Source organism: Capra hircus, chromosome 1 (genome assembly GCF_001704415.2).
Source record: "Capra hircus breed San Clemente chromosome 1, ASM170441v1, whole genome shotgun sequence".
NCBI lineage: Eukaryota > Metazoa > Chordata > Mammalia > Artiodactyla > Bovidae > Capra > Capra hircus.
In genome coordinates, this window is record NC_030808.1 from 115879970 (window position 1) to 115952058 (window position 72089).

General features: G+C 38.0%; 1 protein-coding gene and 1 pseudogene across 1 annotated transcript; both read right to left on the reverse strand.

Annotated features, from left to right (window-relative positions):
• Positions 15637 to 44464, reverse strand: LOC102179183 (arylacetamide deacetylase-like 2). Its single transcript, XM_005701225.2, has 5 exons — positions 44322 to 44464; positions 26297 to 26519; positions 21509 to 21578; positions 19096 to 19267; positions 15637 to 17205 (listed from the first exon to the last, which is right to left on the reverse strand). The coding sequence occupies exons 1-5, from the start codon at positions 44457 to 44459 to the stop codon at positions 16603 to 16605; spliced, it is 1206 nt and encodes a 401-aa protein (XP_005701282.1). The 5' UTR covers positions 44460 to 44464; the 3' UTR covers positions 15637 to 16602.
• Positions 60516 to 68578, reverse strand: LOC102179464 (annotated as a pseudogene).

Sequence of the window (72089 nt, forward strand, 5' to 3'; positions counted from 1 at the left end):
TTAGATTGGGTTGTTTGGTTTTTTCATATTGAGCTACATGAGCTGTTTGTATTTTGGAAATTAATCCTTGGTCGGTGGCTTCATTTGCAAATATTTTCTCCCATTCTGAAAGTTGTCTTTTCATTGTGTTTATGGTTTCTTTTATTGTCAAAAAGCTTTTAAGTTTAAAATTTAGAATCCATTTGCTTATTTTTGCTTTTATATTCATTACTCTGGGAGATGAGTAATAAATTTCCTTGCTGTAATTTATGTCAAAGAGCGTTCTGCCTATGTTTCCCCCGAAGAGTTTTATAGTGTCTGGCTATACATTTAGGTCTTTAATGTGTTTTGAGTTTATTCTCACTTGTGGTATTATGGAGTGTTGCAATCTCAGTCTTTTACTTGTGTCTGTCCAGTCTTCCCAGCATCACTTATTGAAGAGGCTGTTTTTTCTCAATTGTACACTGTTGTTTCTTTTGTCATAGATTAGGTGACTGTAGGTGTGTGGGTTTATTTCCGGACTTTCTGTTTTGTTCCACTGATCTATATTTCTGGTTTTGTGCCAGTTTCATCCTTTTTTGATGACTGTAGCTTTGTATCATAATCTGAAGTCAAGAAGCCTGATTCCTGTGGCTCTGTTTTTCTTTCTCAAGATTGATTTGGCTATTCAGGGTGTTTTATATTTTCAAACAAAGTGTAATATATTTTGTTCTAATTCTGTGAAAAATGCCATTGGTAATTTGATTGGGATTGCATTGAATCTGTAGATTGCTTTGTGCAGTACTGCCATTTCACAATATCGATTCTTCCAATTCAAGAACATGGTATATTTCTCTGTTTGTGTCATCTTTTATTTCTCTCATCCATATTTTAGTTTCTGAGTACATGTCTTTTGTCCAAATAGGTAGGTTCATTACTAGATATTTTATTTTGTCATTGTTGTTGCAATGATAAATGGGATTGTTTTTTTAACTTCTTCTGATCTTTCATTGTCAGTTGTTTATAAGAATGCAAGAGATTTCTATGTGTTAATTTTGTATCCTAAAAGTTTACCAGATTCATTAATGAGCTCTAGGAGTTTTCTGGTAGCACTTTTAGGATTTTCTATGTATAGAATCATGTCAACTTCATACAGTGACAATTTCACTTCTTCTTTAACAACTTGGATTTCTTCTATTTTTTCTTCTTCTCTAATCACTGTGGCTAGGCCTTCCAAAACTATGTTGAAAAATAGCAGTGAAATTAGCATCTTTGTTATATTTTTGATGTTAGAAGAAATGCTTTTAGTTTTTCATGATTGAGAATGATGTTTGCTGTAGGGTTGTCATAACCTTTATGATATTGTGATGGGTTCCTCTGTGCCCATTTTCTGGAGAGTTTTCACCATAAATTGGTGTTGAATTTTATAAAAAGTTTTTCTGCATCTCTCGAGATGATCATATGATTTTTATTCTTCAGTATTTTAGTATGTTGTATCATATTAATTTCCATATTTGAAGAATTCTTGCATCTCTGGGATAAATTCCACTTAATCATGGAGTGTGATCCATTTAATGTGTTGTTGGATTCAGTTTGCTTGTATTTTATTGAGGATTTTTGCATCTATGTTCATCAGTGATGAAAGTGAAAGTCGCTCAGTCATGTCCAACTCTTTGAGACCCAGTGGACTATACAGCCCATGGAATTCTCGAGGCCAGAATACTGGAGTGGGTAGCCTTTCCCTTCTCCAGAGAATCTTCCCAACCCAGGGATCAAACCCAGGTCTCCCACATTACAGGAGGATTCTTCACCAGCTGAGCCACAAGGGAAGCCCTCATCAGTGAGAGTGGCCTGTAATTGTGTGTGTGTGTGTGTGTGTGTGTGTGTGTGTGTGTTATATCTTTGTAGGGTTTGGTATTAGAGTGATGGTGACCTTGTAGAATGAGCTTGTGGGTATTCCTTCCTCTGCAAACTTTGGAAGAAATTGAGAAGGATGACTGTTAGCTCTTCTCTAAATGTTTAATAGAATTTGCCTGTGAAGCCATCTAGTCATGGACATTTGTTTGTTGGATGATTTTTAATCACAGTTTCAATTTCATTACTTGTGATTGGTCTATTCATATTTTCTATTTCTTCCTATTTCAGTCTTGAGAAGTTGTACCTTTCTAAGAATTTTTCTGTTTCTTCCAGGCTGTCCGTTGTTTTGGTATTGTAGTAGTCCTTTATGATCATTTGTATTTCTGTGATGTCTATTGTAACTCCTCCTTTTTTATTTCTAATTTTTTGATCTGAGCCCTCTCTTTTTTTCTTGATGGGCCTGGCTAAAGATTTATTTATCTTCTCAAAGAACCAGCTTTCCATTCCACTGATTCTTGCTATTATTTTCTCTGTCTCCATTTCATTTGTTTCTGCTCTGATCTTTGTGATTTATTTCTTTCCACTAACTTTGGGTCTTGTTTGTTTGTCTCTCTAATGCTTTAGATGTAAGATTATGTTATTTGGGATTTTTTTTTGCTCCCTGAGGTAAGATTGATTGCTGTAAACTTATCAGAACTGCTTTTACTGCATCACATAGATATTGGACCATCATACTTTTGTTGGTATTTATCTCTAGATATGTTTTTAATGTCCTCTTAGACTTGTTCAGTGATTCATTGGTTACTTATAAACATATTGTTTAGGCTCCAAGTGTTGGTGTTTTTTATATGTATATTCCCCTGTAATTGATTTCTAATCTCCTAGGATTGCAGTCAGAAAAGATGCTTGAAATGATTTCAGTTTTCTTAAATTTACTAAGGCTTGATTTTTGACCCAAGATGTGATCTAGGAACATCCTAGAGAATGTTCTGCCTGCACTTGAGAAGGAAGTGTATTCTGCTGATTTCGAATGGAATGGTCTACAAATATGAATTAAGTATATGGTCAATGTGTCATTTAAGTTTTGTGGTTTCCTTATTTATTTTCTGTTTGGATGATATGTTCATTTATATAAGTGAGGTGTTCCAGCCTCCAATATTATTGTGTTATTGATTTTACTTTTATGACTGTTAGCATTTTCCCTACATATTGAGATGTTCCTATGTTAGATGTATATATATTTACAATTGTTACGTCTTCCGCTTGGATTGATCCCTTGATCATTATGTAGCATACTTCCTTGTCCCTTGTAATAGTTTTTATCTAAAAGTCTATTTTATCTGAAATGAGTATTGCTACTCCATCTTTCTTTTGATTTCCAAAGGCATGAAATATGTTTTACCACGTCCCCTCACTGTCAGTCTATATGTGTCCCTCAGTGTGAAGTGGGTCGCCTATATGTATACATAGCTTGTTTTTATTTCCACTCAGCCAGTCTATCCATCTGCTTGGAGCATTTAATCCTCTTACATTTGACATAATTATTGATATGTATGTTCCTCAGTTCAACTCAGTTCAGTCACTCAGTCGTGTCTGACTCTTTATGACCCCAGGGACTGCAGCATGCCAGGCCTCCATGTCTATCAACAACTCCCAGAGTTTACTCAAACTCATGTCCATTGAGTCAATGAGAACATCCAACCATCTCATCCTCTGTTGTCCCCTTCTCCTCCTGCCTTCAATCTTTCCCAGCATCAGGATCTTTTCAAATGAGTCAGCTCTTCTCATCAGGTGGCCAAAGCATCAGTTTTTCCAATGAATATTCAAGACTGATCTCCTTTAGGATGGACTGGTTTGATTTCCTTGCAGTCAAGAGTCTTCTCCAACAGCACAGTTCAAAAACATCAATACTTTGGCACTCAGCTTTCTTTATAGTCCAAATCTCCCATCCATACATGACTACTAGGAAAACCATAGCTTTGACTCAATGGATCTTTCTTGGTAAAGTAATGTTTCTGCTTTTCAATATGCTGTCTAGGTTGGTCATAACTTTCCTTCCAAGGAGTAAGCGTCTTTTAATTTAATGGCTGCAATCACCATCTGCAGTGATTTTGGAGCCCCAAAATTAGTCTGCCACTCTTCCCTTTGTTTCCCCATCTATTTACCATGAAGTGATGGGACCGGATGCCATGATCTTAGTTTTCTGAATGTTGAGCTTTAAGCTAATTTTTTCACTCTTCTCTTTTACTTTCATCAAGAGGCTCTTAGTTCTTCACTTTCTGCCATAAGAATGGTGTCATCTACCTATCAGGAGAAGGCAATGGCACCCCACTCCAGCACTCTTGCCTGGAAAATCCCATGGACAGAGGAGCCTGGTAGGATGCAGTCCATGGGGTTGCTAGGAGTTGGACATGATGGAGCAACTTCACTTTCCCTTTTCACTTTCATGCATTGGAGAAGGAAATGGCAACCCATTCCAGTGTTCTTGCCTGGAGAATCCCAGGGACAGGGGAGCCTGGAGGACTGCCTTCTATGGGGTCGTGCAGAGTCAGGCACGACTGAAGCAACTTAGCAGCAGCATCTGCATATCTGAGGTTATCAATAGTTCTCCCAGCAACCTTGATTCCAGCTTGTGCTTCTTCCAGCCCAGTGTTTCTCATGATGTACTCTGCATAGAAGTTAAATAAGCAGGGTGACAATATACAGCCTTGATGTACTCCTTTTCCTATTCGGAACCAGTCTGTTGTTCCATGTCCAATTCTAACTGTTGTTTCCTGATCTGCATATAGATTTCTCAAAAGGCAGGTCAGGTGGTCTGGTATTCCCATCTCTTTCAGAATTTTCCACAGTTAATTGTGATCCACACAGTCAAAGGCTTTGACATAGTCAATAAAGCAGAAGTGAGTGTTTTTCTGGAACTCTATTGCTTTTTTGATGATCCAGCGGATGTTGGCAAATTGATCTCTGGTTCCTCTGCCTTTTCTAAAACAAGCTTGAACACCTGGAAGTTCACGGTTCACATATTGTTGAAGCCTGTGTTGGAGAATTTTGAGCATTACTTTACTAGCATGTGAGATAAGTGCAATCATGTGGTAGTTTGAAAATTCTTTGGGATTGCCTCTCTTAGGGATTGACATGAAAACTGACTTTTTTCCAGCCCTGTGGCCACTGCTGAGTTTTCCAAATTTGCTGGCATATTGAGTGCAACACTATCACAGCATCATCTTTTAGGATTTGAAATAGCTCAACTGGAATCCCATCACCTCCACTAGCTTTGTTTGTAGTGGTGCTTCCTAAGGCCCACTTGATTTCACATTCCAAAATGTCTGGCTCCTGGTGAGTGATCACACCATTGTGATTATCTGGGTCGTGAAGATGTTTTTTGCTTAGTTTTTCTGTGTATTCTTGCCACCTCTTCTTAATATGGTCTGCTTCTGTTGGGTCCATACCATTTCTGTCCTTTATCGAGCCCATCTTTGCTGAAATATTCCCTTGGTATCTCTAATGTTCTTGAAGAGATCTCTAATCTTTCCCATTCTGATCTTTTCCTCTATTTCTTTACAATGATCGCTGAAGAAGTCTTTATTATCTCTCCTTGCTATTCTTTGGAACTCTGCATTTAGATGCTTATATCTTTCCTTTTCTCCTTTGCTTTTCACTTTTCTTCTCACAGCTATTTGTAAGGCCTCCTCAGATAGCCATTTTCCTCTTTTGCATTTTTTTTCTTGGGGATGGTCTTGATCCCTGTCTCCTATACAATGTCACCAACCTCTGTCCTAGTTCATCAGGCTGTCTATCAGATCTAGTCCCTTAAATCTATTTCTCACTTCCACTGTATAATCATAAGGGGTTTGAATTAGGTCATACTTGAACGGTCTAGTGGTTTTCCTTACTTTCTTCAATTTAAGTCTGAATTTGGCAATAAGGAGTTCATGATCTGAGCCACAGTCAATTCCCAGTCTTGTTTTTGCTGACTGTATAGAGCTTCTCCATCTTTGGCTGCAAAGAGTATAAGCAATCTGATTTTGGTGTTGGCCATTTGGTGACATCCATGTGTAGAGTCTTCTCTTGTGTTGTTGGAAGAGGGTGTTTGCTATGACCAGTGCATTCTTTTGCAAAACTCTATTCGCCTTTGCCCTGCTTCATTCTGTACTCCAAGGCTAAATTTGCTTGTTACTCCAGGTGTTTCTTGACTTCCTACTTTTGTATTCCAGTCCCCTATAATGAAAAAGCCATCTTTTGGGGGGTGTTAATTCTAGAAGATCTTGTAGGTCTTCATAGAATTGTTCAGCTTCTTCAGCATTATTGGTTGGGGCATAGACTTGTGTTACTGTGATATTGAATGGTTTATCTTGGAAATGAACAGAGATCATTCTGTCATTTTTTGAGATTGTATCCAAGTACTGAATTTTGGACTCTTTTGTTGACTATAATGGCTACTCCATTTCTTCTAAAGGATTCTTGCTCACAGTAGTAGGTATAATAGTCATCTAAGTTAAATTCACCTATTCCAGTCCATTTTAATTCACTTATTCCTGAAATGTCGATGTTCACTCTTGCCTTGTCCTGTTTGATCACTTCTAATTTGCCTTGTTTCATGGACCTAACATTCCAGGTTCCTATGCAATATTGCTCTTATAGCATTGGACCTTGCTTCTATTACCAGTCATACCCAGAACTGGGTATTGTTTTTGCTTTGGCTCCATCTCTTCATTCTTTCTGGAGTTATTTCTCCACTGATCTCCAGTAGCATATTGGGCACCAAAGACCTGGGGAGTTCATCTTTCAGTGTCCTCTCTTTTTGTCTTTTCATACTGTTCATGGGGTTCTCAAGGAAAGAATACTGAAGTGGTTTGCCATTCCCTTCTCCAGTGGACCACATTTTGTCAGTACTGTCCACCATGACCCATCATCTTGGGTGGCCCTACATGGCATGACTTAGTTTCATTGAGTTAAACAAGGCTTGGATGTGGATTATCTCTTCACAGCTGCTCCAGCAAAGTGCAGCTGCTGCTCCTTACCTTGGATATGTGGTAGCTCCTCATGGCCTCTACTACTGGCCTTGGACTGGGGTGTCTTCTCTTGGCTGCTCCCTACTCCAGTGCTATGCAGCCATGTATGTTCCTATTGTCACTTTATTAATTGTTTTGGGTTTGTTTTTTCTGTCTTTTTTATTCCCTTTCTCTTTTGTTCTCTAGTATTTTCTGCCTAGAGAAGTTCATTTAGCAATTGTTGTAGAGATGACTTGGTGATACTGGATTCTCTTAGCTCTTGATTGCCTGTAAAGCATTTCATTTCTACATGGAATCTGAATGAGACACTTACTGGGTAGGATATTCTTGGTTGTAGGTTTTTCCCTCTCATCACTTTAAATGTATCATGCCTCTCTCTTCTACCCTGAAGAGTCTCTGCTAAAAAAAAAATCAGCTGATAATCTTATGGGAGACTTCTGACAAAACGTGATCTACTAGAGGAAGGAACCTCATGAACTGTATAAAAAGACAAAAAGATATGACACTGAAAGATGGGTCTCCCAGAGCGGAAGGTATCCAATATGCTACTGGGGAAGAGTGGAGGAGAACTACTAGTAGCCCCAGAAAAATAAAGCAACTGGGCCAAGGCAGAAACAATGTTCAGTTGCGGGTGTGTCTGGTGATGAAAGAAAAACCCAATGCTGCAAAAAACAGTATTGCATAGGAACCTGGAATTTTAGGTCCATGAATCAAGGTAACTGTGGCATGGTTCAAGCAGGAGATGATAAGAATAAACATCAAGATTTTAGAACTCAGTGAACTAAAATGGACAGGAATGGGCAAATTTAATTCAGATGACCATTATAACTACTATGGGCAAGAATCCCATAGAAGAAATGTAGTAGCCCTCATAATCAACAAAAGAGTCCAAAAGGCAGTACCTGGGTGGAACCTCAAAACTGACAAAATGATCCTGCTTTGTTTCCAAGGTAAGCCATTCAACATCACAGTGATTCAAGTCTATTCCCCTACCACCAATCCTGAAGAAGCTGAAGTTGATCCATTCTATGAAGACTTAGAAGACCTCCTAGAACTAACACCAAAAACAAAGATGTTCTATTCATCACTGGGGATTGGAATGCAGAAGTAGGAAGTCAAGAGACTTCGAGTAACAGGCAAGTTTGACCTTGGAGAACAAAATGAAGCAGGACAAAGGCTAACTGAATTCTGCCAACAGAATGCACTGGTCATAGCAAATACCCTTTTTCAACAATATGAGATGACTTTACACATAGACATCAGCTATGATTTAGATCAATACCTAAATCAAATTGATTGCATTTTTTGTAGCCAGAGATGGAGAAGCTGTATACAGTCAGAAGAAATATGACCTGGAGCTGACTGTGGCTCAGATAATAGCTCCTTATAGGAAAATTCAGGCTTAAACTAAAGAAAGTGGGGAAAACCACTAGGCCAACAAAATACAACTAAATAAAATCTCCTATGAATGTGCAGTGGAAGTAATGAATACATTCAAGGGATTAGATCTGTATAACTATGGATGGGGGTCTGTAATATTGTACAGGAAGCAGCAAACAAAACCATCCCAAAGAAAAAGAAAAGCAAGAAGGTGAAGTGGTTATCGGAGGAGGCTTTATGGCTAGCTGGAAAAAGAAGAGAAATAAAAAGCAAGAGAGAAAGAGAAAAGTACATCCAACTAAACAAAGAGTTCCACAGAATAGCACAGAGAGACAAGAAGGCCTTCTTCAATGAACAGTGCATAAAACTAAAAGAAAACAATAGAAGGGGAAAGACTAGAGATCTCTTTTGGAAAACTGGACATATCAAGGGAACATTTCACCCAAAGATGGGCAAAATAACGGACAGAAACAGTAGAGAGAACTAGTTGACACTGAAGAGATTAAGAAGAGATGGAAAGAATACATAGAAGAACTGTACAAAAAAGATCTTAATGAACTGGATGGTGTGGTCAGTTACCCAGAGCCAGATGTTCTGAAGTGCAAAGTCAAGCGGGCCTTAGGGAGCACTGCTGTTAATAAAGCTAATGGGTGAGATGGAATTCCAAAACCCTAAAGGATTATGCCATCAAGGTGTTGCGTTCAACATGTCAGCAAATCTGGAAGACCAAGCCGCAGGACTGGAAAAGGTCAATCCTCATCCCAATTCCCAAGAAGGGTAGTACTAAAGAATGTGTTAACCATCAGACAATTGCACTCATATCCATACTAGTAAGGTCATGCTTAAAATCTTGTATGCTAGGCTTCAGTTTAGTTCAGTTCAGTTCAGTTCACTCAGTTGTGTCTGACTCTTTGCGACCCCATGAATCGCAGCATGCCAGGCTTCCTTGTCCATCAACAATTTCCGGAGTTCACCCAAACCCATGTCCATCGAGTTGGTGATGCCATCCAGCCATCTCATCCTCTGTCATCCCCTTCTCCTCCTGCCCCCATTCCCTCCCAGCATCAGAGTCTTTTCCAATGAGTCAGCTCTTCACATGAGGTGGCCAAAGTATTGGAGTTTCAGCTTCAGCATCAGTCCTTCCAATGAACACCCAGTACTGATCTCCTTTAGGATGGGCAAGTTGGATCTCCATGCAATCCAAGGGGCTCTCAAGAGTCTTATCCAACACCACAGTCCAAAAGCATCAATTCTTAGGCGCTCAGCCTTCTTCACAGTCCAACTCTCACATCCATGCATGACCACAGGATACATGACCACAGGAAAAACCATAGCCTTAATTAGACAGACCTTCGTGGGCAAAGTGATGTCTCTGTCTTTGAATATGCTATCTAGGTTGGTCATAACTTTCCTTCCAAGGAGTAAGCATCTTTTAATTTCATGGCTGCAGTCACCATCTGCAGTGATTTTGGAGCCCAAAAGATTAAAGTCTGACACTGTTTCCACTGTTTCCCCATCTATTTCCCATGAAGTGATGGGACAAGATGCCATGATCTTCGTTTTCTTAATGTTGAGCTTTAAGCCAACTTTTTCACTCTCCTCTTTCACTTTCATCAAGAGGCTTTTTAGTTCCTCTTCACTTTCTGCCATAAGGGTGGTGTCATCTGCATATCTGAGGTCATTGATATTTCTCCCGGCAATCAGCCCAGCGTTTTTCATGATGTACTTTGCATAGAATTTAAATAAGCCGGGTGAAAATATACAGCCTTGACGTACTCTTTTTCCTATTTGGAGCCAGTCTGTTGTTCCATGTCCAGTTCTAACTGTTGCTTCCTGACCTGCATATAGGTTTCTCAAGAGGCAGGTCAGGCGGTCTGGTATTCCCATCTCTTTCAGAATTTTCCATGAGGTTTCAGCATTATGCAAACCAAAAACTTCCAGAAGTTCAAGCTGGGTTTAGAAAAGGAAGAGGAACCAGAGATCAAATTTTCAACATTCTCTGGATCATAGAGAAAGCAAGGGAATTTCAGAAAAACATCTACCTCTATTTCATTGACTACAGTAAAGCCTTTGACTGTGTGGATCATAACAAACTGTGGAAAGTTCTTAAAAAGGTGGGCATACCGAACCATCCAAACTGTCTCCTGAGAAACCTGTATGCAGGTCTATAAGCAATAGTTTGAGCCCTGTATGGAACAATTTATTGGTTCAAGATTGAGAAAGGAGTATAACAGAGCTGTCTGATGTCACCCTGTTTTTTTAAACTATATACTGAGCACATCTTGAGAAATGCTGGGCTGGATGAGTTATGAGCTGGAATCAAGATAGGTGGGAGAAACATCAGCAACCTCAGATATGCAGATGAAACCACCCTAATGGCAAAAAGTGAAGAAGAACTAAAGACCCTGGTGATGAGGGTGAAGGAGGAGAGGGAAAGAGTTGGCTTAAAGCTAAATATTAAAAAAAAACTAAGATCATGGCATCTGGCCCCATTATTTTATGGCAAATAGAGGGGAAAAATGTATACTTAGTGACAGATTTCCATTTCTTGAGTTCTAAGATCACTGTGGATGATGACTGGAGCCATGAAATCAGAAGATGATTGTTTCTTGGCAGGAAACTATGACAAGCCTAGATAAGTGTGTTGAAAAGCAGAGAAATTACTAGGCCAACAAAGGTCCATATAGTTGAGGCTATAGTCTTCCCAGCGGTCACATACAGTTGTGAGAGCTGGACTGTAAAGAAGCCAGAACTCTAAAGAATTGATGCCATCAAACTCTGATGCTGGAGAAGACTCCTGGAAGTCCCTTGTACAGCAAGGAGATCAAACTAGTCAATCTTAAGGGAAATTAACCCTGAATAGTCATTGGAAGGACTGATGCTGAAGCTGAAACTCCAGTATTTTGGTCATCTGCTGCAAACCGCCAACTCATTGGAAAAGCCCTAATGCTGGGAAAGATTGAGGTCAGAAGAAGGGGGCATCAGAGGATGAGATGGCTGGATGGCATCACCAATGCAATGGACATGAACTTGGGCAAACTTCAGGAGATGGTTAGGGACAGGGAAGCCTGGCATGCTGCAGTCCATGGGGTTGCAAAGAGTCAGACATGACTGGGCAACTGAACAATAACAACTTTATGGGGGTTCCCTTGTATATTTTTTGCTGCTTTTCTCTTGTTGCTTTTAGTATTTTTTCCTTCTTATTTAATTTTTGATAGTTTGGTTAATATGTGTTGGTGTTTTCATCCTTGGCTTTATCCTGTGTGAGACGCTGTGTACTTCCTGGATGTGGATGACTATTTCCTTTCTTATGTTAGGGAAGTTTTTTAGTATAGACTTTTCAAATATTTTCTCAGACCCTTTCTCTCTTTCTTTTTCTTCTGAGGAAAAAAAAAAAAAAAGTGTATTTAATGTTGTCCTAGAGATCTCCTGAGACTGTGCTCATTTCTTTTCATTCTTTCTTATTTATTCTGTTCCTTGGCAGAGATTTACACCATTCTGTCTTCCAGGTCATTCATCCATTCTTCTATCTCAGTTATTCTGCTACAGATTCCTTCTAGAGTATTTTTCATTTCAGTTATTGTATTGTTCGTCTCTGTTTGTTTGTTCTTTAGTTCTAAGTCTTTGCTAAACTTTTCTTGTATCTTTCTACCTGTGCCTCCATTCTTTTCCTGAGATCTTGGATCATATTTACTATCATTACTCTGAATCTTTCTCAGGTAGATTGCCTATCTCCTCTTCATGTAGTTGTTCTTGTCAGTTTTTATTTTGCTCCTTTGCCTGAAACATATTTCTTTGTCACCTCATTTTGTTAAACTTACTGAGTTTGTTGTCTCCTTTCTTCAGGCTGCACTATTGTAGTTCCTCTTGCTTCTGGTGTCTGATCCCTGGGGTGTGATGTTGATCCAGATGTTTGTGGCATGATCCTCTTAGTAGGGGGTTTGATTGGTGTTGTAATGACCAGAGCCTGCCCTGGATATTGAGAATAGCCCCCCATTTACTCTTTGCTTGTCACTGCCCTATCAGGAGTGAGGTCTGCTCCCTAATTGTTGTAGTAGAGGCCCCCTGATCTGTTTCTTAGCTGTCATTTTAATCTGTGGCACAGGTAGGTTGTATTAGAGCACTTTCACTGGGAGAGAAGCCACTGAATATTCCTCCTCTGGAGGCATTCATTTGTGAATATACTCTGCGGTGTTCCCTTTTGGTCTTGTGTAGGCTCACAAGGTAAACAGTTGTTGGCACTGCTCTCAGTCTCATCTTACTTGTGTGTAGGCCTGAATTTGGCCCTGGTGACTCTTAGGTGTTGTTTTCACCAGGACACTGGCATAGATCCGCTGAGATCAGGACCCAGGACTTCAGTAGTCATGCACCTGGACCAGCTATGGAAGCAGCTCAGGTTCTGGCCTGACCTAATCTCTATGTGTACATGCCCACAAAGCCCTCAGCTGTTAAAGTCAGACCTATTCCAGCTTCTAGAGTATTTATTCTTTCAGATCTTTTGTAACCACTGAATTTAGGAAGCCATCAAAGGAGTTTCATGCAGCTACAAGGAGAGATTTCAACTCATCTTCCTTAGTCACAGAGCCAGTGGGGCTCAGCTATGGCTTCAGTGCCTCCTAGTTGGAGGAGCTATCCATCCTGGGATACTGAGACAGCAGCGTGCATCCCAGTATCCACTGACAGATTTCCTAATAGTGAGAGCTTTCCTCACAAACCTGGGAAAATGGGGCAGGTCCCAGCACTCACTGATGGACTTAGTAGGGGATATATCCCAGGACTGGAGGGCAAGTCCCAGCATCCACTGGTAGACTCCCTAGTCACAGAAGTTTCCTTGCCATTTGAGGAGAGTGTAGGCAAATCCTGGGACCCACTGGTGGAATTCCTAGAGGTCAGAGCTGTCAGCCATTTCTGGGTCAGTGTGGGCAGGTCCTGTGACCTGTTGGTGGAATTACTAGTTTGGGAAGCTCTCTGTGCCCATTTGGGTCAGTGGAGGGAGTGGTCCTGGGGCTCACTGGCAAAATTTGAAGTTTGTAGTGGTGGGAACTGCCCATACCCTTCTGGGTCCACAGATGTGAAGCTTGGCATCTGCTTGTGGTCTGGAAGAGGTGGCCAGTGCCCATCTTTGGAGCCCAAGATGGCAGTGGTGACTTGTGCCCATCCCCAGAGGTCTTGTAGGAGGTGTTCTGTGCCTGAGAGCTCTCACAGGGAAAGACACTTTCACAGTGGTCCCATCCCTCTCCTTGTGCACCTCCCAATAATGATGCCTCACCTCTCTGGCAGGCCCAGGATTCTTCCTAGTACACTCTCAGTTGCTACAGCCTGAACTCTTAAGCTGTTTCCACATACAACCCTGGTCCTCTCCCTGGGACTGAGCTCTTGAATCTGAGCATCAGCATGTGCCTCTCACCCCTACCAACAGAGAACTGTCTAGGTTGTGGGGAGCCGGGTGGTGTTGTTGACTCTCTGGGCTGGTTACTCACTGTTACACCTTCCACAGATTGGTTGTTGCTCTCTCCTCTAAGGCTCTGAAATTCCCCATCTGTCCAGGCTGATCTTGTTGATAAGAAGACTTCCAGAGCTGTGGGTACGTTTCCTCCTTCACAGCTGCCTCCCTGGGGCACACACAGTACTGATTACTTCTTTTTCTTCTTCCTTTGGTTCTTTCCTGATTACATGGAAGTTTTCTTGTCTTTTCAGAGATCTGAGGTCTTCTGTCAATGCTCAGTAGCTGTTCTGTGTGAATCTTTCCACTTGTATTTTCAACGTTTCTGTGGAAGGAGGTGATTTTACTTCATACTCCTCTTGCATCTTGATTCTCCCCCTCTCCTCAGTTCAGTTCAGTCACTCAGTCATGTCCGGCTCTTTGTGAACCCATGAACCGCAGCGCACCAGGCCTCCCTGTCCATCGCCAACTCCCAGAGTCTACCCAAACCCATGTCCATCGAGTTGATGATGCCATCCAACCATCTCATCCTCTGTCGTCCCCTTCTCCTCCTGCCCTCAATCCCTCCCAGCATCAGAGTCCTTTCCAATGAGTCAACTCTTCACAGGAGGAGGCCAAAGTATAGGAGTTTCAGCTTTAGTGTCAGTCCTTCCAAAGAACACCTAGGACTGATCTCCTTTAGAATGGACTGGTTGGATCTCCTTGCAGTCCATGGGACACTCAAGAGTCTTCTCTAACACCACAGTTGAAAAGCATCAATTCTTCGGTGCTCAGCTTTCTTCATAGTCCAACTCTCACATCCATACGTGACTACTGGAGAAACTACAGCTTTGACTAGACGGACCTTTGTTGGCAAAGTAATGTCTCTGCTTTTGAATATACTGTCTAGGTTGGTCATAACTTTCTTTTCAAGGAGTAAGCGCCTTTTAATTTCATGGCTGCAACCACCACCTACAGTGATTTTGGAGCCCCCAAAACCCTAACCCCCTCTCCTAAAGCTCTTTAATTAGTTCATTGATACAGCTCTAAAAGTACAGATATAATTCACCTAGCAGATTGTTCTGATGCTTTAAAGAGTTGAGAAATTTACTCTCACCTTGTCCTTTCCACTAAAGAAAAAAAAAATGTACTTCAATAAAAAACCGATCTTCTGTGTTGCCTAGAAGAAAGAGATCTTCTTTCTTCTGTGTCATCTTTGTGTTTCTCTAGGTTATCTGGGTCTAGCATATTATGGTCTTTGAAATATTTTACAACTATGCATTGTCTACATTAAGCACATCCTCTATTGCTCATTGTCTTTGACCTCTTTTTATTATATTGGTCCTCTGAATTATCTTTTGTATGAGTTATAACAGTGGCTTGGTTTGCTTACTGAATGAGTTGAATTAAAATATAGTCTTTAACATATCTGGATTTTTATATCTGCATGAGTCATAAATTTTTCATAGTCTAAAAATTGTCTTCAATGCCACAGAGCTTCCTTTCCTCAATAATCATGTGTTAGTCACTGTAGTATTTATATATCAACTTGCTGGTTTGTAATACTGACAGCTATAAGCTTTATGTTGTTTTATAATTAATGTAATTAATGATGTTTACAAAATAAATGTTGAACCACAAAGATTCACAAGATTCCAATGATTAATTCAGGCAAGCACATTTTTTTCATCTGATTTAAAACAGTATCTTTGAACTGTGTCTCTCTTTTATAAAAAACACAACTAGATGATTGTTGAGTAAGATGTTATTTCATACATGTGATGAGACAACAAATACCAATGAAAACATAATAGTCTATACTCGTGGGTCCTGATGCAATAGTTCAGTGTTTGGATTTCAGGGAAGAGCTTAATATGGTGGAATATGTTAAGAGATTGGAGAACAGATTAGGTGCTGAGGTGACCAAAAAGCAAATAATGAAGCTGTAGACTTGAGCAGTGTATTTGGGGATTAGATTATCAAACAAATAAACAAATACAATTACACTTATACAGCATAAAATTTACTCAGTTTAATAAGACACAGAACTAACAATAGCATGCAAAGAGTAGCATCACAGGGACTTCAGAAAAAGAGACACTGTTTATGAAGTGTCCTAATGGGAATGAAGTTTAGTCATGAGGTTCATCTAGACTAACATGAGTGTGGAACTTATCATCACAGGAGAGCCCATAGGTCCAGATATCATCAGTTAAATATTTTTGTAGTTATATAGCTTTCTGTGAAGATAAATGTATCACTCCAGAAGTTCAAAATAAGAGAATACTCAATACTTACTGCAATGTACAACTGTGAGGGAACATCTTGGATAATCAGTACATAGAAATCAGTGGAGTAATTCATCTATCTTCTGGGTTGATGTTTCTAAACATTTGAGTAGGGGCTAAAAATTTAGGCTTTTGAAAGGATTTACAGTTCAGATGTTGCCCTTTTCCCTCTATCAGCAAAGAATGCTAGCAATATGTCTGAAAGCAGATTTTTTGTGAGTAAAAGAAAACTAATGATTTACACAAACAGGATAAAATTTATGTATGGACCATTAAATGATAAAAAAAGCTTGAAAGGCATTACTTCCCAACCCCATCTAAAATCCACTGCAATTTTCCTTTCTTAAAATTACTTCTCACTCACCATTACCATTCCTGTCACTACCAGGAAACTATCATTTGTGTGTTGCCTATAATCATACTATTTTTATACTTTACTATGAAATTGGTGAATATTTAACATGCATCACACTGAATAAATGACATTTATTAGGATAAATATGTCTTCCTTTTAGCAAGATCTAAGATTAGGGAAATTAATTTTTTTCAAAGATACACAATAATTTTGCTTTGATTTAAATCTTGATTGATCAAAACTAACATCACATTGTCACTTAAATTCACGAATCTCAAAACATAGCCTTTGCACTATAACACTGATTAGCTAGTTAGTTATATGCACTACTTACAGATTTTCTTCTAGCCAATTAATATAATTATCTTTTATTCTAATGCCTAGTTTTAAGTAAATTGGTGAGGCCATGAATGATAAAGCTCCATGGATTCCATCCTCCATATGGTCATGAAAAACTTTAACTCCAACATTTCGAAGTCGTGAGACATACATAAGTCCATCATCTCTTAGAATATCATGTTGACAGGTGAGGATGTAAGTTAAGGGCAGATTTTGCAACTGGGAATCATTGACTGCCAAGGGTGATAACCTAGTATCCAAAAGTATTGAATATGAAGGATTAAGTCTTCCAAGAATTGGTTCAGTATATACATGGTTTTTCTTGTACTCTTCAGGAAGGAAGGTGCTCCAGTTTACCAACTTGAACAGATGCATTGATCCATGAGGCATGTGTTGATTTTTCATCATTGCCTGGGGGATTGCTCTATCCTGGGTGAAATATAGGCATCCAAGTTTGATTGCCACTTTCCATGGCAGAAGTGGACCATGCTCATATTCTCGGTGAGATGGCACAGAGACATCAACTAGCTGTAAGCCAGGGTAAATTAAAGCTTGTGCTTTCAGTTTACTTTTTAATTCTGGATCATTCTGTATCTGAAAAAAGACACAGTAAAATGTGAATGAATCCAAGCCTTCCAAACTATAGGAGTAGGAGGCTTTCCTCCAATCACATCAGCTCTTATGCAAATAATTATAAGAATGCTATAGTACCTCATAGTTATACTTTGAGTGCTTTAAAAAGTGTCATCCCACTTTCATCAATAATGATTCACACACAGGTTTACTCACATATGACAACCAAATAACAAAAATAATTATGTAATTCCTATGGACAAGTAGTCTATACTGAAAAATCTGACCTACAGTAGAGAAAAAATAATGAATGTAATAATAGAATATCATTGCTCAAACTCACATATTAACTAAATTCAAATGGAGTTCAATCAAGTTAAGAAAAAATTCCTAACATACAACTTGTCTTTTGGAAAAAACAGTATAGTGGCACTATGGTAAAGAACTTGCCTTGAATCCAGGAGACACAAGAGACATGGTTTTGATCTCTGGGTCAGGAAGATGCCCTGGAGAAGGAAATGGCAACCCACCCCAGTATTCTTGCCAGAAACTTCCATGGACAGTGGTACCTAGTATGTTAGAGCCCATGGGGCCACAAAGAATCAGATATGACTGAAGTGACTGAGCGCACACAGGCACAATAAACAGCTTGTCTTTTGGAAAAAACAGTGTAGTGTGGTGGGAAATAAGCATAGTAATTAATGAAAATTTGAAGGGCAATAAAAGACATGGAGCATTGTATTTGAAGTTTTTCTTTCTTACAGAAATGAGAAGCATCCTAATATCTCAACTATGGGGTGAGATGAGCCACCATATATTTTCCTTTCCTTTGATTTTACTCCTACACTCTAAAGAAGAAAACTTACAAGTAATGTGAGGAGCCTAACCCCAGACCAACAGACCCAATAGTGACATCTGTAGAAATGAATATACCAGTTGCCACTCCACATGAAAGACTCAGTGTCTGGAGGGTGTTTCTTAATGTTAACCCCTCCCAGAAGTAACTGACATACAAAATGAGAATTAATTGAAATTAACCCCAGTAGAACCTCACAAGGGGACGTGATATCCAACCAACTGCAAATTACACACTCAAGGTATAGTGGGGGAATGGTTTCAAAAAGACAATGAAGAAAACAATTTGTCTAACAATCTCTCTTATGCCCTTGATCCCTTCCCAGTGTCCTCCATACAGATTATTTTCTAAATCAACTGGCTCATGTCATAAGTAGAGTGGAAGAAACAACAGCAACCCCCAAAACAAAAATGAGACAGAGAAACTCAACCAATACATTCTCAGGCTAGTAGCAAAGTCATACAAGAGCAGTTAGAAGAGTCTGCTGGTTTTACTGGTAGGTATCCTTCTTATGTTAGTTTTGCTCTATAAAATTTAGTTTTGGGGGTAAAAATTATCTATTGTACTGAATTCACTTTTCAACTATAATAGTTATTGGGGACAACTATTATTTAACTGCACACAGCGATGATTTTAACATAGACCATTTTCATTATTACAGTAGTGATTCTTCCATGCAAGCATGCCTTGTGGCCCAAATGTCTGCTAGCATTCCACTGAAATACATGAACTACAATACCTAAGGAGAACAAAAAAATCCCTTGTCATATTAAACAGTGGTTCCTAGACATTGTTCTGTTTCCTTCAAAATTGTTTACTAATTAATAGCCTTATTTAGTATTATATGTCACTTTTCCTCAATGCTGCTAAAGCCACATTGTCTAATGGTAAAATTATGTAAAAGGACAGAAAGGTTTTTTCGGTTTTTTTCCACTTAACAGCTTAAAATATAAAACCATTAAAAATATCCTGACAAAGAAAGTGATTTTGTGTTAGAGTTATAGCGTGTGTATATGTGTTGTAAATATATATTACATATAACACATACAGCTTACCAGTTGAGTCACTCCTGCTGCAAGTGTACCCCCAGAACTATCACCTGAAATACAAACTCGATTGGGGTCCACTCCATATTTTGCAAGGATTTTATCCTGTAGAAAGAATTTGACCACAGAAACAACATCCTCATAGGGAGCTGGAAATGGATATTGAGGAGCTAGTCTAGGGCTTCAGAAAAAAAAGAAAAGAAACAAAGCATATAGGATTAAACTTCAGTTGCATATATCCACATATCTCTCAATTTAATCAGCAGGTCCAGAGAACAAAATTGGCCCTACTTTGAATCTTTAGTTTCACCAGTCATACCTGGACTTCCTACTAACTTCTGTTTTTTAATTAAAATGTAGATTCTTATATAATGTTTTTAAAATATTGGGAGAGATGATGTGGGGTGGGAGGTGGGAGGGGGGTTCATGTTTTGGAGCTCATGTATACCCGTGGCGGATTCATGTCAATGTATGCCAAAACCAATACAGTATTGTAAAGTAAAATAAAGTAAAAATAAAAATTTAAATTAAAAAATAATAAAATTACATTTTAAATATAAACAAAAATTGTGAATCACTGTACTTATAATTTATATAATATAGTGCATCAACTATACCTTAATAAAAATAAAAATCAAAAGAAAAAATAAATAAACAAATAAAATATTGGGTTCTATGGGAGATGAAAGAGATCAGGATCAACTCATAAAATTGTATGTACATTTTTCAGCAAAAGTGCAATCAAAGAGAGATGCTCTGCAACACTTATCAGATTCTCTATGGAGCTGGTGACTAACATTTTTACAACCATTCCTGGGAGTGCACACTAGATTTTAAAAGAGCAAATCTGAGGGCAAAGGATTTGTAGGTGTCATATTAGAAATTTATCTAGGTAAAAATCATACAGAATAGCGTGTTCTGTTATCAGGATTTGTATCATAAGCTGAGTACATGAGTATGAGCTTACATATGACCTGAAAACACAATTCAAAATAAATTTTTAAGTATAGTAAGTGATCTTGCATGACAGCTGTAAATGTCATTCTAAGGCAAATTATTAGAGCATCTGTTAATGTATCCAACTGTATATATATATATATATATACTTAATCTTTTCTTCTAATAGTGAGGTAAACTCTATTCGTTAATCTTACCTACTTACTAATATTGGGTAATCTTACTCTATACTTTTACTTTGCAAAAGAATTCGTGAATTAATAATGTCAATATCAACCCTTAAATGCTGACCTGATGACCCTTGCAATCTTGTCATATTGTGACAATATCTAAAATATCTGAAATGTAGTATAAATTAAGGAAAATAACATATCAAAAATGTATTGTTCCTTTAAATGTTCTTCAGGGTACAAAAAAAAGAACAAATATCAGAAGTAACTGACTGGATTCTTAAACTCAGTACAATACACATCACGATTTTAAAAGTATCTTAAAGTAATAAAGTGGTATATTAGGTTCAATCATAGAGAGAAAGGGAGAGCATCCTAATTATTATAAATTAGAAGTATTTCTGAAAACATCCAATTCTTCTGGTTGCCCTACAGCAGCATTAGTGAGTAGAACAGCAGTGGTTCCACTTGTATTTTCTATTTAACACCCTTAAGTTCTCAATTAACAAAAATGCTACTATGTTCTCTGTTCGCCTTTGGGCTAGGAGTCTCTAAGTATGTTTCTGTACTACTTAACTGATTGGAAAATGGGGGGAAAAAACTTCATTATGGAGATGAAGTACAGAGAACCCCTGAATAGATCATATAGTACTGGACATTTGCTAGTCTTTCTTATATATTGTTGGAAATTTGGGCAAAAAATCATTAGCACTTAAGTTCTCTCATTTTGAGAATGATTTTAAATTTTCAGATGGTCCCAACATTTTCATCTGATGTTTGTCCAATTAACAGTATCTATGTAGCCAATATCTTCTAATAAATTATAATGAAAATAAATCTAAAAAAGAATATATATGAGTGTAACTATATCACTTTGCTGTATACTTGAAACTAACACAATATGGTAAATCAATGGCACTTCAGTGAAAAAAAGAATGTCTATAAAATTAATTTTTTATCACCAACTCAAAAAAAAAAAAAAAAAAACTCCACAAAACTCAACATCCCAAATGTATAATGGGTAGCTAAGCACCTAGACATTTCTAGAAGTACCACAGTGGGGTTGCCAAAGATGTTCAGCCTGTGTGCCTCTCAGAAGTCTGTCCAATGACAGGGTGAAGGGAAACTAGGTACCTTTGAGGAAGATAAGATAATGTAACATTAGTAAAAGTTACTAACATAAATATAAGATCCTAGGTTCCAAGTCCTTTTGGAGTCTTGGGTGCCTTCTTTGGAAATCAAAACTATGTCACAAGGGCAAAAATTATAATACTAAAAAAAAATCACTGTCTTACTCCACTCCAACAACAACAGCATCAACTTTGTTTGCCGTCCATCTATTCAGCAGGTCCATAGGTGTATGCTCTGAAATGAAGAAATCAATATGAAAGTCTACCCTGTAAACAAATGGCAATGGAAAACCAACAACACTGTGAAACATGACAGAAAAATGATTAATTGGTGGAATCCTCACATTTCCACTTTTCCTGCTGCCACATGTTAGGATCCAGAGATGAAAGATTTGATGGCTGCCATCAAATGGGGAAGGTCATTGCAGAAGAAAATACATTCAAAGAATCATGAGAATACATACAGAGCTCAGGGAATTAACTGTAAGTACTACTGAAACAAGTATTGAGAGAGAAGTAGGCTATAAAGTGAAACCACATTGGAAAATAGGAATACTGGTACCAGTACTTGGATGCTACACTAAAGATTTCTTTGTCAACAAGGTGATAGATTTTACCAAAGAATTTAGTTATAAAATGTATTACCAGATTTGCATATAACAGAAGCAAATTAGAAAAAGGGTGACATAAACAAGGAAATGGTGGTTAGCAAAAAAAGAAAAAGGAGAAGCAACAGAAGGAAATAAAAATGATCATTTTTTTAAGCATGGAGAGAGAGAAAAAGCTATTTAGGAAGACAGGTGGATAGAATTGGTTATTAAATGTAGATGCCTAGGAAAAATAAGTAATTGATTGTAATTCTCACACTGATAAAACAACAGCTGAGAGCAGTTCCTCTGCTTGTTTTCTTGAAATTGTTTTTAATTTTGTTGTTTATTTGGGTTTTTTTTTTCCTAGACTATTGGGATGGGGAGTAGATATGATTCAGTTTGTTTAATCATGCTAACCTTAAATTATCTGTGGTTCATCCAAATATACTGGCAAGCTCTGAAGTTCTATATATATTGATCTTAAACTTAGGACCGTGATTACAGCTGGAGGTACAGCTTTGGAAATCAATAGCATAGGTGTGAGGGGTAGTGCTGAAAAGTGGAAAGGTCTAAATAAAAGAGCATGAAGAGTCAAAAACTAATGAAAGGACTACTGGAGAACACAAACACTTGTAAAATGTAAAAACAGGTCTATTTTGTGCCTTTGTTTATGTTTGCTTTATTTTAAAGAAGGAGAAGCATGTGAAGTTAAGGGGGAGAGGCAAAAGTCAAAAGAAATTGGTTTCATAGAAACCAAAGGAGCAGAAAATTTCAGTGAAGCAAAGAGGAGGGATCATTGTCAAATTACACAATTTAAGAATTCTTAAAGGAGAAATTGGATTCCACAGTGTATAAAACTGAGCCTGAGAAAAATAACAGAGTGATAAGTGACTACATAGAGAGAGATATTTGGAAACAAGGAAGATCAAGGTAGAAGATGTTGTAACATGTTTAAGTGCCAGTAGAGAGGACACATTTATAGACAGAAGAAAAATACTGATTAAAATCTTAACAATAGTAGGAAATATGACCACAGACAAAAAAGAGATTAAATCTTAGAAAAGATAAAAATGCATTTTTCTGCAATGTAAGTAGAAAGAAGTAAAGTTAAGAATTAATACAGTCTGTAATTTTTGAGGACACATATGGTTGGCAAGGAGTAAAGAGTATATGATGTGATCACTAATCTAGACCCAGACATCTTGGAATGTAAAGTCAAGTGGGCCTTAGAAAGGATCACTGTGAACAAAGCTAGTGGAGGTGATGGAATTCCAGTTGAGCTATTTCAAATCCTGAAAGATGATGCTGTGAAAGTGCTGCACTTACTATGCCAGCAAATTTGGAAAACTCAGCAGTGGCCACAGGACTGGAAAAGGTCAGTTTCATTCCAATTCCAAAGAAAAGCAATGCCAAAGAATGCTCAAACTACTGCACAATTGCACTCATCTCACATGCTAGTAAAGTAATGCTCAAAATCCTCCAAGCCAAGCTTCAGCAATACGTGAACTGAGAACTCCCTGATGTTCAAGCTGGATTTAGAAAAGGCAGAGGAACCAGAGATCAATTTGCCAAGATCTGCTGGATCATGGAAAAAGCAAGAGAGTTCCAGAAAAACACCTATTTCTGTTTTATTGACTATGCCAAAGCCTTTGACTGTGTGGATCCCAAGAAACTGTGGAAAATTCTGAAAGAGATGGGAATACCAGACCACCTGACTTAACTCTTGAGAAACCTGTATTCAGGTCAGGAAGCAACAGTTAGAACTGGACATGGAACAACAGACTGGTTCCAAATAGGAAAAGGAGTCCATCAAGGCTGTATATTGTCACCCTGCTCTTTTAACTTCAATACAGAGTACATCATGAGAAACGCTGGACTGGAAGAAACACAAGCTGGAATCAAGATTGCCGGGAGAAATATCAATAACCTCAGATATGCAGATGACACCACCCTTATGGCAGAAAGTGAAGAGGAACTAAAAAGCCTCTTGATGAAAGTGAAAGAGGAGAGTGAAAAAGTCGGCTTAAAGCTCAACATTCAGAAAATGAAGATCATGGCATCTGGTCCCATCACTTCATGGGAAATAGATGAGGAAACAGTGGAAACAGTGTCCGACTTTATTTTTGGGGGGCTCCAAAATCACTGCAGATGGTGACTGCAGCCATGAAATTAAAAGACGCTTACTCCTTGGAAGAAAAGTTATGACCAACCTAGATAGTATATTCAAAAGCAGAGACATTACTTTGCCGACTAAGGTCCGTCTAGTCAAGGCTATGATTTTTCCTGTGGTCATGTATGGATGTGAGAGTTGGACTGTGAAGAAGGCCGAGGGCCGAAGAATTGATGCTTTTGAACTGTGGTGTTGGAGAACTCTTGAGAGTCCCTTGGACTGCAAGGAGATCCAAACAGTCCATTCTGAAGGAGATCAACCCTGGGATTTCTTTGGAAGGAATGATGCTAAAGCTGAATCTCCAGTACTTTGGCCACCTCATGCGAAGAGTTGACTCATTGGAAAAGACTGTGATGCTGGGAGGGATTGGGAGCAGGAGGAGAGGGGGACGACAGAGGATGAGATGGCTGGATGGCATCACTGACTCAATGGACGCGAGTCTGAGTGAACTCTGGGAGTTGGTGACAGACAGGGCAGCCTGGCGTGCTGTGATTCATGGGGTCGCAAAGAGTCGGACACGACTGAGCGACTGAACTGAACTGAACTAAAAGAGTAGATGGGTGCTGAATTTGCACAGACATCCTTGATAGATGAGGGAGGATAAGCTGAGAGACTTGAAAGAGCTTGAGGGTTTGAAAGTGGCATTGCTATGAAGGATAGTAACTAAATACACACAAGAGACATCTTGAAACCACCTTGAAGGTTTGTAGGATGAGACTGCTCACCAGTGGTATGAGGGTTAAGCCTGTTGATCCTTCTAACAGGCCTTGGTTTGGGTTTTGGTTCCTCCACTTGCTAATAAGACTTGGAACAAATTACTGAACCATTCTGTAGCTACCTTACCTCTAAAAGCATGATAATATTCATGTTTGGGAACGCATGTAAGAATTAAAGATTTTAAACTTTAAAAAATAAAAAACTAAAAAAATAAATAAATAAATAAAAGCATGGTAATAGTACCTATCCTAATATTGTGCTGCTGTTGCTGCTATGTCGCTTCAGTCGTGTCCGACTCTGTGCGACCCTATAGAAGGCAGCCCACCAGGCTCCCCCATCCCTGGGATTTTCCAGGCAAGAACACTGGAGTGGGATGCCATTTCCTTCTCCAATGCAGGAAAGTGAAAAGTGAAATTGAAGTCGCTCAGTCGTGTCCAACTCTTCACGACCCCATGAACTGCAGCCTACTAGTCTCCTCCGTCCGTGGGATTTTCCAGGCAATAGTACTGGAGTGGGGTGCCATCACCTTCTCCAATCCTAATATTGTGAGTATCTATCAAACAAGAGTGGACCGCTCACCAAACTACTGTAGCATTTGTGATTATTTTGAAATGTTAACAGATCACAAAGTCAAAATTCTGGGTATAATCACTCAGGCTGTGTCTCTTTGGTGAAAAGAGTCTTTTCATTTGTTTCTTATATTTTGGAGTTCCTTCAATACAATATCAATCATATTCTGTGCTGTATGGTGAATCAATAATATCAATAGTCTAAAAGCAACTGTGTATATATGTGTGTTTGTGAATGTGTGTGTGTGTGTTTGAGCATGTTTGAGTTTGTGTCTGTTTGGGAATGTGTATGAGTCTGTAACTGTCCTAGCGATTCCATCATACCTCTTGGAATCATCTTCAAACATTAGACAGAAATATACTTGAGGAGAGGAGCTTGATTACTCACGTGTATTTTATTTTTCAAGTTCAAAAATATGCATTGGAGTCTAAGCCTAAACGTGATAAGTATTGATGCATCACTGTCTACAATATGAATATGTATTTGCTACTTGCAAGTTGCAGATATTATCACTTCTGAACCAACATTTAAATCATCTTATTCACTTCTGTTTTTCTGAACCTAAAATCAGGTCATTAGGTAATTTCAAACCTAAGCTTTAAATTTACTACTTGAATCTCCCATTATATATTGTCAGTGTAACTTTATTTGATAGTAACTTTTTAAAGCAAAAATCTCACCTGATATTTTTATGATTTATTTACAAAAAAGTATGTGAAGATATATATATGAACCTTGACTGATACAGTTTATCTCTCTGCTAAGTACACTTACAAACATAAATTATATCAGCAAAAGTTCTGCCAAATATAATATATAAAAATTATTTTAATATAAATACTTATAATGTGCAACACATACAAACACATATACTCACACACATTTGCTTATATAAAAAGTACTTACTGTAACTTCCTAAGACAAAGGCACCACCATGAATATAAATTACAGCTGGTCTCTGGCTTTCTCTCTTCCTCTTTGGCAAGTACAAACGTACTGGAATATCACTAAATGTTGTATCCATCACTGTAACATTTTCATCTGAAATTGGTTGTGTATAGTCCAGTTTTATTAATGTGGCATACAATGTTTCAAAGCTTTTAAGGCCTATTTTTTCCAATATCATAGCCTGTCAAAATAAATAAACAAAATTAGAACTTTAAATATTTCAGTTTTTAGTAATATGTAATCAAAGAGGAAGAATTAAAAATGAATAATACTGTAAAACTACTAGAATTCATCAATGAATTTGGTAAAGTTGCAGGTTGCAAAATTAATACACAGAAATTTCATTTCTATACACTAACAACAAAAGATCAGAAAGAGAAATTTAAGAAGCAATTCCATTTACTGTTGCATCAAAAAGAATAAAATACCTAAGTATAAGCCTACTTAAGAGACGAAGGACCTGTACTCTGAAAGGTATAAGATGCTGATGAAAGAAATCAAGGAAGACACAAACAGATGGAAAGATATACCATGTTTATGGATTGAAAAAAATCAATATTGTCAAAATGACTATACTGCTAAAGACAAACTACAGATTCAATGCAATACCTATCAAATTAACATTGGCATTTTTCAGAGAACTAGAACTACAACAACAACAAAAAAAAATTTCAGAATTTGTAAGGAGACACAAAAGACCCTGAATAGCCAAAGCAATCATGAAAAAGAAAAACAGAGCTGGAGGAATCAGGCTCCCTAACTAATACTACAGAGCAACAGTCATCAAATAGTATGGTATTGACACAAAAATAGAAATATAGATCAATGGAACAGGATAAAAACCCCAGAAATGAACTCATAAACCTATAGTCAATGAATCTATGACAAAGGAGGCAAGACTACACAATGTAGGAAAGACAGTCTCTCAACAAATGGTGCTGGGAAAACTGGACAGCCACATGTAAAGAAATGAAATTAAATCATTCTTTAACTTCAAACTGGAGAAGGGAATGGCAATCTACTCCAGTATTCTTGCCTGGAAAATCCCATGGACAGAGGTGGAGCCTGGTGGGCTACAGTCCATGGGGTCGCAAAGAGTCGGACATGACTGAGCAAGCTCAAAGTGGATTAAAGACCTAAATATTAGACCAGACACTATAAAACTCTTAGAGGAAAACATAGGCACAACACTATCTGACATAAATCACAGCAACATCTTTTCAATCCATCTCCCAGAATAATAAAAATAAAAGCAAAAATAAACAAATGGTACCTGTTCAAAAGCTTTTACCCAGCAAAGGAAACAATAAACAAAAAAGACGACCCACATCTCTCTGGGTCATGAGAGATGTTGTGGGGAGGGAGGTGGGAGGGGGGTTCATGTTTGGGAACGCATGTAAGAATTAAAGATTTTAAAATTAAAAAAAAAATAAAAAATTTAAATTTAAAAAAAAAATAAAATAAAAGCAGTGCTAAGAGGAAAGTTCATAGCTATACTTCAATTAAAAAAAAATAAGGAAAAAATAGTGGATGAATAGACTGAATTTTATATCTATGAACTAGGTAAACTGGATATTGGGTCTTCTTTAATCAAACAGTTTGATTTTAAGAGTTCCTTTCTCTCATCCTTTATTATGAATCTCCATTTAGCTGGATTCTTACATGGAATGAGGGTTAGCATATGTCCAGGGTTGGCCTGGAGTGTGGCTTAGGTGTTTTGACCACTCCATTAGCGGTGCTGAGTGCTCAGGTCATGTGCAATACCTTGCTTTTACTGCTGACACCCTGTTTTTGCTCCCAACTCTCCAGAAGTGACAGTTGGGTTTTTTTGTCTTTTTGTATCTTTTCATTCTGAATTTACCCCAACTGTGCATGCATGCAGTTATTTGTAGTCTCTTATAGTTTCTTTGTATTTATTGCTCAAGGAGACATTTGTCCAGGTGCCAGCATTGCAGTGCTGCAGCAGAGTTCCAGGTTCCAGTCTATCCTGATGCTACTCATCATCTATAACCTGAGGAGAGCGAAAAATTTGTTTTTGATATCTTATAAATACAAGCTTTTGTGCCTCAGTAAAAAAAAAAAAAAAAAAAGACGACCCACAGATTGGGAGAAAATATTTGCAAATGATGTGACTGATTAGGGGTTACTCTCCAGAATTTACAAACAGCTTATGACAATTAATAGCATCAAAACAATCCACTCAAAACATGGACAGAAGACTTGAATAGACTCTAAAGAGGACACACAGATAGCCAACAGGCACATGAAAAGATATTCAACATCACTAGCTATTAGAGAAATGCAAATCAAAACTACAATGAGATATCACCTCACATCAGTCAAAATGACTTTCATCAAAAAATCCACAAACAACAAATGCTGGAGAGGATGTGAAGAGAAGGGTACCTTCCTGCACTGTCAGTGGAAATGTAATTATGTACAGCCACTATTGGAACAATATGGAAGTTCCTTAAAAAACTAAAAGTAGAGCTACCATATGACCCTACAATCCCACTCCTGGGCATATATCCAGAAAAAAATATGGCCTGAAAAGATCCATGCACCTCAGTACTGATTGCAGCACTGTTTACAAAAGCCAAGACATGAAATCAACCTAAATGTCCATTGACAGGGGATGGATAAAGAAGATGTGGTGCATATGTACAATAGAATATAACTCCGTCATTAAAAAGAATGAAATAAGGCCATCTGAAGCAACATGAATGGACCTAGAGAGTGTCATACTGAGTGAAGTAAGTCAGAGAGAGAAAGAGAAATATTATATGACATCCCTTATATGTGGAATCTAAAAAGAAATGATACACATGAACTTACTTACAAAGCAGAAAGAGATTCACAGACAAAAAACAAACTCATATCTGCCCAAGGGAAGGGAAAGTCAAGGATTTAGGGAAGGTCCTGCTATACTGCTATATTTAAAATGGATAACCAACAAAAACCTCTTTTATAGCACATTAAACTCTGCTCAATATTATGTGCCAGGCTAGATGGGAGGGGTGTTTGAAGGAGAATGGATAGATGTATATGTATGACTGAGTCCCTTCATTGTTCACCTGGAACTATCACAGCATTGTTAATTGGCTATATCCCAAACAAAATATTTTTAATATTAAAAAATTAAATAAATATAATAACACTGTAGGGGTCTCAATGTACATCCTAACACATATGCTATAGTTGCTTCTAAATAAATCCACATATATAGAGTTTTTTAAATGAGTAATCTGATCAATTTACTTGCACCTTATCTTATATTGGTCCACTTATTTCTTAATTAAAAATTTTATCTGAAAAATTATCTGAGAAAAGATTTTCAACTTCTTTGTATGGGTATTCAAAATACTTTCATTTAACTCATAATTTAATTTATATAAAATTTCAGAAAGTATATACTTATCACTTTATTAATAAAGCTATGTCCATTTTTTAAACTGCAAACAGATTCCTGTTTTTAAGAAAGACTTGGAGGAAAAGAAAAAACATTATTTGTAAATTCTATGCCATTGGAATAAAGCTCTCTTTACTGTTTTTGGTAGGCTTCTAATATCTTTGTAGTATCTTCCACTGAATAGTCACAAAAAAGAATTGTACTGAATAGTCACAAAAAAGAATTGTGGGAGGAAAGAACATTACACGGCATTTATTATTATAGCTATCTGAGATTGCTAAAATTTTATGAGGTATTAAAAAAATGACATAAGCTGTCTGCTTTATTGATGAGTATACTGAGACCTAGAAAGTTCCAGTTTCTGACCCAAGTTAGATGTATGTAAATATATTTTTCTAGATCACTGTGATATATGCTACTGGTACTCCTCTTTGATTCAGTTCAGTCGCTCAGTCGTGTCTGACTCTTTGCAATCACATGAACCGGAAAACACCAGGCCTCTCTGTCCATCAGCAACAACCAGAGTTCACCCAAACCCATGTCTATTGAGTTGCAGATGCCATCCAACCATCTCATACTCTGTTGTCCCCTTCTCCTCCTGCCCTCAATCTTTCCCAGCATCAGGGTCTTTTCAAATGAGTCAATTCTTTGCATCAGGTAGCCAAAGTACTGGAGTTTCAGCTTCAGCATCAGTCCTTCCAATGTATATTCAGAACTGATTTCATTTAGGTTGGACTGGTTGGATCTCCTTGCAGTCCAAGAAACTCTCAAGAGTCTTCTCCAAACCAAAGTTCAGAAGCACCAATTATTCTGTGCTCAGCTTTCGTTATTTCCAACTCTCACATCCATACCTGAACCCTGGAAAAACAATAGCCTTGACTAGATGGACCTTTGTTGACAAAGTAATGTCTCTGCTTTTCAATATGCTATCTAGGTTGGTCATAACTTTCCTTCCAAGGAGTAAGCATCTTTTAATTTCATGAATGCAATCACCATCTGCAGTGATTTGCAAACGTAGAGAAATAAAGTCTGACATTGTTTTCCACTGTTTGCCCATCTATTTGCCATGAAGTCATGGAACCAGATGCTATGATCTTACTTTTCTGAATGTTGAGCTGTAAGCCAACATTTTCACTCTCCTATTTCACTTTCAGCAAGAGGCTTTTTAGTTCTGCTTCACTTTCTGCCATAAGGGTGGTGTCATATGCATATCTGAAATTACTGATATTTCTCCTGGCAATCTTGATTTCAGCTTGTGCTTCCTCCAGCTCAGCATTTCTCATGATGTACTCTGCATAGAGGTTAAATATGCAGGGTGACAATATACAGCCTTGACATACTCCTTTTCCTATTTGGGACCAGTCTGTTGTTCCATGTCCAGTTTGAACTGTTGCTTCCTGACCTGTATACAGACTTCTCAAGAGGCAGGTCAGGTGGTCTAGTATTCCCATCTCTTTCAGAATTTTCAACAGTTTATTGTGATCCACACAGTCAAAGGCTTAGGCATAGTCAATAAAGTAGAAGTTTTTCTGGAACGCTCTTGCTTTTTCGATGATCCATCAGATATTGGCAATTTGATCGCTGGTTCTTCTGCTTTTTCTAAAACCAGCTTGAACACCTGGAAGTTTACATTTCATGTATTGCTGAAGCCTGGCTTGGAGAATTTTAAGCATTATTTTACTAGAGTGTGAGATGAGAGCAATTGTACTCCTTTTAGTCAATCAGTTCAGTTACTCGGTCATGTCTGACTCTTTGCGACCCCATGAATTGCAGCACGCCAGGCCTTCCTGTCCATCACCAACTCCTGGAGTTCACTCAGACTCACATCCATCGAGTCAGTTATGCCATCCAGCCATCTCATCTTCTGTTGTCCCCCTCTCCTCCTGCCCCCAATCCCTCACAGCATCAGAGTCTTTTCCAATGAGTCAACTCTTCGCATGAGGTGGCCAAAGTACTGGAGTTCAGCTTCAGCATCATTCTTTTCAAAGAACACCCAGGACCGATCTCCTTTAGAATGGACTGGTTGGATTTCTTTGCAGTCCAGGGGACTCTCAAGAGTCTTCTCCAGCACCACAGTTCAAAAGCATCAATTCTTCAGCGCTCAGCTTTCTTCACAGTCCAACTCTCGCATCCATACATAACTACTGGAAAAACCATAGCCTTGACTAGCTGGACCTTTGTTGGCAAAGTAATGTCTCTGCTTTTCAACATGCTATCTAAGTTGGTCATAACTTTGCTTCCAAGGAGTAAGCATCTCTTAATTTCATGGCTGCAGTCACCATCTGCAGTGATTTTGGAGCCCAAAAGAATAAAGTCTGAAACTGTTTCCACCGTTTCCCCATCTATTTCTGATGAAGTGATGGGACCAGATGCCATGATCTTAGTTTTCTGAATGTTGAGCTTTAAGGCAACTTTTTCACTCTCCTCTTTCACTTTCATCAAGAGGCTTTTTAGCTCCTCTTCACTTTCTGCCATAAGGGTGGTGTCATCTGCATATCTGAGGTTATTGATATTTCTCCCGGCAATCTTGATTCCTGCTTGTGGTTCCTCCAGCCCAGGGTTTCTCATGATGTACTCTGCATATAAGTTAAATAATCAGGGTGACAATATACAGCCTTGACGTACTCCTTTTCCTATTTGGAACCAGTCTGTTGTTCCATGTCCAGTTCTAACTGTTGCTTCCTGACCTGCATATAGGTTTCTCAAGAGGCAGGTCAAGCGGTCTGGTATTCCCATCTCTTGCAGAATTTTCCACAGTTTATTGTGATCCACACAGTCAAAGGCTTTGGCATAGTCAATAAAGCAGAAATAGACATTTTTCTGGAATTCTCTTGCTTTTTCCGTGATCCAGCTGATCTTGGCAATTTGATCTCTGGTTCCTCTGCCTTTTCTAAAACCATCTTGAACATCTGCAAGTTCATGGTCCACGTATTGCTGAAACCTGGCTTGGAGAATTTTGAGCATTATTTTACTAGTGTGTGAGATGAGTGCAATTGTGCAGTAGTTTGAGCATTCTTTGGCATTGCCTTTCTTTAGGATTGGAATGAAAACTGACCTTTTCCAGTCCTGTGGCCTCTGCTGAGTTTTCCAAATTTGCTGGCATATTGAGTGCAGCACTTTCACAGCATCATCTTTCAGGATTTGAAATAGCTCAACTGGAATTCCATCACTTCCACTAGCTTTGCTCATAGTGATGCTTCCTAAAGCCCACTTGACTTCACATTCCAGAATGTCTGGCTCTAGGTGAGTGATCACACCATCGTGATTATCTTGGTCATAAAGATCTTTTTGGTACAGTTCTTCTGTGTATTCTTGCCACCTCTTCTTAATATCTTCTGCTTCTGTAAGGTCCATAACATTTCTTTTCTTTATTGTGCCCATCTTTGCATGAAATTTTCCCTTGGTATCTCTAAGTTTCTTGAAGAGATCGCTAGTCTTTCCCAATCTGTTGTTTTCCTCTATTTCTTTGCATTGATCGTGAGGAAGGCTTTCTTACCTCTTCTTGCTATTCTTTGGAACTCTGCATTCAGATGCTTATATCTTTCCTTTTCTCCCTTGTTTTTCACTTCTCTTCTTTTCACAGCTATTTGTAAGGCCTCCCCAGACAGCCATTTTGCTTTTTTGTATTTCTTTTCCATGGGACTAGTCTTGATCCCTGTCTCCTGTACAATGTCACGAACCTCCGTCCATAGTTCATCAGGCACTCTATCAGATCTAGTCCCTTAAATCTATTTCTCACTTCCACTGTACTCCTTTACATAAAATTAATTGCTAAATTATGTTTTTACAAAAGAGCCTATAAGAAATGGAGGGGAAAAAAATAAAAGATTGAACAATCAGACAAGAAAAAGAAATAAAGGGAATCCAGATTGGAAAAGAAGTAAAACTCTGTTTGTAGATGACATGATCCTATACATAGAAAACCCTGAAGATATCACCAGAAAATTATTAGAGCTAATCAGTGAATATAGTAAAGTTACAGGATATAAAATTAAAACACAGAAATCCTTTGCATTCCTATAAACTAATAATGAGAAAACAGAGAAATTAAGGGAACAATCCTATTCACCATTGCAATGAGAAGAATAAAATACTTAGGAATAAATTTACCTAAAGAAACAAAAGATTTGTATATAGAAAACTATGAAACACTGATGAAAGAAATCAAAGAAATCTGATACATGCAGATGGATAAATACACTATTTTGTGGATTGTAAGAATCAATATCATGAAAATGAGTATACTGCCCAAAACAATCTAAAGATTCAGTGCAATCCTTAACAAGCTACCAATGGTATTTTTCACAGAACTAGAAAAAATAATTTCACAATTTGTAAACTATAAAACTCCTACAGGAAAACATAGGTAGAACACTCTGACATAAATCACATCATGATCCTCTATGATCCACCTCCCAGAGTAACGGAAATAAAAGCAAAAAGAAACAAATGAGACGTAATTAAACTTAAAAGCTTTTTCACATTAAAGAAAACATGGTGAAAAGTCAGCCTTCAGAGTGGGAGAAAATAATAGCAAATGAAGCAACTGACAAAGAATTAATTTCAAAAATATACAAGCAGCTTATGCAGCTCAATACCAGAAAAATAAACAACCCAATCAAAATGTGGGCTAAAGAACTAAACAGACATGTCTCCAGAGAAGATATACAAATGGTTAACAAACACATGAAAAGATGTTCAACATCACTCATTATCAGATAAATGCAAATCAAATCCAAAATGAGGTACTATCTCATGCCAGTCAGAAAGACTACCATCAAAAAGTCTCCAAATAACAAATGCTGTAGAGGGTGTGGAGAAAAGGGAACCCTCTTACACTGTTGGTGGGAATGCAAACTGGTATAGCCACTGTGGAGAAGAATGGAGATTCCTTAAAAAACTGGATATAGAACTGCCACACGATCCAGCAATCCCACTTCTGGGCATACACACAAGGAAACCAGAATTGAAAGAGACACATGTATCCCAATGTTCATCGCAGCACTGTTCACAATAGCTAGGACATGGAAGCAACCTAGATGTCCATTGACTAATGGATAAGGAAGTTTTGATACATATACACAATGGAATATTATTCAGCTATTTAAATTTTAAAAAAAAATTTGAGTCAGTTCTAATGAGGTGGATGAAACCGGAGCCTATTATACAGAGTGAAGTAAGTCAGAAAGAAAAACGCTATGCAGTATATTAGCACATATATAGAGAATTTAGAAAGATGGTAATGACAACCCTATATGCAAGAAAACAAAAGAGACAGATGTAAAGAACAGACTTTTGGACTATGTGGAAGGAGATGGTGAGATGATTTGAAAGAATAGCATTGAAATATGTATATTACCATATGTAAAATAGATGACCAATGCAAGTTCGATACATAAAGCAGGGCACTCAAAGCTGGTGCCCTGGGACAACCCAGAAGGTTGTGGCGGAGAGGGAGGCAGAAGGGGGTTTCAGGATGAGGAGACACTGGTATGCCTGTGCCTGATTCATGTTGATGTATGGCAAAAACCACCACAATATTTTAAAATTACTAGCCTCCAATTAAAATAAATTAATTGAAAAAAAATTAAATTAAAAAAAAAAGAAAGAAATGGTTCTCTGATAGAAATAAGTTGACCAAACTTAAAAAAATGATATTTACTTAAGGAATAAGGAAAGATAAATACTCTGCTGGTCCACATAGTACAGCCTTGAAGCAGAAATTTTGGCCTACTAACATTTCTAAATAGCTCTAAAATACTACTTTGATTTCAAATAAAAACACACATGCACACTTCCCAGGTGGCTCAGTTTAGAATCCGCTTGACAAACAGAAGAGGCCGATTTGATTTCTGGGTCAAAAGATTCCCTGGAGAAGGAAATGTCAACCCACTCCAGTATCTTGTCTGGAAAATTCCATGAACAGAAGAGCCTGGCAGGCTGCAGTCCTTGTGGTTGCAAAGAGTCAGACTGAACTGTTGAGCATGTACACACATAGAAGTAAAAATCCTTAACAAAATATTAAATAACATTCCTTTTCAACAAAAAATGACAATCCATTATTATCAATTGAGTTCTGCCCCAGAAATGCAAGATTAGTACACTATTTGTAAGTCAATGTAATTTATGATACTAATACAAAAAGAAAAATTATATATGCTCATCCTAATATATAATTATAATAACAGATGCCGAAAAACAATTTGGCTTAACTTATCACCTATTCTTGATTTTTAAAAAAATCTATGCAAACTTATAATAAAAAGAAACGTCTTTAATCTGATAAAAGGTATCTACAAAAAAAAAAAAAATTTAATAGTGAAAGACTGAATGCTTCCTCCTAAGGCAAGTATGTCTGCTCTCTACTTAACACAATTCTGGGAAGTCACAGTCGGGGCACTAAGGCAGAGAAAAAGCTGGAAAAAAAAGGATAACAGTTTCTCTCTGTTTTCAGTCAACATAATTATCTAAGCAAATATTACGGGATTAAAAAAAAAACTTAAAAAGCAAATAAGCATCTTCAGTTGGAACAAAATATACAAGTGAATATATACATAAAACATCATTTCAAATGTAGCAATAAACAAAAGGAAATCAAAAATTTTAAAAATTATCAATTATAACAGCACCAAAATTAAATTTCTTAGTTATATAACAATATACATATAGAGTCTTTATCTGCTGAATATTGATGGAAGAAAACTGATGGAAAAACATTGATGGAAGAAATCAAAGACCTAATTAAATTGAGAAATATTTATAAACTGATCAGAGACAATATTGTTGAACTGACAGCTCTTTCTGAATTGGTTTACAGAGTCAACCAATTTCAGACAAAAAGTTCATCAGAATTTTTAGTCACTACTAAAAATTATGATTAATGGTGATTAATTATAATGATCAAAGCAATTTTGGTGATTAAGAAAGGTTGGTGGACTCCTATAACCTGGTTCCAAGACTACCGAGAAGCTAATGTAGTCAAAACAGTGTAGTATTGGTGAAAAGCTGGGCTCACAGATCAAGGGAAGAGAAAGGAGTCAGTTCAGAAATAAACCAACACAGGGACTTCCCTGGTGGTCCAGTGGCTAAGAATCTGCCTTCCAGTGCAGGGGACACAGGTTCTATCCCTGGTCTGGGAAGTAAGATCCCACTCGCCTTGGAGCAACTAACCCTGTGTGCCACAACTAGAGTCCGTGCACCACAAGAAAAGATCCTGTACGACATGATGAAAATTATGCATGCCACAACTGACAGGGTAAAATAAATAAATATTTTTTAATAAAATGGAAAAAAATAATATAACTATGTCCAATTTACTTTTGACAAGGATACAAGGTAATTCAATGAAGAAAGGTAGTAAGTGTTTCAACAAATGATTATGGAACAACTGGACATCCATATGCAAGAAGAATGTACTTTGACCAATTCCTGACACATTATATGGAGATTAACTCATAATGGATCCAATGTAGTGTGTGCTCAGTGTCCAACTCTTTACAACGCCATGGACTGTAGCCTGCCAGGCACCGATATCCATGGAATTTTCCAGACAAGAATGGGTTGCCATTTCCTTCTTCAGGGGATCTTCCTGACCCAGGGACTGAATCTGTGTCTCTGGCATCTCCTGCATTGGCAGACAGATTTTTTACCACTGAGCCATCTGGAAAGCCTAATGAATCCAGTACCTAAATGTAAAATGAAAAACTGCAAACCTCTCAGAAGACATGATAAGAGAAAATCAGTCACCTTAGATTAAGTAAAAAGTTCTTAGATACAATGTTAAAGAAGAAAAGCTTTTTTTTTTTTTTTTTTTTTTTTTTTGGTAAAGCTAAATTGGGCTTCAATGACATGTAAAAGTTTTGCTGTGTAACTTAAGACAACAAGAAGAAAAGCCCCAGACTGGGAGAAAATATTTACAAACTAAGTATCTGCTAAAAGAATACACAGGAAAACGATACAAAAAAGGTCTTAATGACCCAGATCACCATGATAGTATGGTCACTCACCTAGACCCTGACATCCTGGAGTCTGAAGTCAAGTGGGCCTTAGGAAGCATTACTACAATCAAGGCTAGTGGAGTTATGGAATTCCAGCTGAGCTATTTAAAATCCTAAAAGATGATGCTGTGAAAGTGCTGAACTCAATATGCCAGCAAATTTGGAAAACTCAGCTGTGGCCCACTGGACTCGAAAATATCAGTTTTCATTCCAATCCCAAAGGGCAGTGCCAAAGAATGTACATATTACCATACAATTGCTCTCATTTCACATGCTAGCAAAGTAATGCTTAAAATCCTTCAAGCTAGGCTTCACTATTATGTGAATCTAGAACGTCTAGATGAACAAGTTTGATTTAGATAAGCAGAGGAACCAGAGGTCAAACTGCCAACATTCACTGGACCATAGAGAAAGCAAGAGAATTCCAGAAAAATATCTGCTTCTACTTCATTGACTACTCAAAAGCCTTTGACTGTGTAGATCACAACAAACTCGAAAATTCTTAAAGAGAAGGGAATACCAGCCCACCTTACCTGACTCCTGAGAAATAGGTATTTGAATCAAGAAACAACAGTTAGAACCTTACACTGAGCAAGTGACAGGTTCAAAATTGAGAAAAGTGTATGATAAAGCTGCATGTTGTCACCCTGTTTATTTAAGTTATATGCAGAGTATATCATGTGAAATGTTGGGCTGAATGAATTACAATCTGGTATCAAGATTGCCAAGAAATGTCGGCAACCACAGATATGCAGATACCACTCTAATGGCAGAAAGTGAAGAGGAACTAAAGAGCCTCTTGATAAGGGTGAAAAAGAAGAGTGAAAAAGTTGACTTAAAGTTCAGCATTCAAAAACTAAGATCATGTCATCATGTCCCATTACTTCATGGCAAATGGATGGGGAAAAAGTAGAAACAGTGACAGATTTTATATTTTTGGCCTCCAAAATCATTGCAGAGGTGACTGTAGCCATAAAAATTGCTTGCTTCTTGGAAGGAAAGCTATGACAAACCTAGACAGCATATTAAAAAACAAAGATATCACTTTGCAAACAAAGTGACATAGCTATAGTCAAAATTATGGTTCCTCCATTTGTAATGTATAGATGTAAGATTTGGACCATAGAGAAGGCTGAGCACCAAAGAAGTGATGCCTTCAAATTGTGGTGCTGGAGAAGACTCTTTAGAGTTCCATGGACTGCAAGGAGATAAAACCAGTCAATCCTAAAGGAAATCAAAATCATTGGAGGACTGATGCTGAAGCTGAAGCTCTAATACATTGGCTACCTGATGCAAAAAACCAACTCATTGGAAAAGACCATGGCTCTGGGAAAGACTGAAAGAAAAAAGAGAAGAGGGCCACAGAGCATAAGATGGTTGAAGTGAAATGAAGTGAATTCGCTCAGTCGTGTCCAACTCTTTGCGACCCCATGGACTGTAGCCTACCAGGGTCCTCCCATGGGATAGCACCACTAACTGAACAGGCGAGAATCTGAGCAAACTCTGGAAGAGAGTGAAGAAAGCCTGGCGTGCTGTAGTCGATGGGTTTGCAAAAAGTCTGACACACCTTAGCACTGAACAACAACAACAAATGACTTGTATCCCCAATAGGAAGAACTCTCTATAGGTAAAAATAGCAAAACAAAGAACCAATCTTTCAAAGTGGAGGAAAAATTAAACATGCATGTCACCACAAAAACATGGGATAAGATATAAATATATGAAACAATACTCAATACTTGTAATCATAAAGGAAATGCAAATGTGTACCACAATCGAATATTTTGAAACAATAATTAAAATTGCTCTTAAAAAATTGGAAATATTAAGTGTAGAAAGGACACAGAACAACTAAAACTTTCACGTTTTGCTGGTCTGAATGCCAAATTGTACTGGCTCTTTAAAAAACCAATAGGCAGTTTGCTGTATGTTAAATATACATTTATAATATGACTCAAAACAACTAATTCTAGGTATTTACCTGGTAGAAATTAAAATTTTTGTTCATTCAAAATCCTGTATATGAGTGCTTTAGCAGCTTTATTCATATCCACTCCAAAGTTGGAACAACCCAAATATCTTTTAACTGTTTATTTAGGATAAACCATGATAGATCTAGCTTCCCTCGTGGCTCAACTGCTAAAGAATCTGCCTGCAATGCAGGAGACCTGGGTTCAATCCGTGGGTTGGGAAGACCATGGAGAAGGGAAAGGCTACCCACTCCAGTATTCTGGCCTGGAGAATTCCATGGATTGTATAGTGCATGGGGTGGCGAAGAGTTGGACATGACTGAGTGTCTTTCACTTTCACTTTCATGATATAACCACATAATGGAATACTACACAGCTTTAGAAAGGATTGAATTTGTGATACTCTCAATGCATATATTACTCTAGAATATATCTTTCTTTTTTATTTATTTTATTGTTGGCTGTGCTGGGGTTTTGTTGCTGTGTAGGCTTTCTTTAGTATGGGCTACTATAGTTGCAGTGTAGGGGCTTCTCATTGCAGTGGCTTCTCTTGTTGAAGAGAATGGCCTATGCAGTGCATGTGGAATCTTCTTGGACCAGGGATCAAACCTGTGTCTCCTGCATTGGCAGGTGAATTTTTAACCACTGAACCACATGGAAGTCTCTCAAATGTATCATGTTTAGTGAAATCCATTAAGCTGGACTCATAATTCCCATGCAGTATGAACCCATCTGGGCTTCCCAGCTGGCTCATGGGTAAAGAACTCACCTGCAATGTGGGAGACACAGGAGACACAGAGAGGATCCCTGGGAGGAGAAAATCCCATGGAGGGGGCATGGAAACCCACTCCAGTGTTCTTGCCTGGAGAATCCCATGGACAGAGGAGACTAGCAGGCTACAGTCCATAGGGTCTCAAAGCATCAGAAACAGCTGAAGTGACTGAACACACACACACACACACACACACACACACACATACACACACACACACATGAACCCATTTATGATATTTCAAAAACATTAAGTGTACAAGCATACAATGATCAGCAGTTACCAGATGTTTAGGGTGTGGGAGTGTTTACTAAAAAGGGAAGCATGAGGTGATTTGGGGGGTTATATTTTCATGTTTGATTTTGGTGCTGGTTACATGAATCTCTACCTATATTAAACTACATAGGACTATATTAACCAATAGGCTGACTTTTATGTAAAGTTAAACTAAAATTTAAAATTTGGCATAATGTTGAAGAAAAGTAGAGTCTGAATATAGACTGTCTGGTTTGATTCTCAATTCTAAAAATTATTACCTATGTGTCTTTGGTTTTCTTATTCCCTGTGCCTCATTTTCCTCATTTATAAAATGAGGATAACTATAGTGACTTCTTTAAAGTGCAGTTGTAAGTGTTAAATCATAGTTTTAAGGAAATTAAAGCAGGACAGGATACATCATAAGTGCCCAATAAATTTTAGTTTATTTTCATTATCAATAAATGTGAAAAACACTCTTAAATATTGTCATTGCTGGTTGAAGATAATCATAGTGAAAATAATTTCAATCTAGCAGATATATCACTTTAAAATGAACTCTACTTAATGCACTGTGGTGACCTGAATGGGAAGGAAGTTGAAAAAGGAGGGGATATATATATGTAAATGGATTAATTTTTCTGTACAGTAGAAACTAACACAATATCGTAAAGCTATTATACTCTAATAAGAAGTAATTTTAAAAATTAACTTTTTTAGGGTTTTGGCCCCTCATTTCTGATTCTTCTGATGATGGGAGTAGATTGTTACTAGATTTCTACTGAACAAACACCAGCTACCATTTTAGACATCACCACATGCTATCTTGGACAACATGCCCTCCTACTCTCATAGTAATGCAGCAATTTGTTTATAGATTTCTCACTTTGCAGTTGAAGAACTTGAGCCACAGAAAAATGAAGTAAACTCTTTTAAGATCTGGATTTTAAGTTCACGCTCTTTCTTCTACTTTCAGTCAGTTCAGTTCAGTTCAGTCCCTTAGTCATGTTCGACTCTTTGCGACCCCATGAATTGCAGCACGCCAGGCCTCCCTATCCATCACCAACTCCCGGAGTTCACTCAAACTCATGTTCATTGAGTCAGTGATGCCATCCAGCAATCTCATCCTCTGTCGTCCCCTTCTCCTCCTGCCCCCAATCCCTCTCAGCATCAGAGTCTTTTCCAATGAGTCAGTTCTTCGCATGAGATGGCCAAAGCACTGGAGTTTCAGCTTTAGCATCATTCCTTCCAAAGAACACCCAGGGCTGATCTCCTTTAGAATGGACTGGTTGGATCTCCTTGCAGTCCAAGGGACTCTCAAGAGTCTTCGTCAACACCACATTTCAAAAGCATCAATTTTTCATTGCTCAGCTTTCTTCATAGTCCAACTCTCACATCCGTACATGACCACGGGAAAAACCATAGCCTTGACTAGACAGACCTTTGTTGGCAAAGTAATGTCTCTGCTTTTGAATATGCTATCTAGGTTGATCATAACTTTCCTTCCAAGGAGTAAGCGTCTTTTAATTTCACGGCTGCAATCAACATCTGCAGTGATTTTGGAGTCCAAAAAAATAAAATCTGACACTGTTTCCACTGTTTCCCCATCTATTTCCCATGAAGTAATGGGACCAGATGCCATGATGCTCGTTTTCTGAATGTTGAGCTTTAAGCCAACGTTTTCACTCTCCTCTTTGACTTTCATCAAGAGGCTTTTTAGTTCCTCTTCACTTTCTGCCATAAGGGTGGTGTCATCTGCATATCTGAGGTTATTGATATTTCTCCTGGCAATCTTGATTCCAGCTTGTGCTTCTTCCAGCCCAGCGTTTCTCATGATATACCGCCAATAATATGAATGTCTAACTCTGTAGTCTTGTTTTTCCACATCATTTTATCAAGAATTGTTGCACATTATATAATTTACTTATGACAATAACAAAGTGATTATCACTTGAGCAATTAGAAACTGATTGATTGCTAAAATAATTTGCATATATATATAAGCAAATACAAAAGCTATTTCTATTTTACATGTGCAATATTTTAATTCTGTTTTGCATTTGATAAACTGGAAGTTGAATTCTACAGTTTCATGGTTTCAGAATGTACTAACATTGATAAGGCAGGGCAGTAAATTAGCATTAGTTACTCTGAAGTTTAAAGCTATAGAAGTTCTTCAGACAATAACATGGCAGTTTCTCTGTAGGGCTGGCACTTGCTCATTTTTCTCTCTAATCCAATGAATGAAAAGGTGAAGCATTCACAATAAAGGGGAACACTGAGGGCAACAGGTCATTCGGCACACTTTTAACTTTAGGCAGGAGATACCTTGGGATCTAGTTTGGCAGATCTGTCATCTCCTCTGGGTAGCATACTAGACAACCACTTCCCTTGTACCATGCACTGCTCTCTCTTCTCTGATGACTTATTGTCTGTTGATGCATTGTCCCTTAAACCTCCTATTGTTCACATCATTTATAAGGCCTCCAGTTAGCAGCATGCTTTGATAGGAGAGCCTGATACTTTCAGTGAGGTAGATCTTAGTTCAAATTCTAGTATTGTCACAAAAAAATCTAAAATGTAGCAATTTAGTATTGAAGATAGACAAAAGCAGTGGTTTTCAAAGTATGGTCTTAGAATCCTTGTGGATCTCTGAGAAATATTCAGGAAATGCACATAATACTATGATACTTCCTGCTTTTTCTAAAAGTCCAATTTCCTCAAGAGCATGTAGTAGAATTTTCTAGAAGCTACATGACATGCAATATTGCAACAGGTTAAATGCAAAAGCAGATGGTGACTCCAGCTCTCTTCCATAAAGTGAGACATAAATGAGATTTGCAAAAATGGAAAACAATATCACTATTATTTAACTTCTAAAAGGTTTGTTATATTAACATCATTATCATTATTAAGTGCATTGATTTCTTTCTCTCTCTCTCTCTCTCTCTTTTTTTTTTCCACACTGTGGGGCATGCAGGATCTAAGTTCTGCTGCCAGGAATTGTACATAGGCCCCCTGCAATGGAAGTGTGGAACCTTAACCACTGGACTGCCAGGGAATTGTTATCTAATGAGGTCAGTTTCTAATGCAAATACTAATAACTATAACCCACATTTTAAAAGTTAATTTAGTCTCAATATTTAAAATGTATAGAGTTCTGAAACTAAAAACTTTAAAAATGACTGATAGAGACACTAAAACAATACAGGTACTAAATGTACATCAAAATATAAAAACATAATCAGTATACATGAGTAAGTTTAAGAAAATACATGATTAGTTTTTCTCAGAAATATGAAATATAAATTGCTTTAAAATCCTTTCAATTTTCCATTTAAATAATATTATTACTTCTTTTATTCTTGGCACAGTATATTTTGTATTTATTTTACCAGAAAAATTTTATATCCCATGTTTTATACAGATTCAATAGAGTTTATAATGATTTATTAAATTAAACAGATTAATAATATTTGAACGATTTATCCTAAAAAATGTCATTTTCAAAATACTAATTACAAGAACCTTTACATGTGCTTTTAACAAAGAATCCCAATTCCCTGGGGAAAAAAATTACCATAAGTGAAGTAGTTTTTATAGCAGCATCCGTGATCCTTATTTTCCATGGTTCTTCAATGTTTTCTGGCATTGGCGTATAAATATAAAAAACAAAAAGAATACAAGTCAGTCCAAAGCACAGAGTTTTGTACCCCATGATATTCTTTTCACAACCTCTGGATAGTGATGATACAATGTCCCCATATATATACTAAAATGCTAAGTAGTAAGACAAAGGTACATGACAGAGTCTCTCAAGTAATCTGACTATGTTAACCATGCTGACCTAACATTCAATTCCAAGATTAACAATGACCAGTTGTAACTGGTTCAACAGTTACACACACACTCCATCTGAAACACACTTCACAATATGTCTTATTAAACATGCAGACAGAATACCTAATAATTTAGAACATTGGCAGAAGCTCTTTCATCCTGTGACACTATCATTGACTCAGCACAATAAATTTTACTATGAGTCTAAACAGAGCACAAGATAAACCATAAAGTCTGTTTCTCCCATTATTATTTTACAAAGATTAATGTGAAGAGTTTGAATCTCTTTGCAAAACAGAAATAGAGACACAGACATAGAGAACAAACATTTACACACCAAGAGGGGGAGGAAGAAGTGGGGTAAACTGATAGATTTGGACTGACAAGTATACTTTATACTATGTATAAAAAAAGATAACTAAAAAAAAAACCTACTGAATAGTGTAAAGGAAAAAAAAAAAGCTTAAAAACAAACACACGCATGCACACATACACACACACACACAGAAAAAAACCCAAAACCTGTCAGGTAATTTTAGTCACACTCAAGGCTAATACCTTTGTCATACATTATTACTAAATTAAAATCCACTTTGACCAACTGAGCTTTAAACAAGAAGAGTGGAACCTAATCTTCTTGGCAGAACTAATTCATCCAGTCCAGAAACACTTATAAAGTGTTTACTTACATTGAAAGTGAACGTTTTCAATCTATTTAGTTGGATGATCATGCAAAAAGTATGTATTGATTAAACAAATATTTACCACATATCTTATATGTGCTATGTACTGGACAAAATGGTAAGAAAACTGAGCAAAATCTGGCATTTATCCATTCCTTTGTGGATCTTTTTTTGAATTACCTTTCTGACTTCCATTTTCCTTAAGACCATTTTTGGGGAATTTTTTCATAAAATAGTTAATTTGGGGCCTCTCCCGTTTCTCCATTCATTTTGCAACAGAAGTTATTATTCTTACTGTAATTGTTGTTTTACCCCATACTGTCACATCTTGCTACAACCCTGCTTTATTATCTAAGCATCAGACTGAAAGAGATAAAGATAATTATTCTAAAACAGTTGAAGAATAAGAACCACATGGGTGGAAGAGGATAAGAAGGCTGCCAAAAGGCTAATGGAAAAGTTTCAACATTTTGAAATATCAGTCTAATTTTGCACTCTCATTCTTTCCCATCTTCTTTGGAACCTCATTGGCCCTGCTCTTCTCCCTAGTGGCTAGCTTTTGCTCTTGATTTCTAAATGACAGAATATGCTATCAGAAAATAGAAAAAAATTATAAATTCTTCCTACATTCTGAAACTTAATCTCTTACATTAATAAAAAGGATTCTTGATAAAGACATGAATTCATATGCTTTATTGCAATATGGAAAAGCTTCAAATGCAGAAATACTTTTCATTGGTTGTTGATTTTTCCCTCATGGATGTGGTGGTGAGGGAGGCTGGTAAGCAGGTTGAAAACAGAGAAATATTTCCCAATGTTTCTAATGGTTGTATGAGACATTTCTGCTGGAAAGAGGTATCTGCCAAGTACATGAGACAGAGCTAAATATCAAAACTGTAGAAAACAGATGTGAATTGAAACTGATTAATGATACTATGTAGTCACAACTCAGGTCAATTCTTGATTGGTTTGAAGTAATTAACCCTCACACTTGCTACAAAATATAGATATAGATATGTTCATTCTTTGTAATAAAAATAAAATGCAACATTCTGTAAAGCAATTATCCTTCAATTAAAAAATAAATACATAAATAAAAATTACTTCTTTTTCAAAGATTCTTTTAAACACAATATCTAGTACACACACATACACAAAAATTCAATGAATAAATCAGACTCACAGACAGCTCTGATGTTGGAATTCACAACAGAGAAAGATGTTACAATAACTATCTTAAATATGTTAAAGAAAATAGTGAAAATGGAGAAACGTATAAAAGTGTTGAATTCATCATAGGTAAATCAAAAGATTATAAACAGTTATTCAAGAATTAAAAATAAAATATCTGATATAAAAGATTAATTGAGTGAACTAAGAAAAAGACATGAACATAAAGATATGGCAATATAAATTAGGCATGTGTGCAACATCAAATGGTCTAAAATATGTTTGAAGATTCCTAAGAGGACAGGAAATAATAAATGGGGAAGAAACATATTGGAATAGATGTTGGATGAGAAATTTCTAAAATTCATGAAAGACATGAGCTAACAAGTCAAACAGCTCAGTGAACTGATGACAGTATAAATACAGAGGAAAACACATAGAGTCACATCATAGTTGTAACTGTTGAAAATCAAAGATGAAGACAAAAATCTTGAAATTAGAATTCTAAGATGACTATCTGGGGTTTTTGGTTACTGGTGTAAAAACAACTTATCCTAGTTATTCAGTCAAGTACCAATGCGAATATTAATATCTGGTCTTTGTGTTTAATTTTTTTAGTTTGATTAATATTTTTCTTAGGGTGTTTCACCTTGAGTTTATCCTGCTTGGAACTCTCTGGATTTCTTGTACTTGGGTGACTATTTCCTTCCCCATTTTAGGGAAGTTTTCAACTGTATTCTCCTCAAATATTTTCTCATGCCCTTTCTTTTAGTCTTCTGGGACACCTATGATTCGAATTGATTTAAAATTGTCCCAGAGTTCTCTGCATTTGTCTTCATTTCTTTTTTTTTTCTTTTTTCATCTCTGCTTCATTTATTTCCACCATTCTATCTTCTACTATACTTATCCTCTCCTCTGCCTCTGTTATTCTTCTGTTGGTTCCTTCCTGACTGTTTTTAATCTCAGTTATTGCATTGTACATTATTGATCAACTCTTCTTTATTTCTTCTAGGTCCTTGTTAAATGTTTTTAGCATTTTCTCAATCCTTGTCGAAGGTCTATTTATCTGTAATTCCATTTTATTTTCAAGATTTTGGATCATCTTTACTGTCATAGTTCTGAATTATTTTTCAGGTGGACTCCCTATCTCCTCTTTTGTTTGGTTTGGTGGACTTTTATCATATTCTTTCACCTGCTGAGTATTTTTCAGCCTTTCATTTTGTTTATATTGCTGTGTTTGGGGTGCACTTTCTGCAGGCTGGAAGGTCGTGGTTCCTCTTAATTGTGGAGTCTGCTCCCTATGGATAGGATTGGAGCCGTGGTTTGTCAACATTTCCTGGTTGGGGGAACTTGTGTCTGTGTACTGGTGGATGGAACAGGATCTCTTCTCTGGAGTGCCGTGAAGTGTCCAGCAGTGAATTTTGGGGTGTCTATGGATTTGGTAAGGCTTTGGGCAGGCCATCTTTTAACGTTCAGGGTTGTGGTCCTGTTTTGCTAGAGAATTAACGTGGTGTATCTTGCACTGGAACTTGCTGGCTCTTGGGTGGAGGTTGGTTTCAGTGTAGGTAAAGAGACTTTGGTTGGGCTCTTACTGCTCATTAATATCTATTAATATTCCCTGGCGTCAGGATTTCTCTGATGTTCTAAAGCTCTGGAGTTGAGCCTCCTGCTTCTGGGTTTATGGCCCTCCTCTTAGAGTAGCCTCAAGACTTCTCCATCCATACAGCACAGAAGATAAAACCCCTTGGTTAATGGTGAAACAACTCTCCACAGCCAGGAACACCCAGAGAGATTCACAGAGTTATACAGAGAAGAGAAATGGGAGGAAGGAGATAGAGGTGACCTGGGGGAGAAAAGGGAGAGTCAAAAGGGGAGAGAGCAATCAAGCCAGTAATCAAATCCCTAAGTGAAAATGGATACTGAAGATTAAATTCTTAAAGATACAAAATTTATAACAAATATCAAAAGGAAAAGATTAAAAACCTAGAATGGGAATGCATGTAAGAATTAAAGATTTTAAAATTTAAAAAAAAATTAAAAAATAAAATAAAAAATAAAAAAATAAATAAATAAAATAAAAACCTAGAATAGAGGTTAGACTCAAAAATACAATATAAAAAATACAAAAAAATCAATCACAAAAATTAATATATATGAAATTTGTTTTTGAAAAACAGGGTTTTTTTTAAGGAAGGTAACAGTAGGCTATAAAAATGAAAGTTAAAGGAGTAATAAAGAACTAAATTTTTTAAAAAATTAAAAGGTGATAATGGTGAAAATATGTCTAGGAATTTCTCTAGAGCTGTTGTGGGCAGTGTGGGGTCAGTTCAGTGTGACATAGTCCATTGTTCCAGCTTGTACTTGTTCTTAAGGTCTATAGTTGTCCCTCAAATTCACAGTCTCAGCATTACCTGTAGGGTTTTAATCTTCTGCACCTGTCATGTCCAGGGTGTTTCCCCTTTCTTTGCTTATTTTGGCTTCTTCTGTTTGCAAGTCTCTTCAGTATCTAATTCTGGCCCTGACACAAAGGAAAAAAAGCCACTTATTTAGGCTCACTTTTTCAGCTGTGCTATGGGAAAAGAAGGAGGGACAATGCAAACAAATATCGTTGGCATGTATGGGGAGTGGTCACAGTGGATGGACCACTCTGGGTTTGCCACAGCCCAAGGCAACATGTACTTCCTGGATCCACACTACTCAGGCTCCAGGGTGCTCTGCAAAGGCATTGTTCCAAGTGGGCCCTGCATTTTGTATATTTCCCAGGTCTAAGCCACTCAGGTTCTCGGGTGTCCCAAGGTCACAGACCCAGTTGGGTTTTGTGCCTTTTTCCCAGGTCCAAGCCACTCAAGCAGCTGGGTGCTTGGCGAGCACACCATCACAGGTAGGCGGTGCCTCTTATGCACCTGCCTGGTCCCTCCACTTGGTTTCCTGAGTGCACCGTGAGGGTACAGTGCAGAGTGTGCCATGTGTCTCCTCTGGGGAGCTGACCTCAGATTGTGACACTCCTGGTGGATGTGAACCATCCAGGATCCTTGCAAGACTAGAACAGCAACTGATTAGCAACTGGCAACCTACTCACAGTTTGGTGGAAGATGCAGTCTCTGGGGCTGAGATTGCAGCAGCCCCTTGCAACCCAGCTCTGGCTGCCCCACACCTGACTCCCTGCTCTAGGGAGTGAGGACCCTAAACAGTAGCCGTCTTGCTCTCCTTTGGTATTTGCTAGACCACAATCCTTTGTTCTGTGAGTGCGCCAGGGTTCACCATACAGCGTAAGAGCCTTTTACAGGAAAGATCGTTTATTTTTGGTCTCTCTGGTGATCTCATATTTTGGGTTGCTAGTTCACATTAGCCCCCTCTTTGACCTCAAGGCATTCAAGCCTAGTCCTTACCCTAAGGACCAACGCCTCCCTGCCCACCCCTGACACTGCTGAGAGACACGAGTGTCTGAGCCGCTTCTCTGCATGTGTTTGTTTTTTCCCCTCAGTTATGTTGCCCTCTGAAATTCCAAAGCTCCCCGCTGACAAGCCTGTAAGAGGGTTTCCTGTTGTATGGAAACTTCTTCATTACTAAATCCTAAATCCCTAAATCCTTTGTCTCTGTTTTTATCTTTTATATTTTGTTCTAACTCCTTTCAAAGAGATTGGGCTGCCTCTCTGGGTGCCTGGTGTCCTCTGTAAGCATTCAGAAGTTGTTTTATGGAAGTTGCTCAACATTCAAATGATTTTTGATGAATTTGTGTGGGAGAAAGTGGTCTCCCCATCCTATTCCTTTACCACTTTGGGACCCCTCACCTCCTGGTATTGCTTTTGCTGACTGTATAGAGGTTCTTCATCTTTGGCTGCAAAGAATATAGTGTTAGCTGCTCAGTCATGTCTGACTCTTTGCAATCCCATGGACTATAGCCCACCAGACTTCTCTGTCCATGGAATTCTCCAGGCAAGAATATTGGAGTGGGTTGCTAACCCTTCTCTAAGGGATCTTCTCAAACCAGGGATTGAACCCAGGTCTTCTGCATTGCAGGCGTATTCTTCACCATCTGAGATACAATCATTCTGATTTCAGTATCAACCATCTGGTAATGTCCATGTGTAGAGTCATCTCTTGTTTTGTTGGAAAAGGGTGTTTGCTATGACCAGTGTGTTCTTGTCAAAACTCTGTTAGCCTTTGTCCTGCTTCATTTTGTACTCCAAGGCCAAATTTGCCTGTTACTCCAGGTATCTCTTGACTACCTACTTCTGCATTCCAGTCCCCTATAACGAAAATGACATCTTTTTTGGGTGTTAGTTCTATAAGGTCTTGTAGGTCTTCATAGAACCGTTCAACTTCAGCTTCTTCAGCGTTACTGGTTGGGGTATCGCCTTGGATTACTGTTATATTGAATGGATTGCCTTGGAAACAAACAGAGATCATTCTGTCATTTTTGAGATTGCACCCAAATACCACATTTTGGACTCTTTTGTTGACTATGAGTGCTACTCTATTCCAAGGAATTCTTGTCCACAGTAGTAGATATAAGGTTCATCTGAGTGAAATTCACCCATTCTGGTCCATTCTAGTTCACTGATTCTTAAAATGTCAATGTTCAGTCTCACCATCTCTTGTCTGACCACTTCTAATTTGCCTTGATTCATGAACCTAACATTCCAGGTTCCCGTGCAATATTGTTCTTTCCAGCATTGACTTGACTTCCTTCACCAGTCACATCCACAACTGGCTGCTGTTTTCACTTCAGCACCACCTCTTCATTCTTTCTGGTGTTATTTCTCCACTCTTCTGCACTAGTGTATTGGGCACCTACCATCGTGGGGAGTTCATCTTTCAGTGTTGTATCTTTTTACCTTTTCATACTGTTCATGAGATTCTCAAGGGAAGAACACTGAAGTGGTTTACCATTGCCCTCTCCAGTGGACCATGTTTTGTCAGAACTCTTCATCACCCGTCCATCTTGGGTGGCCCTACATTTCAATTTAAACATTAAAAGAATGATTAATTATAATAACCAAAGCAAACATGATCATGAAGAACCAGGCTAGAAGACTCTATAAATTTTTCTTCCAAGAGTACTGAGAAACTATCAATAGAGAATCAATGAAGTGAAGTTGCTCAGTATTGTCAGACTCTTCGTGGCCCCATGGACTGTAGCCTGCCAGGCTCCTCCATCCATGGAATTTTCCAGGCAAGGATACTGGAGTGTGTTGCCATTTCCTTCTCCAGGGGATCTTCCCAACTCTGGGTCTCCTACACTACAGGCAGACTCTTTACTATATGAGCCCCTAGGGAAGCCCAAGAGTAATCAATACAATGTATTAATAGCACTAGTGAAAAGCTGGACTCACAGATCAAGGAAAGAGAACAGTCAATTTGGAAATAAACCAATACAAACATGATCAATTTATTTTTGACACAGATACAAGGCAATTCAATGAAGAAAGGTAAGTGTTTCAACAAATGGTGCTAGAACAATTGGACATCCATATGAAAAAAGAATGCACCTTGACCAAATCTTCATACCTTATATTAACCCATATCCAATACTTAAATGTAAAATAAAATATGGCAAGCCCCTTAGAAAACATCATAGGAAAAATTCTTTGTCATCTTAGGTTAGGTGAAATGTTCTTAGATATAATATAAATGTAGAAAAGGAAGATTAAAATGTTTCAACAAAATATAAAATCTTTTCCTGTGTAACATAAGACAACAAAGGAGAAGCCCCAGACTGGGAGAAAATATTTTCAAAATTAAGTTTCTGCTAGATGACTTATATCCCAATTAGGAAGAACTCTCAATAGTCGACAATAGCAAAACAAACAATTTTTTCAAATGGAGAAAAGATTAAACATATGTATTATCACCAAAAATAAATGGTATTGCAAATAAATACATGAAAATATATACAATACCTTTAGTCATTCAGTTCAGTTCAGTTCAGTCGCTCAGTCATGTCTGACTCTTTGAAACCCCATAAATTGCAGCACGCCAGGCCTCCTTGTCCATCAACAACTTCCAGAGTTCACTGAAACTCACGTCCATCTAGTCGGTGATGCCATCCAGCCATCTCATCCTCGGTCGTCCCCTTCTCCTCCTGCCCCCAGTCCCTCACAGCATCAGAGTCTTTTCCAATGAACTCTTCGCATCAGGTGGCCAAAGTACTGGAGTTTCAGCTTTAGCATCATTTCTTCCAAAGAAATCCCAGGGCTGATCTCCTTCAGAATGGACTGGTTGGATCTCCTTGCAGTCCAAGGGACTCTCAAGAGTTTTCTCCAACATCACAGTTCAAAAGCATCGATTCTTTGGTGCTCAGCTTTCTTCACAGTCCAACTCTCACATCCATACATGACTACCGGAAAAACAATAGCTTTGACTAGATGGACCTTTGTTGGCAAAGTAATGTCTCTGCTTTTGAATATGCTATCTAGGTTGATCATAACTTTCCTTCCAAGGAGTAAGCATCTTTTAATTTCATGGCCGCAATCACCATCTGCACTGATTTTGGAGCCCAAAAAAGAATAAAGTCTGACACTGTTTCCACTGTTTCCCCATCTATTTCCCATGAAGTGATGGGACCAGATGCCATGATCTTAGTTTTCTGAATGTTGAGCTTTAAGCCAACGTTTTCACTCTCCTCTTTCACTTTCATCAAGAGGCTTTTTAGTTCCTCTTCACTTTCTGCCATAAGGGTGGTGTCATCTGCATATCTGAGGTTATTGATATTTCTCCTGGCAATCTTGATTCCAGCTTGCGCTTCTTCCAGCCCAACGTTTCTCATGATGTACTCTGCATATAAGTTAAATAATCAGGATGACAATATACAGCCTTGACAAACTCCTTTTCCTATTTGGAACCAGTCTGTTGTTCCATGTCCAGTTCTAACTGTTGCTTCCTGACCTGCATATAGGTTTCTCAAGAGGCAGGTCAAGTGGTCTGGTATTCCCATCTCTTGAAGAATTTTCCACAGTTTATTGTGGCCCACACAGTCAAAGGCTTTGGCATAGTCAAAATAAAGCAGAAATGGATGTTTTTCTGGAACTCTGTTGCTTTTTCAATGATCCAGTAGGTCTTGGCAATTTGATCTCTGGTTGCTCTGCCTTTTCTAAAACCAGCTTGAACATCTGAAAGTTCATGGATCACATATTGCTGAAGCCTGGCTTGGAGAATTTTGAGCATTACTTTACCAAGGGCGGCAGCTGGGAGGAGCGACCCTACCTCCAAGGAGCAATGGCTGCGCGGGCACAGGAGGGCCTAGAGGAGCTATCTCTAGGCCCTGATGAGGTGTCTTCATCTAACTCAATGAAACTAAGCCATGCCGTGTGGGGCCACCCAAGATGGGCTGGTCATGGTGGAGCGAGGTCTGACAGAATGTGATCCACTGGAGAAGGGAATGGCAAACCACTTCAGTATTCTTGCCTTGAGAACCCCATGAACAGTATGAAAAGGCAAAAAGATAAGATACTGAAAGAGGAACTCCCCAGGTCGGTAGGTGGCCAATATGCTACTGGAGATCAGTGGAGAAATAACTCCAGAAAGAATGAAGGGATGGAGCCAAACCAAAAAAAATACCCAGCTGTGGATGTGACCAGTGATAGAAGCAAGGTCCGATGTTGTAAAGAGCAATATTGCATAGGAATCTGGAATGTTAGGTCCATGAATCAAGGCAAATTGAAAGTGGTCAAACAGGAGATGGCAAGAGTGAACATCGACATTCTAGGAGTCAGCGAACTAAAATGGACTGGAATGGGTAAATTTAACTCAGATGACCATTATATCTACTACTGCGGGCAGGAATCCTTCAGAAGAAATGGAATAGCCATCATGGTCAATAAAAGAGTCCAAAATGCGGTACTTGGATGCAGTCTCAAAAATGACAGAATGATCTCTGTTCATTTCCAAGGCAAACCATTCAATATCATGATGATCCAAGCCTATGCCCCAACCAGTAATGCTGAAGAAGCTGAAGTTGAACGGTTCTATGAAGACCTACAAGACCTTATAGAACTAACACCCAAAAAAGATGTCCTTTTCATTCTAGGGGACTGGAATGCAAAAGTAGGAAGTCAAGAAACACCTGGAGTAACAGGCAAATTTGGCCTTGGAATGCGGAATGAAGCAGGGCAAAGACTAATAGAGTTTTTCCAAGAGAACTTACTGGTCATAGTAAACACCCTCTTCCAACAACACAAGAGAAGACTCTACAGATGGACACCACAGATGGTCAACATCGAAATCAGATTGATTATATTCTTTGCAGCTCTATACAGTCAGCAAAAACAAGACCAGCAGCTGAGTGTGGCTCAGATAATGAACTCCTTATTGCCAAATTCAGACTTAAATTGAAGAAAGTGGGGAAAACCACTAGACCATTCATGTATGACCTTTAGTCATTAATGAAATGCCAATGTACGCTACAATCAGATATTTGACACACTTATTAGAATGGTTTTTAAAGAAAAACTGAAAATACTAAGTGCTAGTAGAACATAGAACAACTAAATCTTCCATATATTGCAGATGGAAACACAAAATGGTACAAGATATTTAGGAAGTATTTTGGTAGTTTCTTGTAAAGATAAATATATGTTTATATCATGAACTAGAAATCTATTTCTAGGTATTTACCTAACAGAAACTAAAATTTTTGTTCATACAAAAGCATGTGTATGAGTGCTTTAGCAGCTTTATTCATATCCACTCCAAAGTTGGTCAGCCCAAATATCCTTCAACTGTTTATTGAGGACAAACTGTGATACATCCATATAATGGAATACTACACAGCTTTAGAAGGGATCTAATTTATTATACTCTCACAGCATGGATTACTCTCTAACGCATTGTGCGTAGCAAAATACATCAAGCTGGACTCAAAATCCAAATGTATATGAACCCATTTCTACGAAATTATAGAAAGGGCAATGTATACAAACATACAATGATCGGTGCTTACCAGGGGGTTAGGATGAGGAAGTCTACACAAAAGCGGCACAAAGGTGATTTTGAGGGGTTATGTTTTCATGTTTTGATTATAGTTGGTGGTTACATGAATCTCTACCTATATTAAACCACATGCTGCTGCTGCTAAGTCGCTTCAGTCATGTCTGACTCTGTGCAACAGCATAGACAACAGCCCACCAGATTTCTCTGTCCCTGGGATTCTCCAGGAGAGAATAGTGGAGTGGGTTATCACTTCTTTCTCCAATCAATGCATGCATACTAAGTCGCTTCAGTCGTGTCCGACTCTGTGTGACTCTGTGGACAGCAGCCCACCAGGCTCCTCTGTCCACAGGATTCTCTAGGCAAGAATACTGGAGTGGGTTGCCATTTCCTTCTCCTATTAAACCACATCAGTTCAGTTCAGTGGCTCAGTCATGTCCGACTCTTTGCGACCCCATGAATCGCAGAACACCAGGACTCACTGTCCATCACCAACTCCCGGAGTTCACTCAGACTCACGTCCATCGAGTCAGTGATGCCATCCAGCCATCTCATCCTCGGTCATCCCCTTCTCCTCCTGCCCCCAGTCCCTCACAGCATCAGAGTCTTTCCCAATGAGTCAACTCTTCGCATGAGGTGGCTAAAGTACTGGAGTTTCAGCTTCGGCATCATTCCTTCCAAAGAAATCCCAGGGCTGAACTCCTTCAGAATGGACTGGTTGGATCTCCTTGCAGTCCAAGGGACTCTCAAGAGTCTTCTCCAACACTACAGTTCAAAAGCATCAATTCTTCAGCACTCAGCCTTCTTCATAGCCCAACTCTCACATCCATACACAACTACTGGAAAAACCATAGCCTTGACTAGACAGACCTTAGTCAGCAAAGAAATGTCTCTGCCTTTGAATATGCTATCTAGGTTGATCATAACTTTTCTTCCAAGGAGTAAGCATCTTTTAATTTCATGGCTGCAGTCACCATCTGCACTGATTTTGGAGCCCAAAAAGATAAAGCCTGACACTGTTTCCACTGTTTCCCCATCTATTTTCCATGAAGTGATGAGACCGGAAGCCATGATCTTCGTTTTCTGAATGTTGAGCTTTAAGCCAACTTTTTCACACTCCTCTTTCACTTTCATCAAGAGGCTTTTTAGTTCCTCTTCCCTTTCTGCCATAAGGGTGGTATCATCTGCATATCTGAGGTTATTGATATTTCTCCCACAATCTTGATTCCAGCTTGTGCTTCTTCCAGTCCAGCATTTCTCATGATATATTCTGCATATAAGTTAAATAAACAGAGTGACAATATACATCCTTGACATACTCCTTTTCCTATTTGGAATGTCTGTTGTTCCATGTCCAGTTCTAATTGTTGCTTCCTAACCTGCATACAGATTTCTCAAGAGTTAGGTCAAGTGGTCTGGTATTCCCATCTCTTTCAGAATTTTCCACAGTTTATTGGGATCCACATAGTCAAAGGCTTTGGCATAGTCAATAAAGCAGAAATAGATGTTTTTCTGGAACTCTCTTGCTTTGTCCATGATCCAGCAGATCTTGGGAATTTGACCTCTGGTTTCTCTGCCTTTTCTAAAATCAGCTTGAACATCAGGAAATTCACGGTTTATGTATTGCTGAAGCCTGGCTTGGAGAATTTTGACTATTACTTTACTAGCATGTGAGATGAGTGCAATTGTGCAGTAGTTTGAGCATTCTTTGGCATTGCCTTTCCTTGGAATTGGAATGAAAACTGACCTTTTCCAGGCCTGTGGCCACAGCTGAGTTTTCCAAATTTGCTGGCATATTGAGTGCAGCACTTTCACAGCATCATCTTTCAGGATTTGAAATAGCTCAACTGGAATGCCATCACCTCCACTAGCTTTGTTCATAGTGATGCTCTCTAAGGCCCACTTGACTTCACATTCCAGGATGTCTGGCTCTAGGTGAGTGATCATACCATCATGATTATCTTGGTCGTGAAGATGTTTTTCGTACAGTTCTTCTGTGTATTCTTGCCACCTCTTCTTAATATCTTCTGCTTCTGTTAGGTCCATACCATTTCTGTCCTTTATCGAGCCCATCTTTGCATGAAATGTTCCCTTGGTGTCTCTAATTTTCTTGAAGAAATCTCTAGTCTTTCCTCTTCTGCTGTTTTCCTCTATTTCTTTGCATTGGTCGCTGAAGAAGGCTTTCTTATCTCTTCTTGCTCTTCTTTGGAACTCTGCATTCAGATGCTTATTTCTTTCCTTTCCTCCTTGGCTTTTTGCTTCTCTTCTTTTCACAGCTATTTGTAAGGCTTCCCCAGACAGCCATTTTGCTTTTTTGCATTTCTTTTCCAGGGGGATGGTCTTGATCCCTGTCTCCTGTACAATGTCACGAACCTCACTCCATAGTTCATCAGGCACTCTGTCTATCAGATCTAGGCCCTTTTAAATCTATTTTTCACTTCCACCTTATAATCATAAGGGATTTGATTTAGGTCATATCTGAATGGTCTAGCGGTTTTCCCTGCTTTCTTCAGTTCAAGTCTGAATTTGGTAATAAGGAGTTCATGATCTGAGCCACAGTCCACTCCTGGTCTTGTTTTTGCTGACTGTATAGAGCTTTTCCATCTTTGGCTGCAAAGATTATAATCAATCTGATTTCGGTGTTGACCATCTGGTGATGTCCATCTGTAGAGTCTTCTCTTGTGTTGTTGGAAGAGGGTGTTTACTATGACCAGTAAGTTCTCTTGGAAAAACTCTATTAGTCTTTGCCCTGCTTCATTCCGCATTCCAAGGCCAAATTTGCCTGTTACTCCAGGTGTTTCTTGACTTCCTATTTTTGCATTCCAGTCCCCTATAAAGAAAAGGACATCTTTTGGGGGGTGTTAGTTCTAAAAGGTCTTGTAGGTCTTAGAACCGTTCAACTTCAGCTTCTTCAGTGTTACTGGTTGGGACATAGACCTGGATTACTGTGATATTGAATGGTTTGCCTTGGAAACGAACAGAGATCATCCTGTCATTTTTGAGATTGCATCCAAGTACTGCATTTTGGACTCTTTTGTTGACCATGATGGCTACTCCATTACTTCTGAAGGATTCCTGCCTGCAGTAGTAGATATAATGGTCATCTGAGTTAAATTCACCCATTCCAGTCCATTTTAGTTCGCCGATTCCTAGAATGTCAACGTTCACCCTTGCCATCTCCTCTTTGACCACTTCCAATTTGCCTTGATTCATAGACCTGACATTCCACGTTCCTATGCAAAATTGCTCTTTACAACATCGGACCTTGCTTCTATCATCAGTCACATCCACAGCTGGGTGTTGTTTTTGCTTTGGCTCCATCCCTTCATTCTTTCTGGAGTTATTTCTCCACTGACCTCCAGTAGCATATTGGGCACCTACTGACCTGTGGAGTACATTTTTCAGTATCCTATCATTTTGCCTTTTCATACTGCTCATAGGGTTCTCAAGGCAAGAATACTGAAGTGGTTTGCCATTCCCTTCTCCAGTGGACCACATTCTGTCAGACCTCTCCACCATGACTCACCCGTCTTGCGTTGCCCCGTGGGCATGGCTTAGTTTCATTGAGTTAGAAAAGGCTGTGGTCCTAGTGTGATTAGATTGACTAAATTTCTGTGAGTATGGCTTCAGTGTGTCTGCCCTCTGATGCCCTCTTGCAACACTTACCATTTTACTTGGGTTTCTCTTACTTTGGGCATGGGGTATCTCTTCATGGCTGTTCCAGCAAAGCACAGCCGCTGTTCCTTACCTTGGATGAGGGTTTTCTCCTCCTGCCGCCCTTTCTGACCTTCAGCATGGAATGGCTCCTCTAGGTCTTCCTGCGCCAGGCAGCCACCACTCCTTGGACGTGGGGTTGTTCCTTCTGGCCGCCACCCCTAGCCTTGGGCATGGGGTTGCTCCTCCTGGTCGTTGCCCTGGCCTCGGGTGCCACCCCTAGCCTCAGACGTGGGGTGGCTCCTCTCAGGCACTGCCCCTGGCTTTGGACGCAGGGTGGCTCCTCTCTGCCACCGTCCTTGGCCTTAGGATCAGGGTAGCTCCTCTCGGCCGTTCCTGTGCCATCACAGCCTGGCACTCTAGGCCGCTGTCCCTGACCTCGGATGTGGGGTAGCTCTCGGTCGCCACCTGCGCTTAGTGTGCAGGCCAGAAGGTAGAAATTCACAAACTAAGCTTCCTGATCCATGCACCTTGAGCTTTAACTTGAACTACAGGCTCACACTCTAACATTTCAGCAAGAAGGAAAAACAATAAAAATTGAAGCCCAACACAAGCAAAGTGGCCAACAGCCCATACCCTGAGGAAAGACTCTATTTGGTCTACTACTTAGTCTGGAAGGAGGAGGGGTCAGCTCTACGTCTTTCTCTAAAATTAGCATAGGCTGCCTAAGGGACCAGGATAGCATCTAGGGCCTAGTCAGGGAGACCTAAAAGTGGTTCAGATTCTTCAGGTGCCCACTATCCCATTTTGTGCACCTCCTCTTTCACTCACCTTCAAAGGTCTGGATTCCCCCAGGTACCACCCCTTTCAGAGCTTCCCTTTCCCACAGTGTTGTTACCTAAATCACCTCTCTTAATCAAAACCTCCTTTCTTTTAGAATTGCTGATTTGATCTGTTATAACATTAATAACAGTACCTAAAAGTTAAAATTGATTGAACACATACATGTGTCAGGAAAATTGTTATACTCTTATCAAATAATCATAATCATCACTTAACACATCTCATATCCTTTTAAATAGCAGATGATGAAGCCTCAAATGGGATCTCTGTTGGTGGCTCAGTGGTAAAGAATCTGCCTGCCAAGGCAGGGTATACAGGTTCAATTCGTGGATTGGGAATAACCCCTGGAGAAGAAAGTGGCAAACCCCTCAGTATTCTTGCTGGGAAATCCCACATACAGAGGAGCCTGGCAGACTGCAGTCCATGCAGTCTTAAAGAGTTAGACACAACTTGGTCACTAAACAACAACAACAAACCTCAAAACTCTGATACCTTATTTTTAATGTAGCTCCACCTCTAACTGCTATTTTTTACTATTGTTGCTTTAACCATATCCTCCAAGCTCTTTAACTGGCTCATCCATCCATCCCTATATATCTACAGACATAATTCACCTGGTGAATTGTTCTTGTGGTTTAAAGAATAGAAAATTTTATCTACACGTTTTCCTTCTTTTTGCTACAGGGGAAAAAAAATGTACTTTAATAAAAAACGGTAAGTTGCTTAGGAGTTCTTTCTAAGTAATCTGTATATTTCTCAAGATTATTTGGGTGTAGTCTTTTTTGGTCTTTGAAATGTTTTTCAGCTGCACATTGCCTGCATTAACTGTTCATTGTCTTGAGGGCTTATTTTTGTAACTTTTTTTAAAACTGCAGTATAATTGCTTCACAATGCTATGTTAATTTCTGCTGCACAATGAAGTGAATCAACTATATGTATACGTCTATCTCCTCCATCTTGAGTCTCCCTTCGAACACCCCATCCCACCCCTCTATGTCATCACAGAGCACCAAACTGAGCTACCAGTGCTATACAGCAGTTGCCCACTAGCTGTCTATCTTACACGTGGTACTGGATATTTTTTCATTATATTGGTCCCTTTTTTTTTTTTTTTTTTTTTTTTGCTTAAGGAATCCATTTACTTATGTATATGTATTCATTTTTAGTTCAAGGAATGTTTACCTATAACTAATTTTTAAATTAATTTTTATTGGAGTATAGTTGATTTACAGTTGTTGTGTTAGTTTGTGCTGTGCAGCAAAGTGATTCAGTTACACATATATGTATATCCACTCTTTTTTAGATTCTTTTCCTGTATAGGTCATTACAAACTATTTAGCAACATTCCCTGTGATTTACAGTACATTCTTATCAGTTAACTATTCTATATATAATTGTGTATATATGTCAAGCCCAATCCCCCAATTTATCCCTCTCCCTTCTTTCTCTCTCAGCAACCTCAAGTTTGTTTCTTATCTGTGAGTCTACTTCGATTTTGTAAATCAGTTCATTGTACTATTTTTTTAGATTCTAATACAGGAGATATCACATAATATTTGGCTTACTCTGTTTTACCTCATTCACTCAGTATGACAATATCTAGGTCCACCCTGTCACTCCAAATAACATCATTTTGTTTTTTTTTTAATGGCTGAGTAGTATTCCACTATATATAGGCAGCATATCATCTTTATCATCTCTCTCATCATGGATATTTAGGTTGCTTCCATGTCCTGGCTATTTAAATAGTGCCTCAGTGAATATTGGGGTACATGCATTCTTTCAAAACACAGCTTTCTTCAGAGATATGCCTAGGAGTAAGATTACTGGTAGCCCTATTTTTAGGTCTTCAAGGAACCTCCATACTGTTCTCCATCATGGCTACACCAATTTATAGTCCCACCAACAGAGTAAGAGTGTCTTTTATTCTCCACACTGTCTCCAGCATTTATTGTTTGTAGAATTTTAATGATGATTATTCTGACTGGTGTGAGGTGATACCTCATTGTAGTTGATATGCATTTCTCTAGTAATTAGTGATGTTCAGCATCTTTTCACATGCTTTTTGGCCATCTTTAAGTCTTCTTTGAAGAAATGTCTGTTTAAATATTTTGCCCATTTTTTTTTAATATTTAGCTGCATGAGCTTTTTATTTTGGAGATTAATCACATGTCAATTGCTGCTTTTGTAAATATTTTTCTCCCATTCTAAGGGTTGTGTTATCATTTTTAAATGGTTTCCTTAGCTGTGCAAAAGCTTTCAAGTTCAATTAGATTCTCTACATTTATTTTTGCTTTTATTTTCATTACTTGTGTGTGTGTGTATGTGTGTGTGCGCACGTGCACATTTAGTCACTCCATTGTGTCCAGCTGTTTGTGACTCCATGGACTATAGCCTGCCAGGTTCCTCTGTCCATAGAATTCTCCAGTCAAGAAAACTAGAGTGGGTTGTCATTTCCTCCTCCAAGGGATCTTCCTGACCCGGGGATTGAGCCCCCATCTCCTGCATCTCCTGTATTGACAGGCAGATTCTTTACCTGAGCCACCCGGGAAGCCTGGAGGTTGATCAAAAAAGACCTTGCTGCTATTTATGTCAAAAAGTATTCTATCTATGCTTTCCAAGAGTTTTAAACTTTCAGGCCTTATATTTAGGTCTTTAATCAATTTTGAGTTTGTTTTTGTGTGTGGTGTTAGGGAGTGTTCTAATTTCATTCTTTTATATGTAGCTGTCTGGTTTCCCCAGCATTATTTATTGAAGATGCTTTTATTTACTCCATTATACATTCTTGCTTCTTATGTCATAGATTAGGTGACGTAGGTGCATGGGTTTATCTCTGGAATTCTATTCAGTTCCACTGATCTATATTTCTGTTTTTGTGCTAGTTCCATACTGTTTTTATGACTGTAGCTTTGTAGTATTGTCTGAAGTCAGGATCCTCCAGCTCTGTTTCTCTTTCTCAAGAGTGATTTGGCTATTTGAGGTTTTTTGTGTTTCAAAAAAATTGAAAAATTTTTTGTTCTAATTCTGTGAAAACTTCCATTGGTAATTTAACAGAGATTGCATTGAATCTCTAGATTACTTTGCATAGCATAGTCATTCCCCCAATATTGATCGTTCCCATCTAAGACCATGGTGTATCTCTCCATCTATTTGTGTCACTCTGGATTCTCTTTTGAAGAAGTTGTAAAAATTGCCTTAGTTTCTTCCTGAATGAATTAAAATATAGTTTTAGTCTGTGTTCATTTTTTATATCTGCATGACTGTCATAATTTTTTGATAGTCTGAAAATGGTCTTCAATAGCACAAATCCTTCCTCAAAAATTACTTGTTAATCACTATAGTGTTTACACATGAACTTACTGGTTTGTAATATTGACAACTACAATGCTTTATGTAAAGTTTTATAATTAATGTAAATAATGATGCTTACAAAACAAATTTTCAACACGAACTGTCTACTCACATGATTCTAATGATTAATGCAAGCAAATTTTTTCAAGTGCAGTTTATAGATGACATTTTTGAACAGTGTATCTTTTATAAATGAGACAACTAGATGATTGTTGAATAGGATGTTATTTCACACATGATGATGAAACAACTAATATCAAAGAAAACATATTAATCAACTCTTTTGGGAGATGATGTAATAGTTTAGTATTTGGATTTCAGAGCAGACCTTAATATGATGGAATGTGCTGAAAGATTAGAGGATAGATTATATGTTGAGATGTCCCCAAACCAAATAATGAAGCTGCAGACTCCAACAATGGGTTTTGGAATTAAATTATCAAACAAATGAACACAACAAAATACAATTACATGTACACAGTACCAAGTTTACTCAGATTTTTAAAAAGACACAGAACAGAGAAAATAACACATGCAAGAGCCGCATCACAGGGACCTCAGAAAATTAGACACTGCTTATGATGTCACCTAAAGGTAATAAATTTTAGTTGTAATGTTGATGTGGACTAACATGAGTTAGTGGACTAATCTGGGCCCCCTCATCACAGGGAAGTCCACAAGTCTGGAGATCATCAGTTTAAATATCATTTTAATATATGTAGCTCCTTGTGAAAATAAAATCATTCACTCTAAAAGTTCAAAATAATAGAATACATAATTCTCACTTCCGTGTACAATTGGTTAAGAAACTTCTTGGATAAATAATTCATACACAGAAATCAGTGGAATAACTTGTCTACCTTCAGGATTGACATTTCTAAACTTTTAGTTACAGTTAAATATTGAGGTTTTTGAAAGAATGCATAGTTCAGATGTTGATCATTTCCTTGTAAAAGCAAAGAAGATTAGCAATATGTCTGAAAGCAGACTTTGTGTGAGTGAAAGAAAACTAATGATTAACATAGGGTAGATAAAATTAATGTATGGACCACTAACTGAAAAAAAAAACACTTGACGGTAGTGTTCTGCCACCCCATCTAAAAGACATTTCAATTTTTCTTTCTTTAAATTTCTTCTCAGTTACCAATACATTACCATTCCTGTCTTACATGGAAGCTTTCGTGTGAATTTTGCTTATAATCATACTTAATTTTTATACTTTACTGTGATTGGTGAATATTTTAGTTGTATCAAACAGGATAAATGACACTTAATGGGATAAATACAGTGTAAGTCTTCCTTTTAGCAAGATTAGGGAAATTACTTTTTTCTAAGATGCACAGTAATTTTGTTTTGATTTAAACCTTGGTTGATCAAAGCTAAAAGCATATTGTCACTTAAATTCACAAATGTTAAAATATAGCCTTTTGACTGTAACAGTGATTAGCAAGTTAGTTATATGTACTATTTATAGATTTTCCTCTAGCCAATTAATATGCTTAAAGTGAAAGTGAAGTCACTCAGTCGTGTCCAACTCTTTGCAACCCCATGGACTGTAGCCCACCAGGCTCCTCCGTCCATGGGGTTCTCCAGGCAAGAATACTGGAGTGGGTTGCCATTTCCTTCTCCAAGGGATCTTCCCAACCCACAGATCGAACCCAGGTCTTTCACCTTGCAGGCAGATGCTTTAACCTCTGAGCCACCAGGGAAGCCGCTTATCTTTTATTCTAATGCCTAGCTGTAAATAAATTGGTGAAGCCATAAATGATAAAGCTCCATGGATTCCACCGTCCACATGGTCATGAGAAACTTTAACTCCAACATTTCGAAGTTGTGAGACATATGTAAGTCCTACATCTCTTAGAATATCATGTTGACAGGTTAGGAAGTAAGTTAAAGGGCAACTTTTGCAACTGGGAATCATTGATTGCCAAGGGTGATAACCTACTATCCAAAAGTGCTGAATATGGAAAATTATGTCTCCCAAGATGTGGTTCAGTATATACACAGTTCTTGTATTCCTCAGGAGGGAAGGTGCTCCAGTTAACCAGCTTGAACAGATGCCTGGACCCATGAGGCATGTGTTGATTTTTTATTATTGCCTGGGGGACTGCTTTATCCTGGGTCAAATATAGGCATGTAAGTTTGATTACCAGTTTCTTTGACAGAAATGGACCATGTTCATTTCCTTAGTAAGATGGCATAGAGGTATCAATGACCTGTAAACTAGGGTAAATTACAGCTTGTGTTTTCAGTTTATTTTTGAATTCTGGATCATTCTGGATCTGAAAAAAACATATAGTAAAATTTGAATCTGTTAAAGGCTTCAAAACTATAGGAGTGGCAGCCTTTATTCCAATCAAATCAGCTGTTATGATGTAAATAATTATGAAAATGATATAATTTCTAATAATTATTTTCATCATATTTATATTTTAAGGGCATTAAAGTGTGTCATCCCAGTTTCATCTCAGTAATGATTCACACATACACACATATATTTATTCACATATAACCACCAAATAAAAAATATTATATGATTCCTAGGAAAATATTCCTAGATGAAATACTATCTATATTGAAAAATCATTTTTGACCTACCATGACCTAAGTGAGAAGAAAGAATGAATACAGTAATAGGATATCAATCTCCAAACTCACATATTATCTAAATTGAAAAGGAATTGGACCAAATTAAAGGAAGTATTTCTAATATACATCTCGTCTTCATGGAGCACATATTTAGAGCTTCCCTTTCTTATAGAGAAAAGTGGTATCCTAAGATCTCAGCTATGAAGTGAGAAGAGCCACCATACACAACTAATCTCTGAGGAGCAATTACCTAGCCACAGACCAACGTCCTTAACAATGACATCTGTAGAAATGAATATACCAGCTGCCACTCCACATGAAAATCTCAGTACCTAAAGGATATTTCTTAAAATTAACCCCTCAGTCAAGTAGCTGACGGACTAAGTGAAGTTGAAAGTTTTAGTTGGTCAGTCGTGTCTGACTCTTTGAGACCCCGTGGACTGTAGCCCTCCAGGCTCCTCTATCCATGGAATTCTAAAGAGAGAATTAACTGAAAATAAGCCCCAGTGGAACCTCACAAGAAACATGTTAGCCAGCCAACTGCACTCTCAATGTGTAGTGGGTGCCACAATTCCACAAAGAATATGAGGAAAGACAGATTTCTCTAACATAATCTCTCTAATGCCCATGATCTCACCGCAGTGCCTTCAGACAGGTATTTTATAAACCAAGTGGATCATCTCAAAAACAGAGTGTAAGAAACAACAGCACACACATAAGTAAAAATGAGACAGAGACTCAACTAATTCCTTCTCAGGCTAATAGCAAAAGTGGTCATACAAAAGGAGTTAGCAAATCCTGCTGGTTTTAAATTCCTCTGCTTATTGTTTTGTTCCAAAAAAATTGGTTTTGGGGGTAAGAATTATGTATTGTACTAAATTTGTTTTTCAACTTTATTAGTTATTGTGGACAGTTATTATTAAGTGCACACAGCAAGTGTTTTAACAATGGCCGTTGTCCTTTTTTCTTTTAATAGCAACAGTTTTTCCATGCAAGCATGCTGTATGGCCCAAATGTTATCTGCTAACATTCCACTGAAATGCATGAACTACAGTAATCCCAAGTGCTTGGTAGACTTTTTACAATTTACCTAATGAGAACAATAAACCTCTTGTCATACTAAATAGTGGTTCCTAGACATTGTTCTATTTCCCTCAAAATTGGTGACTAATGAAAAGCCTTCTTTACGATTATATTTCATTTCCCTCAATGCTCTAAAGCCACCTTGTCTTAAGGTAAAATTATTTAAAAGAACAGTAAGGTTTTTTTGTTTTTTTCCATTTAAAAGTTTAAATATAAGACTGATAAAAATATCCTAACAAAGAAAATGACACTTTTGTGCTAGAATTACAGCATGTGTGCATGTGTTATAAATATGTATAATATGCAACACATAAAACATACCATTTGAGTCGTTCTTGCTGCAATTAAACCCCCAGAACTATCACCTGAAATACAGGCTCTAGTGGGATCAACTCCATATTTTGCAAGAATTTAATCTTGCAGAAAGAATTTGACCACAGAAATGACATCTTCATGGGCAACAGAAAACTGATATTGAAGAGCTAATCTATAGCTTCAGACAGAAAAAAAGAGAGAGAGAGAGAGAGAAAGAAACAAAAGCATATATGATTAAACTTCAATTGGCTATATCCAGGTATCTCTCACTTTAACCAGTAGCTCCAAAGAATAAAATAAGTCATACTTTGAATCTTTAGTTTCACCAATCATACCTTGACTTACTACTAACTTCTATTTTTAAAAAAAAATAGATTCTGTTATAACATTTTTAAAATGTTGGGTTCCATGAGATGAGAGAGTTAAGGTTTAAGTGTTTATGCTCATAAAATTTTATGCAAATTTTTCAGCAAAAGTGCAATAAAGGGGAGATGCTCTATAGCATTTATCAGATTCTCTATGGAGTTGGTGACAAATATCTTCACAATCATTGTTAGGAGTGCACACTAGATTTTAAAAGCAGCAAATCTGAGACCAAATGATTTGTAAGTGTCTTATATTAGAAATTTTTACAGGTAAAAATTCTACAAAATAGACAATTGATAGAAAATATAAGGGAAAAATTCTTTGGAAAAGAAGCACAGAGAAGCTTTGAGTAGAACATAAAGTACTGGACATTTCCAAGTCTTTGCAGTATATCATTGGGAATTCGGGCAAAAATCATGAGTACTTCAGTTCTCTTATGTTGAAAATGACTTAGAATTCCCAGATGGTCACAATATTTGCACCTGATATTCCAACAATTAAGAATATCTATATAGTCAATATCTTCTAATAACCTATAATGGAAAATAAACTGAAAATATATGTATATATACATATACAGGTGTAACTGAGTCACTCTGCTGTATACTTGAAATTAACACAATACTGTAAATCAATAGTTCAATTTAAAGAAAGAATATCTATAAAATTGATCTTTTATCACCAGTTCAAGCAAATACAGCATCCCAATTGTATAATGGGTGATTAAGCTCCTAGGCATTTCTAGAAGCACCACAGCCAACGTTGTCAGAGACGTTCAGCCTGTGTTGCCTCTCAAGGGTCTCTCCAATGACAGAGGTTAAAGAGAAACTAAGCCCCTTTGAGGAAGAGTGGATAATGTAATGATAATAAAATAACATAAATCAAAACTTCCTATGATCTCGGTCCTTGTGAAGCCATAGGTGTCTTCTTTGGAAATTAAAATTGTTTATCACAAGGGCAAGAATCATAATATTTTTAAAAACAACCCACAAATAAAATGCTCTTACTCCATTCCTACAGCCACAGCAATGTTTACTTGCCATCCATTCATTCAGAAGATCTGCCGATGTACACTCTGTATACATAAAAAAAATTTATTTGAAACTCTACTCTGTAATAGGAGCAGTGGAAGACTACCTACATAGGTGAAATGTGATAGAAATATGATTAATTGGTGGAATCCCTACATTCTCACTTTTCCTGTTTCCATATGGAGTGATTCAAAGACTTCAGGTTTGACAGCTGCCAGTAAATGGGGAAGGTCATTGCAGAAAAAAAAATACGTTAATAAAAAAGAGTCATGACAATACATAAAAGGCTCAGGGAATTAACTGTTAAGTACAACTGAAAAAAAAATGTTGAGAGAGAAGTAGGGGTATAAGGTGAAACCACATAGGAAAAGAGGAGTACGGGTGCCAGTACTTGGATGCTACACTAAGGATTTCTTTGTCAGTAGGTAGTAGATATTACCAAGGAATTTAATTATAAATTATATGACCAGAAAAATATATTTAGGAAGAAAGGTGGACAGAATTGGTTATTAAATGTAGATGCTAAGAAACAATAAGTAATTGACTGTAATTGCCCCTTATTAATAGAATGCAGCTGAGGAGCATGTCTATTTTCTCTCCTTGCTGAAGTTGAAGTTTTCTCTCAACTTGTTGAAGTTAATGTCACTGTCTCTCAACTTGTTAAAGTTGCTGTTTATTTGTGTTTCTTTCTTTCTCAGACTATTGGGAGATATACAGGATATGTTCTATTTGGTCATGCTCAGTTTGGATTACTGTGATTCTTCCAGATATACTGGCAAGCTCTGCAGTTATATATATTGACCTTTAGGACTATGGTTATAGCTCAAAATAGAGCTTTGGAAATCAGCAGCGTGGGTGTGGGAGATAGAGCTGAAAGTGCAAAGAATGTGAAGAGTCAAAAACTAAAGAAAGGAATACTGAGGAACACAAACACTTATAAAATATAAAGAGAGGTCTATATTTGTTTATATTTGTTTTATTTTAAAGAAGGAGAAGCACCTGAAGATTAAGCAGGAGAGGCAAAAGGAAGTTAAAAGAAACGTGTTTCATAGAAATCAAGGGAACAGTAGTTTCAGTGAAGGAGGTGTGGGCATTGTCAGTTTACACAACTTAGAGTATTCTTCAAAGGGGGAAAATGGATTCCACAGGGTATAAAAATGAGCCTGAGAAGAGTGACAGGTGACAGAAATATTCAGAAACAAGGAAGATCAAGATAGAAGAGGCTGTAACAATAGGACTCAATAAAAAGGACCCATTTATAGACAGAAGAGAAATACTGATTAAAATCCAAATAATATGAGGGAATATGACCCCAGGCAAAGAAGAGATTATACTTTTCAAAAGAAAAAAAAAAGCACATTTCTAGGATATAAGTAGAAAGAAATAAAATTAATATAGTGCTAATAATTTTTAAAGACATATGAAATACTCAAGGGGTGGGGGTGTTGAATTTGCACAGACATCCTTGATAGTGCGGGAGGATGAGCTGAGAGACTTAAAAGAGCACTGAGGGTTTGGAAGTGACATTGACAAGAAGGATAGGAATTAGATACACACGAGACATCTTTAGGAGACAACCTTGAGGGTTGGTAGGATGAGATTGCTCCCTAGTGGTGAAAGGCTTAAACCTATGGATTCTAATGTGAGGCCTAGATTTCACTACTGGTTCCAACACTTGCTAATAGTAGGGGAACATTTCTGTAGCTATTATCGGTAAAATTTTGACAGACAGGGATACCCATCCTGTGATTCTCAATCAACTAAAAGTGGACCATGCACCCAACTAATGTGGCATTCGTGGTTATTTTGAAATGTTCAGTTCAGTTCAGTCACTCAGTCGTGTTCAATCTTTGTGACCCCATGGACTGCAGCACGCCAGGCCTCCTTCTTTATCACCAACTCCCAGAGTATACTAAAACTCATATCCATTGAGACAGTGATACCATCCAACCATCTAATCCCCTGTCATCCTCTTCTCCCACCTTCAATCTTTCCCAGCATCAGGTTCTTTTCAAATGAGTCACTTCTTCGCATGAGGTGGACAAAGTATTGGAGTTCAGCTTCAACATCAGTCCTTCCAATGAACACCAAGGACTTATTTCCTTTAGGATGGACTAGTCGGATCTCCTTGCAGTCCAAGGGACTTACAAGAGCCTTCTCCAACACCACAGTTCAAAAGCATCAATTTTTTGGTGCTCAGCTTTCTTTATAGTCCAACTCTCACATCCATACATGACTACTGGAAAAAATATAGCTTTGACTAGAGGGACATTATTGGCAAAGTAATGTTTCTGCTTTTAGTATGCTGTCTAGGTTGGTCATAATTTTTCTTCCAAGGAGCAGGCATCTTTTAATTTGATGGCTGCAGTCACAATCTGCAGTGATTTTGGATCCTCCAAAAATAGTCTGTCACTGTTTCCACTATCTCCCCATCTATTTGTCATGAAGTGATGGGACCAGATGCCATGATCTTAGTCTTCTGAATGTTGAGCTTTAAGCCAACATTTTCACTTTCATCAGGAGGCTCTTTAGTTCTTCTTCACTTTCTGCCATAAGGGTTGTGTCATCTGCATATCTGAGGTTATTGATATTTTTCCTGGCAATCTTGATTCCAGCTTGTGCTTCATCCAGCCCAGCATTGGAGAAGACTCTTGAGAGTCTCTTGGACTGCAAAGAGATCAAATCAGTCAATCCTAAAGGAAATCAGTTCTGAATATTCATTGGAAAGACTGATGTTGAAGCTGAAGCTCCAATACTTTGGCCACCTGATTCGACAAGCTGACTCATTAGAAAAGACCCGACGCTGGGAAAGATTGAAGGCACGAGGAGTAAGGAACAACAGAGGACAAGATGATTGGAAGGCATCACTGACTCACTGGACATGAGTTTGAGCAAGCTCCAAGAGATGGTGAAAGACAGGGAAGCCTGGCATACTGCAACCCATGGGGTCACAAAGAGTCAGACACAACTGAGTGACCAAACAACAAAAGACATTATTTTCTACCTCTGAAAGAGTACACACCTCTGTATACAATCTCTGCTGAAGTACACTTCAAAACAGATTTAGGACTTTGCCTCCGGATGCTGACAACACAGGACAATAAAAGAGCCTGACATTTGTGAAGGTAACATGATTACTGAGGAGTACCACCGTTGAGTTCTACTTAAGTACACCTTTAAGGATTTCATTTCGGCTAAGTCATCAAAACACTACATTTCATTTTTATGTTTCTATATACCAATATAGGACTTTCCTGGTAGCTCAGCTGGTGAAGAATCTGCCTCCAATGCTGGAGACCCAGATTGGATTCCTAGGTCGGCAAGATCCTCTGCAGAAGGGATAGCCTACCCACTCCAGTATTCTGGGCTTGCCTAGTAGCTCACATGATGAAAGAATCTGCCTGCAATGCCTGAGACCTGGGTTCGACCCCTGGGTTGGGAAGATCCCTTGGAGGAGAGCATAGCAACCCACTCCAATATTCTTGCCTGGAG

What these genes read in the sequence shown, in the direction of transcription:
- LOC102179183 (XM_005701225.2), bottom strand. Translation starts at nt 44,459, where the DNA reads ATGGGGTACAAAACTCTGTGCTTTGGACTGACTTGTATTCTTTTTGTT. An exon ending in TAAAAACTACTTCACTTATG is followed by an intron (nt 26,520 to 44,321) that starts GTAATTTTTTTC and finishes TTATTTTGACAG; the next exon opens with GCTATGATATTGGAAAAAAT. An exon ending in CAGCAGGAGTGACTCAACTG is followed by an intron (nt 17,206 to 19,095) that starts GTAAGCTGTATG and finishes GTCTTTTTTCAG; the next exon opens with ATACAGAATGATCCAGAATT.